Below are 72,089 nucleotides of genomic sequence, written 5' to 3' on the forward strand. Positions count from 1 at the left end.
AAAGCTTGGCGATTCCCAAGTGGAAACGATCCGCAAGATTCAACAGGCCTTCGGGGACGAAGCAATGAGCACCACACAGATAAAGGAGTGGTACAACCGCTTCAAAGATGGCCACACATCAGTGGAGAGTGAAGCACGTTCGGGTAGGCCCTCAACATCCCGAAATGAGATCGTCATTGACCAATTGAGGACCCTGGTGATGCAGGATCGTCGAATCACGATCAGAGAACTTGCAGACGAGGTGGGCGTCAGCATTGGATCCGTTCATTCCATTATGAAGGAGGATTTGGGCTTCAGGAGAATCTCAGCGAAGTTCGTACCAAAGCTGCTAACGATTGAGCAGAAGCAACTCCGTTTGGAGATCGCACAGGACATGCTGGAGACTGTGAACAGCGATCCCAGCTTCCTCAACACAGTGATCACTGGCGATGAGCCCTGGGTTTATTGGTACGACCCAGAAACCAAGTTGCAGTCATCACAATGGAAGCATCCAACATCCCCGAGGCCAAAAAAGCAAGGCAGGTCCGCAGCAATGTCAAAGTCATGCTGACCGTCTTCTTCGACTCCAGTGGCGTGGTTCATCACGAGTACGCACCACACGGCACAACCATCACCAAGGAGTATTACCAAGAGGTTCTGCGTCGCCTTCGTGACGCTGTGCGACGCAAACGGCCGGACCTGTGGGCAGCGGGCAATTGGCAGCTACATCACGATAACGCACCCGCCCATTCTTCACATTTGATAGAGTTTCTTGGCCAAACACAACACACCTGTGCTTCGTCAGGCTCCCTACTCTCCCGACATGGCTCCGTGTGACTTCTGGCTTTTCTCCAAGCTGAAAATGCCCCTGAAAGGGACCAGATTTCAGTCCAGAGAAGACATCATGCGGAATGCGACGGACCAGCTGCGCACCATCCCAAAAGAGGCGTTCCAGCGCTGCTTCCGACAGTGGCAGAACCGTTGGGAGAAGTGTGTGGCAGCCCAAGGGGACTACTTTGAAGGAGATTAGTATAAGTTTGTTGTATCTGGATACGAGTATTTTTTATGAACAAAGGTCGGATACTTTTTGAACACACCTCGTATATATATATATATATATATATATATATATATATATATATATTTGTGCAGCGTCTGTCCTGTCCTGTGTTGTCACTGAACTACTTTCTCAAACTTTTGTGAAATCGTACCAAACTTCTGGTATACACATATCTCTCCGGTCGGTATGTCCTAAGGGTATTTTGTTTTTTTTTTAATTGCAATTTTATTATTATTTTTTTGGGAATTTTTTTGGGAAAGAATTTTTTTTTCAACTTCAATTGTTTATAAAATGTGATATCACGTATATTACAAATACATTTGTGCAAAATAATTGTTTGAATTATGATTGGTTTAAACCATGACAAAACGGCAACTCGGGTACAGTCATTTATCTATATATCGACACATCTGGGTGCCTGTGTTGTCACTTAACGACTCCCTCAAACTTTTGTTTCCGTGGTTGTGAAGTGTTTTTAATAACGTTGTGGTGGTTTTGAATCACGTGGTGGTGAGGTATTTTGAATTATGTGGTGGTGAGGTGTTTTTAAATGATGTGGTGATGAGGCGTTTTAATATCACATGGTGGTGAGGTGTTTTTAAATCACATGGTGGTGAGGTGTTTTGAATTATGTGGTGGTGAGGTGTTTTGAATTAGTTGGTGATGAGGTGTTTTGAATTATGTGGTGGTGAGGTGTTTTGAATTACTTGGTGGTGAGGTGTTTTTAAATGATGTGGTGGTGAGGTGTTTTTAATTTCGTGGCTGTGAGGTGTTTTTATTACGTGTTTTATGGCTGTGAGGTGTTTTTAATTTTGTGGTGGTGAGGTGTTTTTATTACGTGTTTTATGGCTGTGTGGTGTTTTTATTACGTGTTCTATGGCTGTGAGGTGTTTTTAATTTTGTGGTGGTGAGGTGTTTTTATTACGTGTTTTATGGCTGTGAGGTGTTTTTATTATGTGTTTTATGGCTGTGAGGTGTTTTTAATTTCGTTGTGGTGAGGTGTTTTTATTACGTGTTTTATGGCTGTGAGGTGTTTTTATTACGTGCTTGATGGCTGTGAGGTGTTTTCAATTTCGTGGTGGTGAGGTGTTTTTAATTTCGTGGTGGTGAGGTGTTTTTAATTACTTGGTGGTGAGGTGTTTTGAATTACTTGGTGGTGAGGTATTTTGAATTACATGGTGGTGAGGTGTTTTGAATTACGTGGTGGTGTGTTTTGAATTACTTGGTGGTGAGGTGTTTTGAATTACGTGGTGGTGAGGTGTAATCGTCCCAAACTTCCAGTCTGCACCTACCCCTCCCCTATGTATGTGCGGAGGGGTTCTTTCTTGAAAAAAAAACATTCAACCTAAATCTTCAACCTAAATTGCCAATAAAAATGTAATATCACAAACACAACAAATACATTTGTGCAAAGTAATTGTTTGTATTATGATTGGTGAAAATCATGACAACATGACAACACTCAGGTACAGTCATTAGCCTCAGTTAAAATAAGCCCGTTCCTCAGTATCGACGCTTGGTAAGGCGAGCGCAGCGAGCCGAGCCAAGCTAGTACATATATATACATATATATATACATATATATGTATATATATATATATATATATATATATATATATGTATATATATATATATATATATATATATATATATATATATATATATATATATATATATATATATATATATATTGTTGTGGATATGAGAATGTTTATTTTATTTTATTGTTGTTGTAAAACGTTGTTGTAAAAGGTTGTTGTAAAATATCACCCCTCCTCCCTCCGTTTGTGGTTGTATAAAGGTCAAAGGGCGTTTCCGTAGTTAGTCCATAAAACATACATGCAGGACACGATATATCTTTTTTGACAGTTATATCCTTATTATGTGTATTAGTGTAAGGCTGTGTCTTCCATTAATTGAAATACTCCATTGCACCAGTGAAAGAGAATAGATCCCCTTTCCTTCCCATCCCCAAAAATCTCCCTTTCCTTCCCATCCCCAAAACCTCCATTTCCATATTACATCCCCTCTCGTCACTGCTGAGCCCTCGATTCCCAATCACCTCCCCTCCAATAACCGCCATTGACCATGTGCTTTGAGTCGGAGAAGAAAGGCGTGTCTCCACCTCGTCAGAGGGGAGGAGGGGCGTGCCCGCCCGTCGTCATCCAGGGCGGAGCCCGAGGGTCGCGCGACCAACCAGGGCCGAGGTGAGCACCCCGATGGGCGTGTCCAAAACGCCGGGGGCGTAATCGCTGGAGGCGCTATAAAAGGCGCAAAACGGAAGTGGTCACGAGGAGTTGGTGAGAGATGCACTCTGAGTTGGTCTGAGTCGGTTGGTCACAAAGGGTTGGTCTTGGTGAGAGAGGTCTGAGTTGGTCTGAGTTGGTCGTCAAGAGAGTGGTGGTAAAGAGTGAGGGACCAAGAAAGAGTTGAGGGTTTAGACGAGTGGGACAAGGCCTGGCAAGGCAAGTGGAGGCGGCAGCAGCAGCGACACCCGGCAGCCGCTTGGGGCCTGGGCGGCGGTTTGGAGCAGGGCCGAAAAGGAACGGCGGCTGCTAAACGCGCCGATCGTGCTGCATGACCCCCCTTTGGACCTTCCTCTCCCTCCAGCCCTCCACATCCTGCGATTCCTGCAATTCCCCGCGTGAGTCAGTGTCTTTTGTTTGTTCTGTCCTGGGATAAGTTAAGCCTGTAGATAAGCTAGTATTTGCACTGTGTCACCTGCGTCTTATGTGTTGTAAATAAACTTAATTGCTCCTTTTTGCTTGTGTGTGTAAATAATAAACCCCATTACTCGTCTATACGTCTTCTCGTTTTAATTCCTTTTCCTCTTGCATTGCGTCGTTTTTGTCTTTTCCCTCATTGAGCAGCTACGGTGCGATACGGCCAAAGTTCTGGGTGAATCGGGTGAGTTTTGTTAGGTCGCGGTCTTACACCACCGCTCGGTCTATAACATCTGTCCGCGACCTGTAACAATTGGTGTCAGGAGTGGGATCGATCCGGAGCGCGCTTCACGCGCTCAAAATTATAAAGTACCGAAATTTATTTTGTTTTATAAAGTAAAACCCCGAATTTTGAAATCGCGCCATGGCTGTTCAAGGCGACGGGATGCCGGTGGGAGAGATAGAGGGGTTAGAAGTAACCCAGGACTTCGGGGAAGAAAGGGAAGAGGAGAGCAATGAGGTGGTTGAGGGTGTATCAGGTGCACAAAATGGCGGCCTCGCGCACATGGTTATTGTGGCGCCAAATTTAGCCACGCCCGTGACCGTAGCAGCGCCGCCGATGGATTGGGGCCTTTTTTTCATACAAATGAAGGCCCTTATGGCCCAGAATAGCGAGAAAATGAGGGAGGAAATGAGGGCTAATAATGAGCGATTGGGTGAGCGATTGGAGGGCCAAATGGGGGTAATGAGGGACGAAGCGAGGGGTACTGGGGAGGAGTTAGACAAGAAATTTGGGAAGTTAGACAATAATTTTGAGGGGTTAGACAACGGGATAAAAGAAGTAAAGAATGGGTTAATGGGGGTGGAAAATAGAATGGCTGCCCAGGAGAATCAGTTAGAAGGGGTGAAAAATGGGTTAATGGGGCTAGAAAACAGGATGGAAGGCAAATTGCGGGAGATAGGGGAGCAATCCGCCCGAGAAATTAAACAAATGGGAGAGCAGATAGAGGAGGTAAAAATCGGGGTAGAAACCAAACTGGATGCTCAGAGGGATGAATTGGGACAGATGAGGGTGGCATCTACAAAAGAGATGGGGGAGATGAAGGAGGAGATACGACGAGGTGTGGGTGAGGAGGTCTCGGGGCTACGCGAGGAGGTAAAGCGAGGCGAAAAGCGTATAGAGAAAGAGGTGAGAAATAATACGGCAAAGTTACAGGGGGGAATAGAAGATCTGACGGAGGAGGTGGAACAGCTGACAGAGGGACAAACTAAGTTAGTGGAGCAGGTTCAAAGGAACACTGCAGTACTCGGAGGGTTAAAGGCGACACAAAAAGAAATTCAAAACGAATTAATAGCGACACAGAGGCAATGTCAGATGGTACGGGAGGAACTGACAATGAGGGTGGACGAGGTGACAGAGATAATGGAGACAAAGGACCGGCAGGTGAGGATGCACATAGAGACGGTCACGGTAGCCTTAGAGGACGAACTTGAGGAGACGCACCGAGAAATAAAAGAGGTTAAACAAAAATTAGAGGAAGTGGGAGAAGAGGTGAGTGAAATTAAGAAGGGACGGACAGAAACTAAGAGAGAAATCCAGGAGGAGGTAATGGAATATGTGCAAGGTCGGTGCTCAACTCATGATGTGATGCTCACTAACCAAATAAAAAGTTTGCAGGTGGCAGAGGAGGTGCGACGACGAAGTACGGAGGTGAGTGGCAATGTATATGATGTGAGGAAAGCTTCAGTCGGCTTGGGGGTTGCTTTGGATCCGGGTGTTCGTGAAAGGCCGTTGGTGAAGTGTGCGACAGGTCAGGTGTGCGAAAAAAGAGGTGTGCGAGAATGTCCGACCATGGGGTGTGTGAGGAAAAAGTGCACGCCGAGGAGTGAGTGTGCCGTCAAGAGTGAGTTGGTCGAAGCGCGTGTGCGAGGGGGTACATGGAAGCGCGGTGTGGTGAGTGTTACGGAGGAAGTAACGAAAAAGTGTGCGCGAGAGAGGTGTGTAACGGACGGGTGCATGGGGAAAGCGCATGCTGTCGAGAGTAAGGGTGAGTGCGCTGTCAAGAATGGAGGTGAGAGTAGTGAGAGTGAAACGGAGCGTGAGTTGGTTATGACAGGTGAGCGAGGATGTACACCTGGAATGGAAGGATGCACACCTGGTATGGTAGAGCGTGTGTGGGAAGGCACATTTGAGTTGGTAGAGAGGCACGTGGTTGGGTGTGCGAATGAGAGCACACCTGTGATTGTCACAGAGGAAGTGACCGAGGAGGGGGCGCGAAGAGGTGTGTTGGTGAGGTGTGCGACCAACGAATGTGTGTCAAAGTGTTCGGTGGTCAGGTGTGTGACCAAGGCTGGGAGAGGAATGAGTGTACCGAGGTGTGTAAGGAACGGTACGACGAGGAGCATGGAAACAGCTGCATGTATGAGCAAGAAAGGGGTAGCGTATGCTTGTAAGAATCCAGGTGAAGCGTCGACGGTAACCAGGCTAGAGGTTAGAACGACTTATAGCCGACTCGGGCCCTCGGTGCGCGTCGGGCAGCTTCGCGTGCCGCGAGAACCAGCGGGGATCCGAGCCACGGCGGGTTCGAAAGGACCGCCGTGCGCGATCCACGCTGGGCCTCGCTTGGAACGGCCGCGTCCGGGCTCCACTAGGCGGAGCGGGCCGCCCGATAGGAAGGGTCGTCATGGCGACCACTTTCTATTGAGACGTGCCGGCAGGTCGAGATCGGGACATTGGATGGCTCCACGCCGAGGTGGTGCGTGGGATCTCGGCCCGGGTAAGCCCCCGCCCCTGCCCCGAATGCGGGACGCATCCAGCCGCCGGCACAAAAGAATCCGCGTTCATTGCTCGGCTGTACGAAGCCGGGCTGTAGACGTGAATTGGCGCACCGAGAGGATGTAATAAGTAGACGGGTGATGGTGATAGTGATAGTGAATTGATACGAAATTTCGAAAGGTGGGTAGAATTGGCAGTAAATGGAAAATTTTTGAATTGGTTGGAATCTGGACGAACAAAATTGATAGTGAGAGACCCCCGATGTGGTGGGATGGCAAATCCACCATCCCTCACAGACGTGGGGCAAATGCGCAATAGTCTATGGGGTGTATGGCAGTGAAAACTAGCCCGGGTGGGTTAGGTTATATTGTAGGGATCTAGCGAAGATGACATTAGGTGACGTTAAGGTTAGTTAGTGACTGATACCTGTAGTGGGGACGCAGGTAGATTAGTGTGGATTATAATGACGTGGGAGCGCAATAGTTTAAAGGGACGACTGGGAAGCGCAAGTTCAGAGTGGAGTAGTTAGCTGAGATGATGCCGTGTGTGTGAGGATTGAACAGGTGAGAATGGAACAGGTGTGATTGCACAGGTGTGCAACTGAACAGGTGTGTGGAGCAGTGTATGAGGGAGTAGTGGTGATTGCGTGTTGTGTTGACCAAATGGTCCAGGAAGAGGAGGAGGGTGCAGGTGGCACCAGGTAGGATTGCACAGGTGTGCAACGACAGGTGAATGAAAGACAGGTGTATGGAATAAATGGTATGGAGTATTGGAATGGATGGTCGTGGAGTGAGAATGGTGGAAATTGTGGAGTGGAGTGGATGGTGCGAAGGTGTGAATGGGGGAAGAGTGGACCCCCATCACGGATACCCGGGGCGGGTAGTGTAAGTGTTAGGTAGAGGGTACAGGTAAATTGTGGTTGGATATTGGCATCTGTGGTGCGTGGTGAAAGAATGGTATGTGGATGGGTGCATTAGTGTTGTGGAAATGGCTGGGCGTGTAGCCTGTTAGTGTGTGTAGTTGGTTTGGGCACTCCACCACTGTAAGGATGTCGGCCAGGTGAGGCCGCAGGTGGGCTCTGGGAGCCGGTAGTAGTTGTTGTGGATGGGGCCCGAGGATCCGGAGGACGGACCCGGGTAGCCCAGTGCCAGAGGGCACCGAGTGGGGTGACAGAGCCAGGAGGGGCTGTCCCAAATTAGTTAGGTTAGGGTGAGGAGCAGGTAAGCTCGGGTGGCAACTACAGTGGTGGAGGTGTGCAGGTGGGTAGACCTGTTGGGAGAGCTACATGTCGCGGCCCAGAAATTGTGCGAGGGCACCGGGAGATGAATCGGGGGAGTGAGACCCCAAATTGAGAAGCACCACAGTTTGGTCAATGGGAATTTGGTTTTTAGAACCAATAGTGTAAGTGGCCAATGGATTGGCAGGGAAAGACCCCGGGTAGTGTAAAGTGTGTTAAAGTCATTTAGAGGATAGTTAGGATGAAGGATCTCCTCGCACCATCTGCATCCACTCACCTGAGGTGACAGGTACTCCACACCATGCCATGTTTTGATTATTTTTTATGATGCAAATGTTTGGATTGTGAGACGCATCATGACGTGGGTGTGACATTGTGCGTAATTCCATCGCTCCCTCCTTATGAGGATTGATGATGAATTGGTGATGGCAAATTTTGAAGTAGAGGGATTGTGGAGACGAATTTGGTATAGGGGAAATATGGGGAATACGTGACAGTAGTGACGAATTTGTAAATGGGTAGATTTTTGTACATATGGGGTAAGGGCAAGGGTAGGGTAGGTGACAGGGGGGTGATGTACGGTAGGGACGAGCTTTCTCACTTCGCCCTCCGTACGCATTTCGCCTTGCATTGCCTTATTGATGTGTACCCTTGTGACCTTACCCCTCGCTCAATTGTCTTTCCCCTTTTGTCTCCCACATGACCTGTGCGCCGTTGGGCGCCGAGGGGAGCGTGCGCGGGTCGGCCATTGTGCGCCCGAAATTCCCAGAACCAGCTGTCTGCATCGATGCACCACATTATGGACCACATGCCTGTGGCCGAGCACCACTTATGGACCCCATGGGTTGGGGCATGGCCCCTCTGCTGGAACCGGCCATGAGGGCCCGAAATCTTGCTGGCGGACCTTGGCCACAGGGCACCGGTGCCCCACAGGTGAACCACACATAGTCGGCCCTGTGGGCCATAAATAAAGCAAATAAAAAAGGACACATTGGGCACACTTTATTGAAAATAGGCCGCCAGTAAGCAAAGCAAAATGAAAATGACAACATCTGGAAGACAAATAATATCACCAGCAGAGGGAGCCGAAGAGCAAGAGACCACCTGCAGGGTTAGGGGTTGTTGATTCTATTTTATTGTTGAACATTGATGAACAATGGTGACTGCACCGATTGGTGCTTGGGCTTGTATTGGTGCGTTTTTGGGTGCGTTCATGGTGCGTCGATGCAGAGCAGACTGTCTCCCCCCCCGAAAGAACAATTACAGGTCCTGGGTTAGTTTTGTAAATAAAAATAGCGTCAATTGTAAATAATGCTTCCCACCGTCAGTGTGTAGTTTGAAGACCATTCCGCAATTCGGTTAACTGTGGGCGTAAGTCTGTTAGGCAGGGTGCAATGGAGCAGCGGGACACATTTATTATGTTTTAAAACTGTCGCACTCAGGGTCAGGTTAAAAGTAGAGGGAACTACACCTACGTGCCACACTAAGGTAAAAGTTATAGGCCCGGGACGTGCCTAAGGGGAGGAGGGTGCAGTGTTGTGGATATGAGAATGTTTTTTTTATTTTATTGTTGTTGTAAAACGTTGTTGTAAAAGGTTGTTGTAAAAGGTTGTTGTAAAATATCACCCCTCCTCCCTCCGTTTGTGGTTGTATAAAGGTCAAAGGGCGTTTCCGTAGTTAGTCCATAAAACATACATGCAGGACACGATATATCTTTTTTGACAGTTATATCCTTATTATGTGTATTAGTGTAAGGCTGTGTCTTCCATTAATTGAAATACTCCATTGCACCAGTGAAAGAGAATAGATCCCCTTTCCTTCCCATCCCCAAAAATCTCCCTTTCCTTCCCATCCCCAAAACCTCCATTTCCATATTACATCCCCTCTCGTCACTGCTGAGCCCTCGATTCCCAATCACCTCCCCTCCAATAACCGCCATTGACCATGTGCTTTGAGTCGGAGAAGAAAGGCGTGTCTCCACCTCGTCAGAGGGGAGGAGGGGCGTGCCCGCCCGTCGTCATCCAGGGCGGAGCCCGAGGGTCGCGCGACCAACCAGGGCCGAGGTGAGCACCCCGATGGGCGTGTCCAAAACGCCGGGGGCGTAATCGCTGGAGGCGCTATAAAAGGCGCAAAACGGAAGTGGTCACGAGGAGTTGGTGAGAGATGCACTCTGAGTTGGTCTGAGTCGGTTGGTCACAAAGGGTTGGTCTTGGTGAGAGAGGTCTGAGTTGGTCTGAGTTGGTCGTCAAGAGAGTGGTGGTAAAGAGTGAGGGACCAAGAAAGAGTTGAGGGTTTAGACGAGTGGGACAAGGCCTGGCAAGGCAAGTGGAGGCGGCAGCAGCAGCGACACCCGGCAGCCGCTTGGGGCCTGGGCGGCGGTTTGGAGCAGGGCCGAAAAGGAACGGCGGCTGCTAAACGCGCCGATCGTGCTGCATGACCCCCCTTTGGACCTCCCTCTCCCTCCAGCCCTCCACATCCTGCGATTCCTGCAATTCCCCGCGTGAGTCAGTGTCTTTTGTTTGTTCTGTCCTGGGATAAGTTAAGCCTGTAGATAAGCTAGTATTTGCACTGTGTCACCTGCGTCTTATGTGTTGTAAATAAACTTAATTGCTCCTTTTTGCTTGTGTGTGTAAATAATAAACCCCATTACTCGTCTGTACATCTTCTCGTTTTAATTCCTTTTCCTCTTGCATTGCGTCGTTTTTGTCTTTTCCCTCATTGAGCAGCTACGGTGCGATACGGCCAAAGTTCTGGGTGAATCGGGTGAGTTTTGTTAGGTCGCGGTCTTACACCACCGCTCGGTCTATAACATCTGTCCGCGACCTGTAACAATATATATACTATATATATATATATATATATATATATATATATATATATATATATATATATATATATATATATATATATATATATATATATATATATATATACTAGCGGGGTCACCCGTGGGAATCCCACGGGCATGGATGTATGTGACATTTCGACATATTGAGTTATATGCTGCACATTCATTTTTACAAAATGGTTACTGGCAAGTCATCAGATCCAGAAATGGTGTGAATTTAGTTATTTCACATAATATGTGACCCCTCACTCCTCTCCACCTGACACTCTCCTGTCTCCACCTGACACACTCCTGTCTCCACCTGACACTCTCCTCTCTCCACCTAGCACTCCTCTCCTCTCCAAACCCTCACATCCCTCTCCTTTCCAATCCCTCACCTCTCCAATCCCTCACACTCCTCTCCTCTCCAATCCTTCACACGCCTCTCCAATCGCGCCTCACACTCCTCTCCAATCGCGCCTCACACTCCTCTCCAATCGCGCCTCACACTCCTCTCCAATCGTGCCTCACACTCCTCTCCAATCGTGCCTCACACTCCCCTCCAATCACTCCTCTCCAATCGTGCCTCACACTCCTCTCCAATCACGCCTCACACTCCTCTCCAATCGTGCCTCACACTCCTCTCCAATCGCGCCTCACACTCCTCTCCAATCGCGCCTCACTCGCCTCTCCAATCGGCTTTCCCCGTCTCGTTTCTCTCCTTTTTCTCCCGTCTCGTTCTTTTTCTTGCTCCAAATCGGCCCGTCGGAATCGGAAATCGGCCCGTCTCGCCCGTCGGCCCGTCGGAATCGGAAATCGGCCCGTCTTGCTTTTGTGCTTGTGCGTAAATAAATTGTGTTCATGACACCATTTCTGGTGTTGGGCTAGCGGCTAGGGTGCCGGCTTAGGATCCTGGGTTCGAATCTCGGTCGATCGCCGAATTAATGCCAGGGGGGTTGACTCAGCCTGTCATCCTTCCGAGGTCGGCTAATTGAGTACCAGTTCACTGGTAATTCCCTGTTTGTCGTTGAAGGCGGCAAAAAGGGTTGGCGTCAGGAAGGGCATCCGGCCGTAAAACATTGCTTCAAAAAGGGGACAAAAAAACAACAACTACCACGGTCCCCGAAAAGGCCAACCCCCGCTTTGCGGGGAAAAATGGCCTCTAAACGGTGGTTTTTACACCATTTCTGGATCTGATGACTTGCCAGTAACCATTTTGTAAAAATGAATGTGCAGCATCTAACTCAATATGTCGAAATGTCACACACATCCATGCCCGTGGGATTCCCACGGGTGACCCCGCAAGTTTGCATTGACGTTCGTCGATGGACTCGTTCGCCCGTCTCATTCGTTTTCTTGCTGCATCCTGTTCAAGTCTGCGTTCTTCATCGATCGTCTCATTCATTTTGGAAATAGAAGTTTCCACGCAGCGCATGAATTGTCACGATCCTCAAGAGGAATTTGTCTCGTAATCATCAAATGATAAATGGCAAGTAAATTATATTGTGGAAAATTAAAGATTTCAAATAAACCTATTTAAAGTGTATTCGCACATAACTAATTTTAAAAAACGAAGAAATATCTCTCGGTAATTTCCTGAAACATATTTTACTTCCGGCTAATAATGTTGAATTAAATAAAAACGAAGAAATATATGTCGGCATCATTGTTGACGTTTTTGTGACGACTGTCATCAAACGAAAAAGTAATATATCTTAACGGAAAAGCAAAAGCGAATTTTTAATATATATCGACACGTTGCCGTCGGTGTCATGTTGGGCGGTGTATGATACACCATGACGCGATTTTTAAAAATATATCTCTGCATTTTCCCGCGTGTGTGGAATGTTCTCAATTATTGCTGACACCGAGTCCAAAACCATCGATAAAAATGAAATCATATGGTGAGTTAGATTGGAGATAAAGGCGTGAGAGAGACTCAATGGCCTTGAAGTTGAAGTTACAGGCGTTTGAGAATTCATTTCGTTCTATAAACGGCAACTTTCATTGGATTTCCTTCCCGTTTTTTTTCAACCGAGTCGAAAACTATGTTAGCGACTGTGAAAAATGAAATGATATATCGAATTTTTAATATGTATCGACACGTTGCCGTCGGTGTCATGTTAGGCGGTGTATGATACACCATGACGCGATTTTAAAAAATATATCTGCATTTTCCCGCGTGTGTGGAATGTTCTCAATTATTGCTGACACCGACTCTAAAACCATCGATAAAAATGAAATCATATGGTGAGTTAGATTGGAGATAAAGGCGTGAGAGAGACTCAATGGCCTTGAAGTTACAGGCATTTGAGAATTCATTTCGTTCTATAAACGGCAACTTTCATCGGATTTTCTTCTCGTTTTTTTTCAACCGAGTCTAAAACTATGTTAGCGACTGTGAAAAATGAAATGATATATCGAATTTAAAATAGATATCGACACATTGCCGTCGGTGTCATGTTGGGCGGTGTATGATACACCATGACGCGATTTTAAAAAATATATCTCTGCATTTTCCCGCGTGTGTGGAATGTTTGTGGAAAATTAAAGATTTCAAATAAACCTATTTAAAGTGTATGCGCACATAACTAATAAAAAAAACGAAGAAATATCTCTCGGTAATTTCCTGAAACATATTTTACTTCCGGCTAATATGTTGAATGAAATAAAAACGAAGAAATATATGTCGGCATCATTGTTGACGTTTTTGTGACGACTATCATCAAACGAAATAGTAATATATCATAACGGAAAAGCAAAAGCGAATTTTTAATATATATCGACACATTGCCGGCGGTGTCATGTTGGGCGGTGTATGATACACCATGACGCGATTTTAAAAAATATATCTCTGCATTTTCCCGCGTGTGTGGATTGTTCTCAATTATTGCTGACACCGAGTCTAAAAGTAAAACCATCGATAAAAATGAAATCATATGGTGAGTTAGATTGGAGATAAAGGCGTGAGAGAGACTCAATGGCCTTGAAGTTACAGGCCTTTGAGAATTCATTTCGTTCTATAAACGGCAACTTTCATCGGATTTTCTTCCCGTTTTTTTTCAACCGAGTCTAAAACTATGTTAGCGACTGTGAAAAATGAAATGATTTATCGAATTTGATTTGAAATAAAACTGGGGGAGAGCAAGACACCACGGGCCTACAAAACAGGACTCAAAGCTATGCGAGTTAATAAAATGGTGGATATTTGTTTATAGCCACTCCCAGAATGGGTGGAGCTATGGGTGGAGCTACTCTGCAAACCGAGTAAGCCACACCCCGGACAGACACCCAACAGATAGACAGACAGACAGACAGAATCATCTACGGCTATTATAATATAGATATATATATATATATATATATATATATATATATATACATATATATATATATACATATATATATATATACATATATATATATATATATATGTTCATATGCAATTAACAAGAATCTCACTATCAGCCATGATCTTTCTTGCGTAAACCACATTTCCAAGTTGGCCTCCAAAGCCAGCTGCCGACTGGGCATCCTCCGTCACACAAAGTCCTTCCTTGGCACACCTGAACTCCTATCCACCAACAAGGCTTTCATATGCAGCTTGATGGAGTACTGCTCTCCCCTATGGGCTGGCTCCCCTGCCTCATCTCGCTCAGATCGACGCCGTGGAAACCGAGGCCTTAAAGATGATTGGATTAAGCTGAGTCAAAAGATCTTTTACTTCGCTATCAAAGACAGGTCGGTGGACTCTCTGTTTTCTACCACCTACATTTCTGGTCTTGCACCCTCTGCTCTTTCTGTGCTTTGTACCCTCCTGGTTTCTGCATGGCACACACGGTCCTCAATCAACCCCCTTCTGGTTGAACTACCTATATCCAGGACTATTGCTCACCTCACCTCCACTCATTTGTTCCTCTTTTTGTCCCACCTGTGAAACAAATTAGGGGCAATGACACCAATTCTCTCTGTGAAAGTGCGATGAAAAATGATATTCTCTCGGATATGAAAATAAAAAAAACAAGCCTTGACATTTTGTTCCTTACTTTTGTGAGGAGCATATTGTACTATTTCTACTATCTTGCATTTTAAAAGTAAAGTAAAGGCAAATATGTCGTTATTCCTGATGCAAAATGAACACCAGGCTCATTAGTCATTATCAATACACAATGCCGCAAGTATTTTCTTCAAACGGGAACCAAGAACCCCAAAGGAAGTCACTTACCTTGGCTCATTTATTGGACGAAATGAACTACTTAGGCCGCCCAGATACGCTCATCGGCCCAAAATATGGAAACAGGTTTCTTGTAGTACAAAGATGAACAAATATCATACATGCAAAACACTCCGTAGTGTTTTACCTCCAAGGGCCACGATAGTTTCACCCAATTCAAGGCTTATCCACCGCTGAGAGGTGGTACGACAGCTACTTCATCTCCATGTCTCAAGCATACGACCTGCTGACCCAGTTCCACATACTGCTGCTCGACTGCGAGGACAATTTGTTCCTGAATGCTCTCCAGGCTAAGGGGAAATTATGGGTATGGAGGGGCAAAGGCTGAAGATGAGGATCACCCAAACTTTATCAGCGACACATCACACCTTACCGTTTGAAAATAGCAAGTTAGACCGCAAGCTTACTTCCACCTTTTATGCAACCCATCACCTGCATCTTGCGTAGGGTTAAAATGGTGGCAAGTCTTACCGTGGATGTTTTTGCACAATCGCGTGCCACAATTCCAGAGAAGTCAGTTGCGCCGGTAATGTCAGCAATTCCTCGCGTGTTCCAGCAAGTTCGGAACTTTTGGCAAAATACAGCACAGTCACCTGGGGGTGATAAACAAAATACTACTGACCTCATTTTTAATGAGAGGTGGCACATCAAAATCCAGATGGTGGTGTAATTGGCAGTTAATCTCCATATTATGTACACACAGGGAAGACAAGGGGGGCAAAGAGGACATGTGGGAGTTTAGGTTGTTGTGTGTACCAAGAGAGTATAGGTGGGGAGATTGCTGGAGGGGGTGAAGGAGGATTAGAGGGGGGTTCCATACCCTCCTCCATATTGGGAAGAGTCCTTTCAACTCTTGCTTTGCATTTCCGAGCACAATCTATATTTCCGATGAGGCGCGATTTTGTTTCATCTCGACATTCACCAATGCTGAGGTGAGCAGCAAATTTGATTGGTCGTGATGGCGTAATATTTTGTCCAAGTACTGCTAAACTGGGGTTTTTAGAAGTGCAAAAAGGCGATTTGAGTTCTGCAGTGTTCAAGTACGTATATAGTTCAATTGGAATAGAATACAGTTGTTAAAGATTGGATACATTTTTGTCGAATGTTTATCGCCATTGATGCACCGTCTTTTACACCCCTTTATTTAACGTATTACATTGATTCTTCATGCCTGTTGTTTGTGTCCTTCATGACACATCCTTCATTAAAAACAGTAAGTTTCCTGTTTGGAATGATTTTCAATCGTGTTTGACTAGAAAAAAAAAACCACCTTCAGAGGCCATTTTTCCCCACAGAGCAGGGGTTGGCCTTTTTTTGGGCACCATGGTCCCCTTTTTGAAGCAATGTTTTATGGCCGGATGCCCTTCCTGCCGCCAACCCTGTTAGTCGCCTCTTGCGACACACAGGGAATTACCAGTGAGCTGGTACTGAATTTGCCGACCTCGGAAGGATGACAGGCTGAGTAAAACCCCCCTGGTGTTAATTCAGCGATCGACCGGGATTTGAGCCCAGGATCCTAGGATCCCAAGCCGGCACCCTAACCGCTCAGCCAACACGACGCTAACTGCCAGACAGAATTTTTAAAAAATACCTTATAGTGTGCGCATGTGCGATCAGGAAGAGAGTCCGTACAAATTGCCAAAATTCAGAACCAAATTATTGCTAAACTACAGGTATGTTTCCGATTCGTGTTCAAAATCGAACATTCCATTGAAATTAAGTTGTTCATCTATCGTAAACTGACATTTGTGGATGGATGGACAGACAGACGTAAAGCAATTGCTTAACCCCGCTTTTCACTTCATGTGTGTGGGGTAATAAATGGCCCCCTAAGTTGCTTGAAAAAGACAAATATTGAAAGGCCCATTGCTGAGAGACAGACAAACATCAATCAGGGGCGAATTTGGGTGAGCAAAAGCAACTGCTCAGGATTCAATGTAAAAATTGAATTTTTAAAAAAAGATTATGCGCATAGAAATTATCTCCAAATATCGCCCAAAAGTAGGATTGGTACCAAAAGTGTGATAAAGATTTTAGCCATTAGTTATTCTTACTTAATAGCCAAATTTATGACAATAAGACGAACAGATAAAGACTGTTTAATGTCCCACCTCGATGTCCGAATCCGACATCCACCTCGATTGTCCGAGGTCCTCGGCTCGCTCATTGATTGCAAGCTTCACATATAGCAGTAAAACGGGTGGATGATAACGGACCCTTTACGAGCAGGCCGAGTCGCTTTCATTCGTCAGAGGAAGTAAAAGTGTTGGCCCATTGGTGAGGACACTGGACTGGCATCCCAGTAGTTGTGTGGAAGAAGTTTTAAGGATTTGCATTCTAAGATTCAGCATGTTGTTGGTTTCAGAAGAACAGCCCCATCACTATTGGATTGTTGGTGAAAACCGAGCTGGCCCATTAACGACCTTTGGGTGGGACAATCTGCCTATCCCAACTGATCTTGTCTACATGTTTTGTGAGTCCACTCATCATTGTTGCCCCCAATTGCCTATCCTTGTTCCAAAAGGTCATTATGAAGGCATCTGAGTTCAACTTCTCTCCTGTACTTACAGCAAAAAAGTTATTGTTTTTGGTGATGTGGCTTGTTTTCAATGTTGACTTGTGCTGCCAAAGCAGGAAAAATTTCATACCATCATACATAACCCAATTTGCAAAACCAAAGCTCTCTACATGATAGTATATCGTGCAGTCAAGAGAGAATAAATATCCACATAGAACTGTGTAACTTTGGTGATGATATCATCATGTTAAATTGATTTTGGTACCGTGATCCGTAAAATTTGTGAGGTATGTCCCCTCTAATGGACATTAAACTGGGCTTCCCATCTGCTGGCATTGGTTTGTGGAGGTTAAGGATCCCACGGTGTCCTTCGTGAAGAGTTGATGGCCTATCGCCAGAGTCCTGGCCAAATTCGAAACTCCTGCCCTCACTGACTGCTGGGAAAGCAATAGCAAACCACCCAGCATAACTCTGTAAAGAGTATGGTACATCTCATCTCATCAAAGCCTGTTAGTGGCTCACAATCAATAGAAAGGAAAAAAAAAATCAATCATTTTATAGCAAATGGAAGTAACAACTTGACACTTGGAAAAGGTCATTTAATTCGAGACAAAAAAAAACAAACAATGAAAGAGCACAGATATCAACAACTGACTGAAAAAGTCAACAGCTTCGGTCATGCTGTGTCAGCTTTGGAAGAGTGCAAACTTTGCCCATTCACCCTCTTGTCTACTGCCCACAGCCTATAGCATTCATCCTACATGGTCACTCCCATGTACATTTGAAGCTTTAGGGCAGTTTTCTAAATGTCACGTGGTGAGTAAATATACCATGGAATTAATGAATGGTTATACAGTGGTTAAAAATTATTTATTTACTTAATGATTCATTTAAGGGTTTTTTTGTTGTTGTTTGTATACAACATCGAGGCTCGTGTAAGAGCTAACATCAATCACAAAAAAAAACAATCGGACAAACAAAACATACAATAAAGGGAGAGGGAGACAAGATGGGGAGACAGAGGGAAGCACACAAGTACAACAGCAGAGAACAGAGACATCGGGAGATCTGCGGGAAGGGGAGGGCTTGGGGGGAGGAGGCATGGGAAGGCGGGGGAGAGGTAAAAAGCACATGGACACTGCTAGAACTTCCAGGAAAGAAGTCGGTATTTCAAAAAAAGTGTATCTGGGGTGAATTAACGAGGGTAGAAGAGATCAAGATTTTGGATGGGAGAAGATAATAATAGATGGTGGTGAACAGCTGTTTTAAAGACCTGGAGGGAGGAGTGGGATTGAAGAGAGTGAGGGAGTTTGTTCCAGAGGTGGGAGTAAAGAGGAATGAAGGAGTGAAGGTGAGCAGAGTCTTGATTTTGGCAATGCTGGCAGATCTTGTGTGTCCTGCAGGAATATTTGGGGACAGAGCACAGATAGAACTGAGGGAGCAAGGCCGGAGAGGAGTCGGTCGAAGACAGAAAGACCACCTACCTGCCTGCAGTGAGTGAGTGAAAGGCCCTCGGAGTTATCTTCATCGCGGGAGATTCCAATGATTCTGAAAGCTTTGGTTTCAACAGCGTGAAGACGAGCTAGGTGTGAGGCAGGAGCACCTGCCCAGAGGGGAGAACAGCATTCCATTGAGAAAGTTTCCTTATTTTCCTTCTGGATGCAGGTCTGTTCTGGCCTCCAAGTCTAGATTCTGAAACATTTTCCCCATTGTGGGCAAGTTCAGGAGGGAGTGGTGGGGATGCTGTACACTGGAATTTGAAGTCTGCATACAGTGCCAACTCAGGGCCAGTCTTTTTCAAATTGCAGCGGACTATCTGCTTCTACTACAGCTACTGGGAGGCTATTCCCTCTGTTTTCTTTGTGATCTGGATGGTAATCCCATCAGAGGCATTCTCAACCCGCTTCCCACTGCCATGCAACTCGTCATCATCAGTTGTGCACAGGTCTGGCCACAGTGCGTACTGGGCAGTCAAATACTCTCCAAAAGACTCCATCTGAAATGTTCAAGCATTTTCCCCTCCATTGTGGCCGGGGTTTTTTGTGTGTGTTTGTGGGGGTCTCGACAAGATCGTAGGAGTGGTATTTTTTGCTCCTGCATTGCAACTTTCTGTAGCCCGCATGGTCAAACAAACTTGGGAAGAGGGGTTCCGCATAGGGCCTTTGCTAGACTTTTTGGAGCCCATGCTTCAATTTCTTCTCCTTGCATGCACATATTTGAGATGGTTGCTGGTCCACAGTTTGTCTCTATCGGCTTTATCCCTGTTATCTTATACAAAGTGCCAACACTCATGTTCCCTCCATTTCAAGATTACTTGCTGCTTGCGGATCTCCTGCTCAAATTGCTCGTTACTTAGAAAGGTTTCATCACTTGGAAACATCTTAGGAACAAGGGTATCGTTACTCAGGTTTGCCATTTTGCTTGTGATATATAGGGTGGATAATATTCTAAATTATATGTATTCCCTTCATCAACTGGGTATATACTAAGACACGAGTATAATAGGGGGAGCATTGCGTCCGGACATCGTGCTCAAACACAAAAAGGAAAAGATGGCACTGTTGATTGAGGATTCAGTTCCCAATGACTTTGGACTAAATGTTTCAGAGACCAAGGAAATACTCAAATACCAGGATCTGAAAAATGAGGTCATGAGGACTTGGAAATTGAAGAAAGCTGAAATTGTACCAGTGATGGTCGGAGCAAAAGGGATGATCAAGAAAACCCTTACTGATCACTTAAAAAGCATTCCGGGGAATATCACGACGAACGAGCTACAAGTGGAGTCTGTCAGAGTTTCTGTGGGGATTCTAACAATATCCCTTGGAACAAAGCTATGAGAATGAAATTTCACAATCTGGTTCATGAATAACGATCCTTTACCGAAAAAGGAGGTGGAGATTTTGAGTTGCTCCCACCTCCTCAACCACGCATATGGAGATAACAAGCTACGAGTATATCTAAATAGTTTCGTAGGTGCTCACTTTGTGGTGTCCATTGTCTCCTCACACATGTAAAGGACAGCCTCTGTGATACCATTTTCTCATGATACTTGTGGTACCAAGCCCCTACGCAGGCTGAGAACGGCGACGGTTGATCCATCAAAGGCAACACAACCTTTGGCATCAGTAGGATGAAACACCAGGTACAAAGCCTGTCGACAACATCACGCAGGATGTTGATCGCTCCGGCTGTAACATCACGCCCAAGGTACTCTCAGGCACACCCTTGGCTGGCCAGAACGGCCAGCTGGACACGTTTCTACCCTGGGCTATTGCCCTGCATGACACTCTCCTAGATATTTTACATATGTGTGGCCATGTCTATAATGCCCACTTCCATGCAAACCTCCTCCATACCATGGGTTTCCTTACACAGTGTGTCAATGCATGCAACCATAGGTTCCATTTCACCATCCCCCAGCATCTGACAAATCATGCCACAGATTTGTTATATTAGGTTGAGGTGGTTGGCCATCTTCACCTTTCCAATGTCCATTTTGTTGGAACAACAAGCAACAACGATTTATTTCCTTTATCACTTGGGTATATACACGGATATATCCGCTCACCAACATCTAAGCCTCGTGATATTTTTCTATAAATGTATGTTTTTCAATGAGTCAACTGCAACAACGTTGCAACTCTTGAGAGGGCAGAATGCGACAAAATAGTGACTCACTATAGAAACTTTTGGACAACTACAGCCTCAGAATCGAGTTTTGGTGCTGGGAGCCGCGACGGGGTAAACGGTGGGCCCCAGTGGCTAAGATTGGGCTTCCCTAGTCCACCTTCCCCCATAGCTATCTATAACAGTTTGGTTTCTCTCATTAACTCAATCAGTCGGGGAGCCCAAGGTACTCTCAAAGAGTCATGCAGAGGTTTTGGTAGACACCTCATGCTACATTTGTTTTTTCAAACTTCAGACCTGCCTGAACAATATTCCAGAGGGCAACCTTCTGAGATCAGTGTACCTCACTGTAAAAATTCTGTTTACATTTATACCGTGAGGTTTCCAAGAACCGATTCAGGGATATATGCAATTTCTCCATATATTCAACAAAAATAATGCTACAAATCCAAATTTGGTATCAAAATGACCAGAATGATGAGGCACATGGCAAAAAAGAAACAAAAGGCAAAAATATGATATTTTATTCGAATGAGAGATACAACAATGAAAAAGATTCTAAAAATCTCTGGGTTTAGCCATTAGCACCATATAAAAATGACCTTATCTGCATCAATACTTAATATCATTATCACTATATATTGTTGCGGTTCTCGAGCTCGTCGACGTACTGAGGGGAGCCCTGCTCCCCCTCGAGCTTCGAGTCCACGAGGCCGCTACCTACTCTACACTCGTGGGGGCGGATTGCTGAGCAATTCCAGCTGCCAAACCCGCAGCTAGCGCGTGGAAGGGTTTCCGGTCACAACCGGAGTACCTTCGGTACACACGCCGCCGCGAGGACGGGGGCTGGACCTCACACGAGTCACGCTGGTCTTTAACGCCGAGCGGTTTGCGTGTCGCGCAACTCGTGCCGTTAATTACTATGAACCAGATCGAGCGGTTTTAACTCGTGTAATGCGAGGCCAATGGTGAAAGGACGAAAACGGCCAAGTTGGAAACAAACCACAGATTTATTCACAAATGTACACTGGTGATAGAAAAGGGACACAGAAGAGAATCCTAACCACCTTACTTACGTTTCCCAGACAAGGGCCCTCTGACTCGTTTGGGGAAGGGGAGGAAGAAGGGGACGCGCAGAAAGCGCGGCCGCCTGGCGCAGTTCGCCCAGGACGGCTCGTTGGGCGTTTCTCCCCCCCCCCCCCCCCCGAGGATGTTCGCGGCAGGGACGTCGACCTCAGTCGTGCACGAACGGGAATCCACGCAGCGTGTCCCGAAGCCAGTGAGGCAAAGCGCACGTGCAGGGAGTCCAGGCAGGGAGATCGTCAGGCCAGAGAGCGAATCCAGGGGGCGTCCAGAGTCCAGAGATCGTCAGAGTCCAGGGCCAACAAGAGTTCAGAGTCCGGGGCCAGAGAGAGCGGGGGCAGAGAGAGAGTTCGGGGTCCGGGCTGGGTTTTATAGCCCCCGGAGTCCCACCAGAATGTTCCAAAGGCCTCCACTGGCCGCCGGGGGTCACGTGTCGTGATAGCCCCCCATCAGTCACTCCCCTTAGCTCTCATTGGCCACCGTTCTTGGCCATTCCTCTTTAGCTCCCGTTGGCTGTTTGCTGCTTACCAACCACGCCCATCAGCTCCTCCCTCGGGCCTCCTTGACTTGTCCTAGGCCCACCACATGGCATTCCAAGCTTCAATGAGGCCTACCCTTACTTTACCTGCCTCAACGCATACTAACACTGGGAAGGAGACTATACTTCACATTTAATAAGAAATATCTGACTAAGCGAGGCTCCATGTTGTGGTGAAACTAACTAAAAGGGGGGTTGCCTTTTTTCAAAAAACCACAACAATATTATCACTATATATCACTATACATTATCACTATATTATTACATACATCACTTAATATCATTGGTCCATACATCAGAATCATTCCCATTCAGCCCTCTATCACACCACATATACAAGTTGCCAATTGTTTTTTCAATTTCGATTTCAATTTTTCAATTTTCTTGAGTGCATCACCCACTGATATAGCTGAAGAACAGACGTAGTCACTTCCAGATTGTCGCGGCCAAAAAGACAGGGAATCACCGAAATGCGATTTGAGACGTCTTTTCACCACAGATGCTCTGTATGCTTCAGCACGATCTAAACATTTCTGCTGCAGCAAGGACCTGTACCTGTCACGTATAGCTCAAAGATACACCACAGATCTATTGACAACCAACTGAGTGTGCAATTCTTCAATAAGAGTGGCAAACGCATCTGCTTTGGCTTTAGTGTCATTGTCCGTGTTTAGTGTTCTCTGCCTTTTGTTCATGTAGGCATTAACACACGGAGTGTGATATTTCACATCCATTGCTACCAGATCAACAGCTGGACCAAAATGGGCATTGATCTTGTCAAGCATGTCTCTGTCGTCCAGTTCTTCAACTTTCCTCTTTAAGGATCGGCCACGATTTTTGGTCATAGCCAGGCTTGCTTTTTTGCGCTTGGTGAAAGGTTTCTCGCATACAATGCACTGAGACGTGCAGTCAAAAGTATTTCTCTGTGACCGTGTCAAATGTTTTGGAGCATCACACACTGTGCTTGTTTGCTTGTCACCATCCTGAGTGCTTGCAGGTGTCCTACTCTTGTGTCTTTTGTAAGCCAAGTCACAGCTTTTCTTCAGTGTATACCAACACCTGCAATCTCCATGCCAGTACAACTGTTCATCGTCCAGTCTTTGAAGTCAAAACGGGTTCTAGTCTCTTTGCAATGGAATCCTGTCGCTTCCCAGTAGTGCTACGTAACGCATCAAAGGAGGTAACTTTTTGAAGGGTTGCATGTGATTCATTTTGGCAGATAATACATCGATCAAAATTGGTTGGCTGGAGAGGCTCTGTTTTGGAGGCAGATTATCTCTTCCATGGCTTATGCAGACTTGGTCAGATCTGAAAGAGAGAATTAACCATGATAAGAAATAAATAACAATACCCATTTACCTATATACACATGGCCCTAAATAGTTTTCATTAAAGTGGCAGCTTCCATTTGAATCTACTAGCAATGGTACCCACCCTATGGGCGGGGCTTCAATTGGGAGGCCCAAATGAAAAGGCAAAATATCAGAAATTGAAGGCGTTTTTATATTTTAAACGATTCATAGAAAACGTCCGTTGAATCATATCACACGCAAATCATCAAAATCTAAACAGTACATGGCGCCAATTTTGAAAAAAGATTGAATTCTGCAAAACGGAAGCGGCCGCTACACGTCTTTCTCAGTCGCACGTTTATGTGTGAAGAGTGCGCGCCGAATCTGTAACATGGAAGCGCCCGCTACACCCGTTTCTCAGTCACTTTGCACACGCTGCCATGTTACTTCGGAGCCACACATTTATATAGGAAGAGTTCGTCAGGAGTCGATCTACTCTCTCCTGGTACATAGAATAAACAGTATTTGTAGAATTTCAACAAAAGCCACATCACTGTTCATATCGGTAAATATTATTCCATCGTGTTTGGAAAAACTGGAAAAATAGGAAAAACAATACAGCCTATTTTACTCCCAGGGGTCCCAGGAATACCCACCCAAAATATCGTTGTGATCGGTTGAGCCGTTTTTGCGGTACCTTCGAACGGACGGACATTTGGTGAATTAATAGTAAGATGAAAAGCACCTGTGAAGTGGAAACAAAAATTATACTGTACCATTTTGTTCATGTCAATATAACTCTTACCAAAACATTTTCTTAAATAAATACTAATACCATGAATAAATAAGTAAATACACAGGTCCGGTTCGATGGTTGATGTCCGCAGGCCCGGATTGATGTTCAATGTCTGCAGCGGGAAGACTGAACGCTGAAGGTTCCACGCGGTGCGGCAGATCCCACGAGGCCAGATTGATGTCCACATGACCGGATCGATGTTTGATGTCCACAGGGGTGAGACCAAATGCCGAAGGTTCCACGCAGTCAGGCCAAAGGTTCCACGCAGTCAGGCCAAAGCTAAGGTTCCACGCAGTCAGGCCAAAGGTTCCACGCAGTGCAGCAGAAGGTCCCACGAAGCCGGACGAATGTCCGCAGGTCCAGAATGATGTTCGATGTCCGCAGCAGTGAAGCCGAACGCCGAAGGTTCCACGCAGTGAGGCAGAAAGTCCCACACAACCGGATCTATTTTTGATGTTCACATACCTGGATCGATGTTTGATGTTCAGAGGCTAAAATTGCAGTTTACAGTGTAATAATCATCTGGACATTCATTCTCCTGAATGCATGGGTATTATGGCTTGTATAAATACTAACGGAACGAAATTAACTAGCTCAAAACACAATACCTGCTACAATGTAATACAATGTAATATACCTGTAATGTAATACAATGCTAAAAATAATACCTGTAATGTAATAATAATGTAATGTAACAATACCTGTAATGTAATAATACCTGTAATACCTGTAATAATACCTGTAAAAATAATGTACCTGTAATGTAATACAATGCTGCTACAATGTAATATACCTGTAAATAGAGAGAAAAAGTTATATACCGATAGCAGCCATCTGACATGCACCTTGTAAGAAATAGATCAACATTCTACATTCTGGCATTCAGCCCAAAATAAGGGGGTAAGGTTGAATTCATATTAAAACTTGTGTGAATATCGGGTCTCATCAGAAACCTGTCTGTATATGTGGTGTAATAGAGGGTTGAATTGATGTATGAAACAACGATATTAAGTGAGTATTGATGGAGATAAGCTCATTTTTATATGGTGCTAATGGCCAAACTGAAAGATGTTTTCTCAAATTTTTTTCATTATTGTGTCTCTCATTTGAATAAAATATCATATTCGCCTTTTGTTCTTTTATGCAATGTGCCTCATAATTCTGGTCATTTTGATACAAAATTTTGATTGGTAGCATTATTTTTGTTGAACGTATGGGGAAATTTCATATAATCGCTCAATCGGCTTTTGGAAATCCCGCGGTATAAATGTAAACAGAATTTTCAGTGAGGTACTGTACACTGATCTCAGAGGGTTGCCCTCTGGAATATTGATCAGGAAGGTCTGAAGTTTGAAAAAAACATCAGGAAACCAAATATAGCACGAGGTCTTCACATCTTACAAAATATGGGGGTTGTGCTCCCTGCCTAATGGGTCTTTTTTGATTTATACAAATCTTGGGGTGAAGGTACAGTCGTGGGCAAAAATATTGGCACCCTTGCACTTTTTTCAAATAATGCACCATTTCTTCTTGAAAAATGTTGAAATTAAAAAATATTTTGGTATCCACATATGTATTTCTTTGGTTTGCAGTGGAACAAAACAAAAAGAGCTGAAAAAAATACTAAATCTTAGCTTATTACACACAGAAATCCTAAAATGGCCCGGATAATATTATTGGCACCTTTTAGAAGTTGTTAGAAATAATTAGATTTCAAGCAGGTAATTCTCCTTTACTTTGGCATTGAACTCACCTGTGGTGAGTTACAGGTGACTGCAATATAAAATCACTCATTCAACCAGTTTGAATAGAGAAAAGGAGTCATTCTGCTGTTTTGTGTCACTGTGTGTACCACAATGAGCATGGAGAAAAGAAAGAAAACCAGAGAATTGTCTGAGATCAGACACAAGATTGTAGCCAAGCATGGACAATCTCAAGACTACTAGTCCATCTCCAGAGACCTTGATGTTCCTGTGTCCACCGTACGCAATGTTATCAGGAAGTTTAAGGCCCATGGCACAGTACTATTTTGTAGTAGTGAAGGATTGTTCGAATGGTGGAGAAAGCACCTCGATCAACTGCCAAACAGATTCAAGCTGGCCTTCAGACACAAGGTACAACCGTTTCAACTCGCACCATCTGCCGCCAACTCAATGAAAGGGGGTTCTATGGTAGGAGACCCAGGAGGACCCCACTGCTGAGAGAGAGACATAACAAAGCCTGACTGGAGTTTTCCAAAACACAACTGAAGCCAAGATCCTTCTTGGAGATTGTCCTGTGGACAGATGAGACCAAATTAGAGCTTTTTGGTAAAGCACATCATCGCGATGTTAACAGAAAACAAAATGAAGCCTTCAAAGAAAAGAACACCTTCTCTACAGTCAAACATGTAGGAGGTTCAATGAGGTTTTGGGGTTGCTGTGCCGCCTCTGCACTGGGTGCCTTGAATGTGTGCATGGTATCATGAAATGAGGAGATTACCAAGGCATTTTGGAGCGCAATGTTCAACCCAGTGTCAGAAAGCTGGGTCTCCGTCGAAGGTTATGAGTCTTGCAGCAGTACAATGATCCCAAACACATTTCCAAAAGCACCAAGGAAAGGTTTAAGACAAAACGCTGGACTGTTCTGAAGTGGCCAGCAATGAGTCCAGATCTAAATCCTGAAAACAGCAGTTGGGAGATCTGAAAACAGCAGTTGGGAGAAGGCACCCTTCAAATCTGGGAGAACTGGAGCAGTTTGCACAAGAAGAGTGGGCCAAACTGCCAGTAGAGAGGTGTAGGAAGCTCATTCATGGCTGTAGGAAGTGCTTGACTGCAGTTATTTTGTCCAAAAGCTGTGCTACCAAATACTAAGTGTGGGATCTCAATAATTTTGTCAATGCCATTTATTTTTATTTTCTGATTTAAAAGGACATATTAAGTTCTGAATCAAAAACAAAGGTTCTGTAATATTAACAGTGAAATAAAGAATTGTGGAGACCAAATACTTTTGTCAATTTCAACTTATTTTTGGAGAAAATTGTGAGTTATTTGAAAAAAGTGCAAGGGTGCCAATATTTTTGGCCACGACTGTACATTGACCTTCTGTACTATAGTTCAGTAAAAAAATTCACATAATGCTTTCATAAAAAAATTATCAAGATTGACGACTTCTCAAGCATACAATCAAACTAATAAGACCTACCCATGTAAGCGATGTCTCGACTTATTTCATCGAAAAGATAGATGCTGTTTATCCAAATCCTAATCAATGTACTCAATCAATGTACTAAATTCTAAAAGAATGTACTCACTAATAAATAACAAAACATACTCCTTGTAGTTTCTGTTATTATATCAAATCATCTGTTGGTGATAAATAAAACAAGTTAGAACTTTACAGAGGAACCGACTCCCCAAAGGAGTTTGTAAAACAACTGGAAAAAGCCTATTTGATTAGCGAAGATAATTCTGAAAACTTGTAATTCTGAAAATGGTATTAACACAGGATGAGAAAAAGGATTTTAAGAACTGCAACATTTGTCATATTTGTCAACATGAAATACAAGTGGAACCAAAAGTTAGAGACCATTGTCATCTTACTGGCAAATATAGAAGACTTGCTCATCAATATTGTAATCTCAATTTTCAACTTCCCAACTTTATCCTTGTGTTCCTACATAGACAACGCTCACCATGACACACGTCTATTTATAAAAGAGTTGATTAGAACCCTTGGGGACATCTCAGCCATTCCTAACACAGACCACAAATACATCTCATTTACAAAAACAATCCACACATCTCCAAAAACTCGTATTAGATTCCTTGGCTCATTCAAGTTTATGTCAAACTCATTATCTAACTTAGTATCGAATATCAAAAGTTTGCTGATTCTTCAAACTCATGTCTCAAATCAGGAAGAAATTGAACTCTTGTTACAAAAGTGGATATCAATCCCTATGATTGTATGGACTCGTTTGAGAGGTTCAAAGAAACACAGCTCCCCTCTAAAATAATGTTTCTACGACGGGTTAAAGTTAAATAAAAATCACTAATAAAGAATAAATAACAAAATATCGTTATCTCTTCTCAAAGGGAATTAGATAAAGCAGAAGTTGGGTATTATTTTGTGGTCGATTTGAAATGCCCAGAAGAACTCCACAACAAGCACAAAGACCTGTCATTTGCCCCTTATAAGGATATCAACAATGATCTCTTACTACAAATTCCTGCATAGATCCCCACGGTGTCCTTCGCGAAGAGTAGGCGAGCCAGCACCGGACACCATGGCCAATTTACAAATTCCTGCCCGAACCTTAGTCGAACGTCAGGCCTGCCCAGCCGGTTCGTAAAAGACTTGGGCCAAGCTTCCACAGGCCAACCCCACGAGAGCGTGGAAATAATTGTGGTCTTTAAAGAAGAAGAATCGATGTGTGGATCTTTCATTGAAAGGACGTGAAGCTTGTAGCCGGTCTGACAAGTGGTCGTTGGTGAACCTGAAAGATCCCATTCCATTGCATCCATCCGAATGAGAAGAGTAGGCGACTTATCACCAGGGGTGCATTCAGTTACAAAGCTTGTTGTAGAGCGCTCGCCGAGTGGCTCAAGCACTCATGCAAGCACTCCATTCGAAATCGTTGATACGGAACGACTAGCTTGGCAAGCGCTGGCTAGTTGCTTGGTAACTGAACACAGTACACACCCCTGGACTTTTGAACCAATTACAAATTCCTTCCCCGACTGCTGGAATAGCAATGGCAAACAACTATGCCCTTGCAAAGAGATTGCTTATTGGTTTAAATTTATACAACTTATTGTTATGTCGGGTGGGGTAGTGATATGTAGAGCCAGATAGATCTGTGTAGGTAACGTGCTTCGTCTGTCGCAGTAAGGAATCCACCTGTAATAAGTTCATGTGTGGGTGTTTTGTCGGGTAAGAGTATACTTGTGAGCATACCAGGATGTTTGAGTGGTAAGTAAAGTTAGGGATTAAAGAATAAAGCCCCTGTATGCCTCACCTGGTCAGCCAAACCTTTGTCCCGTTTGGCACTGCACACCACTTAGACACGTAGTTAGGATCTCCTTAGTGCAACATTAAATTCCCTTCCCTGACAATGACTTCAGAAGGAACAGGCAAAGAAACCAGGCCAGGACACCGCCGATGATGGCCGTCGCCGCTACACCTCCGGCGGCCGAGGAACATTGAGTAGCACGAGCTATTACCATGCTACGGGCCTGTGATTGGTCAGCGCGCTAGGCGCGAACCTCCAGCCAACGAGTGCGGGAGGCGCGAAGCTGGAAGGTTCGGTGGAAGTCGCTGGTTGGTAGCGCGCCAAGGCTGACGTCACCGGCAAGGTTATTTAAGCACGCGCCGAACAACATTTTCAGAGAGAGAGAGCGAAGTTGGATTTGCGCTTGGCTTGGAGCAGCAGCAAACTTGGATACGGAGTTGGTCTGGAGAGTCTCGTTTGCGGTTCGTGCTCTTGTTTGCTCTCTTGGTGCTTGGACATATTCTTGTCTCTTCTTCTTCGTCTTGCGCAGCCCGAGTTGAGTTGAATCATAGCCCGAGTGAAGTTCGCTTGCTTCTTGCACGTTTGCTTCGGGAGAGCTGACTGGGACGTGGCAGGCCGATCCGTGTGTGAAGATCAACCTCGCTTGGAGCCGCTAGTCTGCGTTGGACGCGCGGTGCTTTTCCTGCTTTGGGGCCTCGTGTGCGAATGGAGTGGGCATTGGCTCGGGCCTTCGCGTTGCTGTGGTGCTGGAGCGAGGGGCCTCGTGGTGTGCGGCGGAGCTTGGGGACGCAAGACGACAGACGAGATAAGGCCGCATCCACAGAACATTTTACAATTACATAACGGACGTTTTTCTTTTTATTAATTCATATTCCTGTGTCTCGTTTCTGAAATCTGTTGTGTGGGGACGTCCCGATTAGGATATTTATTACCGGCGTGTGCTTTTTCCTGTCCTTGCCTTTTTACTTGAATAAATCCTTGTATTATTTTGCTGTACATACTTGAACGCAGTTTTCCGTGTGATTGATTCAATAGGTACGGCTGCAGGGCTCTCGCGCCCCCCCTCCATCCCACGCGCTTTGGTGTAGCTTTTTGGTTCCGGAGTCCGCCATTGAGTTTTCGCCTCAGGGGTCAAGGCCTCCGCGATCGGCTTCCGTGACCATCTGATGTTAATCAAAGACTGCCGCGCGACATTATTTAGCCAGCACTTCAAACAACCAGAATATTTCGAATTATCATGTTCTAAAGACCATCCTGAAATCAGTACCAGCTCTAAGGCCTATGGTACTTTTTGTTGTAAAAATTCCACGCACCGCTTCCCGTTTGTCCTGTGGTAAAGTGAACAACGGTTATCAAGCAGGTCACTCATTTTACCACATAATTGCTAATATGCCACCATAAAATTCCATTTTACCACATAATTGCTAATATGCCGCCAAACAATTCCATTTTACCACAGAATTGCTAATATGCCACCGTAAAATTGCATTTTACCACAGAATTGCTAATATGCCACCGTAAAATTGCATTTTACCACAGAATTGCTAATATTCCACCGTAACATTGCATTTTACCACAGAATTGCTAATATTCCACCGTAACATTGCATTTTACCACAGAATTGCTAATATTCCGCCGTAAAATTGCATTTTACCACAGAATTGCTAATATTCCGCCGTAAAATTGCATTTTACCACAGAATTGCTAATATTCCACCGTAAAATTGCATTTTACCACAGAATTGCTAATATTCCGCCGTAAAATTGCATTTTACCACAGAATTGCTAATATCCCACCGTAAAATTGCATTTTACCACAGAATTGCTAATATCCCACCGTAAAATTGCATTTTACCACATATTATAAGAGAGCAAACGTATATGGTTATGTCGCTATGTATGTATGTTTATATGCGACGAAAACGTCTTCTTCTTCTTCAAATAAAATTACCACCCTCTTAATAAACCCTCTTAATTGCGTTAAGACTGCTGAGACCCCTCAGACCTTTGATGACCCTTTAATTCCCCCCAAGACCCTTCAGACCACCAAGACCCCTGAAGACCCCCCAAAGACTATCTTGTGGTGAGGCTGTTGCCCAGAAACAACTTGCCTTCGTCTCCTGGAAAGCAAATCCAACGGAAGGAAATCTCATTTCCTTTCACAAAGCCCGAAACAAGTGTGTGTCCACCCTCAGGAGAGCCAGGAAACAATATCTCTCCGTTCTCAAGACCGAACTCTCTTATCTGTCTCCCTCTTCCAAATCCTGGTGGCGTCTGGTCAAATCTGTGTCTGGTGTTTGTTCCCCCTCCATCCCCTCCCTTACCTCAAACGGCTACACAGCTGACTCCGCACGTGAAAAAGCCGAATGCCTCAACTCTGTGTTTGCCTCTAAATCTTGTGTCCCAAACCCATCCCTCTCTGTACCCACCATACCCAGTCGTACCCAACTGCTCCTGGACTCCGTGTCCTTTCCTCCTGACAAGGTGGAAAAGTTTCTGTCAACCCTCGACTCCGATTCTGCAACTGGACCTGACGGCATCAGCCCACGGGTCCTACAATCCTGTTCTTCCGCTCTTTCACTCCCTCTCTCTGTTCTCTTCACCCTCTCTTTTGCTCAAGGTCAACTGCCATCTGCTTGGAAATCAGCCAACATCACCGCTTTGCACAAAAAAGGTGCAAAAACAGATCCTAGCAACTACAGACCAATCAGCCTTCTCCCAATTATCAGCAAAGTCATGGAATCCATCATTGCTTCGGATATGAAATCTTTCCTCTTCTCCAATGGCTTGATCTCTGATCATCAATTTGGTTTCAGACCAGGTCACTCTACTCTGGACATGCTGCTTCTGCTGTCTCAACAATGGATGGAGGTCCTCAATGCCAAACAGGAAATTAGAGCTGTCTCCCTCGACATATCACGTGCCTTCGATACGGTCTGGCACCCGCTCTGCTCACCAAACTCTCCTCCTTTGGTATCCATGGAAATCTCCACGCATGGCTGGCGGACTTCCTCTCTAGTCGTCATCAACGTGTGGCCCTGAATGGGTTTCTCTCATCTCCTCTTCCTGTTCAGGCTAGAGTTCCCCAAGGCAGTGTTCTGGGCCCTGTGCTTTTTCTGGTCTTCATCAATGATCTCTCTGACTCTCTTGAAAATCCTCTCTATCTCTTTGCTGATGACTCCACTCTCTGCCGCTCCATTCCTCATCCCTCAGATCGGCAGTCTGCAGCCTCCTCACTCTCTGCAGACCTGGACAAAATCACAGACTGGGCAAACAAGTGGAACATGTCTTTCAATCCTGACAAATCTCACACTCTTACGATGTCTCTCCGAAAAGACCGACTGGACAACCCTCCCATCTACTTTCTGAATAATCCTCTCCAAGAAGTTCTGTCACTCAAGCTTTTGGGTCTCACTATCTGCCATGATCTTTCCTGGGAAAACCACATTACCAAGCTGGCCTCCAAAGCCAGTCGCCGACTAGGCATCCTCCGTCGTGCGAAGTCCTTCCTTGGCACACCTGAGCTCCTCACCACATTCAAGGCTTTCATCCGCAGCTCAATGGAGTACTGCTCTCCCCTTTGGGCTGGTGCTCCTGCCTCACACCTAGCTCGTCTTCACGCTGTTGAAACCAAAGCGATCAGAATCATTGGAATCTCCCGCGATGACACTATCTCCGAGGGCCTTTCACTTAATCACCGCAGGCAGGTTGGTGGTCTTTCCGTCTTCTACCGACTCCTCTCCGGCCTTGCTCCCCCAGCTCTCTCTGGGCTCTGTCCCCCCAGCTCTCTCTGGGCTCTGTCCCCCAAATATTCCTGCAGGTCGCACAAGATCTGCCTGCAACCCTCTTATGGTTAAACTGCCAAAATCAAGACTCTCTGCTCACCTTCAATCCTGCATTCCTCTTTTCTCCCGCCTCTGGAACAAACTCCCTCACTCTCTTCAATCCCACTCCTCCCTCCAGGTCTTTAAAACGGCTGTTCACCACCATCTCTTATCTTCCCCAATCCAAAACCTTGATCTTTTCTACCCCCGCTAATTTCACCCCAAATCCACTTTTTTGAGGTGACTTTTGACTTCTTTCCTGGAAGTCCTTGGTGTCCTTGCGTTTTATACCTATCCTGCCTCCCCCCAGGCCCTCTCCCTCCAAAAACATCTCCCGATGTCCCTGCTCTCAAATGTTGCGTTTGTGTGCTTCCTCCCCTTCTCTCCCCATCTTGTCGACCGCTCCCCTTTTTATATACTTTGTTTGCTTGTTTGTTTGTTTGATAAATGTTAGCTCTTTCACGAGCCTCGACTCTGTACACAAAAATAAAAAAAATAAAAAGACTCCAAAGACCCAAAATACCATTCAAGGCCCTGAGGCTCCAAAAGACCCTGAATACTCGAAGACCCAAAACACCCCGAAGGCCCAAAAGACCCCAAAGACCCAAAACAACCCGAAAACCAAAAAGACCCCGAAGACCAAAAATAACCGGAAGACCAAAAATACCTGGAAGACCCTTAAAGACCAAGAAGAACCAAAAGAACCTTGAGACCCAAAAGCCCCTGAAGACCCTGAAGACCCAAAACACCATGAAATCCAAAAGACACCGAAATGGTCAAAGATGCCTACCCCTCTGAAACAACGTGTGGAGAGGCACGCGGAGCGCGCCGGGTCACGCTAGTAATTGCTAATATGCCGCCATACAATTCCATTTCACCACAGAATTGCTAATATTCCGCCATAATTCCATTTTATCACAGAATTGCTAATATGCCGCCGTAAAATTTCATTTTACCACAGAATTGCTAATATTCTGCCGTAAAATTGCATTTTACCACAGAATTGCTAATATCCCGCCGTAAAATTGCATTTTACCACATCTTATTATAATAGAGCAAACGTATATGGTTATGTTGCTATGTATGTATGTTTATATGTGATGAAAAGGTCTTCTTCTTCTTCTTCAAATAAAATTTCCACCCTCTTAATTAACCCTCTTAATTGCGTTGAGACTGCTGAGACCCCTCAGACCTTTGATGACCCTTTAATATCCCCCAAGACCCTTCAGACCACCAAGACCCCTGAAGATCCAAAATACCCCCAAAAATCCCAAAGACCCAAAATACCCTTCAACGCCCTGAGGCACAAAAAGACCCTGAATACCCGAAGACCCAAAACACCCCGAAGACCCAAAACACCCCGAAGACCCAAAACAACCGGAAGACCCAAAACAACCCGAAGACCCAAAACACCCCGAAGACCCAAAACACCCCGAAGACCCAAAATACCTGGAAGACCCAAAAAGACCCAAAGACCCTTAAAGACCAAGAAGAACCAAAAGAACCTTGAGACCCAAAAGCACCTGAAGACCCTGAAGACCCAAAACACCATGAAATCCAAAAGACACCGAAATGGTCAAAGATGCCTACCCCTCTGAAACAACGTGTGGTGAGGCGCGCGGAAAGCGCCGGGTCACGCTAGTAATTGCTAATATGCCGCCATACAATTCCATTTCACCACAGAATTGCTAATATTCCGCCATAATTCCATTTTATCACAGAATTGCTAATATTCCGCCGTAAAATTGCATTTTACCACAGAATTGCAAATATTCCGCCGTAAAATTGCATTTTACTACAGAATTGCCAATATGCTGCCGTAAAATTGCATTTTACCACAGAATTGCTAATATTCCGCCGTAAAATTGCATTTTACCTCAGAATTGCTAATATCCCGCAGTAAAATTGCATTTTACCACATCTTATTATAATAGAGCAAACGTATATGGTTATGTTGCTATGTATGTATGTTTATATGTGACGAAAATGTCTTCTTCTTCTTCTTCAAATAAAATTTCCACCCTCTTAATTGCGTTGAGACTGCTGAGACCCCTCAGACCTTTGATGACCCTTTAATTTCCCCCAAGACCCTTCAGACCACCAAGACCCCTGAAGACCCAAAATACCCTGAAGAACCCCAAAGACCCAAAATACCCTTCAAGGCCCTGAGGTTCAAAAAGACCCTGAATACCCAAAGACCCTGAATACCCAAAGACCCTGAATACCCAAAGACCCAAAACACCCCGAAGACCCAAAACACCCCAAAGACCCAAAACACCCCAAAGATCCAAAACACCCCAAAGACCCAAAACACCCCGAAGACCCCGAAGACCAAAAACACCCCGAAGACCAAAAACACGATGAAGACCAAAAACACCCCGAAGACCAAAAACACCCCGAAGACCAAAAACACCCCGAAGACCAAAAACACCCCGAAGACCAAAAACACCCCGAAGACCAAAAACACCCCGAAGACCAAAAACACCCCGAAGACCAAAAACACCCCGGAGACCAAAAACACCCCGGAGACCAAAAACACCCCGGAGACCAAAAACACCCCGGAGACCAAAAACACCCCGGAGACCAAAAACACCCCGAAGACCAAAAACACCCCGAAGACCAAAAACACCCCGAAGACCAAAAACACCCCGAAGACCAAAAACACCCCGAAGACCAAAAACACCCCGAAGACCCAAAAGACCCCGAATACCAAAAATACCTGGAAGACCCAAAAAGACCCAAGAAGAACCAAAAGAACCTTAAGACCCAAAAGCTCCTGAAGACCCCGAAAACCCAAAAGACACCGAAGACCCTCAAGACCCAAAAGCCTCTGAAGACACCAAAGACCCAAAACGGCAAAAGACCCTGAAGCCCCAAAACACCTCAAAGACCCAAAATACCCTTAAAGGCCCAGAGGATCCAAAAGACCCTGAAGACCCAAAACACCATGAAACCCAAAAGACACCGAAATGGTCAAAGATGCCCCCCTCTGAAACGACGTGTGATGAGGCAGGCGGAGCGCGCCGGGTCACGCCAGTAATTGCTAATATTCCGCCATACAATTCTATTTTACCACAGAATTGCTAATATGCCGCCGTAAAATTGCATTTTACCACAGAATTGCTAATATTCCGCCGTAAAATTGCATTTTACCACAGAATTGCTAATATTCCGCCGTAAAATTGCATTTTACCACAGAATTGCTAATATTCCGCCGTAAAATTGCATTTTACCTTACAATCGCTAAAAAAAAAGGTAATTTGATTCGAGAATGGCACCGTTTGTTGTCAACATCCACGATGCGGAATAACTAAAGAACACACTCCAACAGTACCTCGGCATCCACATTAGCGCTACCTTATAATTATTATAATAACATAACACCCGTCGAGAAGGTTATAGCTTCGTTATATTAATATACTTGTTTATACTATTAAGCTGTATCATAGTATAAAGGTTGCACATTTAAACAAATCCAACATTATGCAAAAAAAAATAACAATTTATCTGCTCATTCGAGACATACACCGCTCAAAACATTGTCATTGGTCGTTGAAACTTCATTGCTCTGAAATACTTGTTGAACGACAGGGAGAAAACAAAACAAAAGGATGTTCAACATTAAGAATAATTAGGAAAACGAAACCGAAATAATAAAAACTAACTGATCGGCGGTGGTTGGTACGTAGTACGTACTCATACTCGATACATGGATCTTTAACGTATCATTTGACCTCTGTCAACGTACGCAGCCAGACAAGGTCGCAGTCGCACCCACGTTGGTAAACAGATTCGGACGGCAGCAAATAGAAGTGACGCAACAGAGAGAGATGAGAGAAACAAAGAACCTACCTCGACATACGTCATGGGAGAGACGCCAGTGCCACAACAATGGTCGCTCAAGAAACGTTATTGCCGCAAACGGTAGTTTTAAAAAGTGGAGACGACAAACTTCCGCCGGACGACGCAGCAGCCACGTCGCTTCACACAAACGATACCTGTAATGCGGCGATATAACCGCCAGAGGGACTCGATGGAAGGGTTACTCCGGCCACCTCCATGCTCTGTGCTTAGGGCTATGGCAACCAACGTATGGTTGTTTACCTGTGCTCTATCCAGATTGGCGGCATCAGGGTGCCACACGTCGAGAGTGTGTGCCACATCAATGTGCCACACGACTAACCCTAACTTAGGCGAGTTCATAAAATTTATTATTTTATTGTCCATGTGGAAAACGTGGAAATTTTGCATCAGCTTGGGAACAGGCGGCCGCGGGACAACGTAACTTCCGGTTAGTGCACCCTTCGCGACAACAGTCACGTGATTGGATACGTTGAAAACAAACCACAAAAGGGCACGTGTTACACATTACTTCCGGTAGTCTCGCCCTCACCTATGGTGACCGACCGAAAGGTGTTTGCATTGTATCAAAATCCTTTTTTCATGAACACTGAACGTTTGAATCGCATTTGGCACAAATGATTGTCGAAAACTACAGCATAGAGTTAGTAAGTGGAACACAAACCATGAAAACTATAAAATAAATAAATAAAAATAGGGGTAATGCCCCTGGGCACAGCACACCTGGTAGAACCAGGGATCCACTGGTAGGTGTGGACACCCACGAAATATGTAACTGCAAAGGAAGTAAATACTTATTATGGGGGAAAACCCCTGATTTTTAGGTCATCTCATCTCGATTCATGAAGAGATCCACCATATGAAACAAAATGTCAGTTTGTGTGTACAGATGTCTGTCCCCCTTCAAAGGGGTAGATTTTAAAGACCAATCTGTTAACACGAATGTGTGTTCACTCCGGTCTATTTTTGAGGATAAAACAAACTCGAAAAACATTTTTCAGAAAAGAGTAATTACGTCTCTTGTATTGGAATTGTAGACGGTGGCTTGCAAAACGAGCCTCAATGGCGGTGTACAAAAGCGTTTTTTTTAAATAACAATAAATACAAGGTGCAGGGAGGTGAAATTTGCTGCATGTGAGGTGCAACTTGCGTAGAGTAAACCGAATGTTCATTTACGTCCGTAGGATGTCTAATAAATAAAGAAGATATATGCACAATTAACACCAGGCCGAGGCTTCAGACTTTCGCACGTTCACAAGGCTGTATCGTCGAATAGACGGCTCCAATCCGTCATTTTTCACAGGCTTTTTACTAGTTACTCCCGCTCGGGTCGGGACTAATGCATTCGATCGTATGTGTGTGTGTGTGTGTGTGTGTGTGTGTGTGTGTGTGTGTGTGTGTGTGTCTGTCTGTCTGTCTGTCTGTCTGTCTGTGTGTGTGTGTTTGTTCGTTCGTTCATTCGTTCGTTTGTGTGTGTGTATGTTCGTGTGTTTGTGAACAAGATATCTGGAAAAGTTCTGAACGGATTTGGATGAAAGTTGGTGGAATGATTGCCCTTGGGATAAGGAATAATTGATTAGTTTTTGGTGAAGCTCAGGATATTATTCCGGATCCAGGAATTTTTTGGGGATTTTTTTTTCCTGTTTTACTGCATTAAAGCTTTTATTCTTATTCTTAAATGATGTTTTTCTCCTCTAATTCCGAGATATATCAAAATAAATTCTCTGACGTTAGGGCTTACTTTCTTTTTCATTTATTGTTTTGGGGAGAGGGGATGTTAAACAACAACAACAACATGCATTTTAAAGGCCATTTTCCCTGCTAGAGCAGGGGTCAGCCTTGCGGTCCCCATGACAATCTTCTCCATTTTGCCCTATTTTCTGCATCTCTCCTTGTTAACCCCCTTGCCCACATTTCCTCTTCCACCATCTTTAGCCAAGTCTTTCTCGGTCTTCCCCGTCCTCTGTTTCCTTCTACATTCATTTCCATCACTCTTCTCAACCAGTCACTTTCATCCTTCCTCAACACATGACCAAACCATCTCAACCTGTTCCTCTTCACAGCATCAATCACAGGCTCTATTCCCATCATCTTTCGCAATTCATCATTTGTCTTCCTCTCTCTCAACGATACTCCACACATCCACCGAACGATTCACATTTCCACCCTTTCCAACCTTCGTTGCTGCTCTACGTTCATTACCCATGTCTCGCTCCCATAAATCATAACACTTCTCAAACATGCAGCATACACCTTTCCCTTCAGTTTCAACGACACTCCCCTCATCATCAGCACGCCACTCAGTTCCCAAAACTTCTTCCATGCACATCTCACTCGAGCAACCGTTGCCGAGTCTGATCCACCTTCTCCATTCAGCATGTCTCCGAGGTAGCAAAATGTTTTCACACCTTCCAGCTTCACGCCGTCTCCAAGATCCAACTCAACATTTCCTCCATCTGCAGCTCCCTCTGTGCACACCTTACATTTGAATGTAGCTGCCACACTGGTTAATGACCCTCTCAGACCACTACATTTTTGATGAACCCACTCAGCGCACATTGTACATTGAATGGAGTTCACTCCGACACCCTTCCTACACACAGCACAGGGCCACTTCCCAGTTCTTTCCACCTCACCACATGCTTTACCACTTGCCATCACCTTCGTCTTTCCGATATTCACCTTCAGACCTTTTGTCTCCATACATTCCTTCCACGTGTTCATCTTTTCCTTCAGTCCATCCATACTTTCCGCAATCAACACCAGATCATCTGCATACAACAACTCCCACGGTAAACCCTCCTTTACGTTCTGAGCCAGCACCTCCATCACAGCTACAAATAGTAGTGGACTTAGTACCGACCCTTGATGCACTCCCACCTTCACCTCAAACTCACCACTGTTCCCGTCCTTCGTCCTTACAGCTGTGCGCGCTCTTTTGTACATTGCCATCACTACTCTGATCAACCATTCCTCCACTCCTAACTTCCTCAATGCCCATGTCAATACTTTGCGTGGTACCCTATCGAATGCTTTCTCCAGATCAACAAACCCAAGAAACAACTTCTTCCTCTTCTCCATGTACTTCTCCTGCAACTGCCTCACAATGAAAAGCGCGTCTGTCGTTCCTCTTCCTGGCATGAATCCAAACTGCATTTCCTCGATCTTCACTTTCTTCCTTATCCTCCTCTCCAACACCCTTTCCAATACCTTCATTCCATGCTCCATTAACTTTATCGCTTGGTACGAGCCACACTCCAGAGGGTCACCTTTCCCCTTGTATAGAGGGACGAGGGTACTCAGTTCCCAATCCACTGGAATGCGGCCTTCTTTCACCACCAGATTACAGATCTCTGTCATTCTCTTCACACCCCAACTTCCTGCTGCCTTCAACATATCTCCCACAACTCCCGTCGGCCCTCCCGCTTTTCTACCCTTCATTGCTTTTATCGCTTCCTCAACTTCCTTCTCAGTTATCTTCTCTGCCGGTCCTAAAACAGGGTTACTCTCTATGTTGCCATCCCATTCATTCTCTGTATTCAACAGCATTTCCATATGGGATGGAGAGGGGATGTTAAACAAAACGTATTATTCCAACTTGACCCACGGCGGGAGTATGCGCTCCACTGAGTGGCGTTCTTGTTCCATTATAAAATAGATCGTTACGTCTGAATGTCTGACTGTCTATTAACCTTTTGCTATTTTTGCAACTCCTCCCTTATCACCAGGTTGATTGTTCTGAAACTTGACACATGAATACAAGACAGTAGCCCGCACAATCGCACAGGCTTCGATTTTTAGATTTCAGATGATGGGAGCTCGCTCCCAGGAGTGCGGTTACCCCCCCAAACTTCGGATCCCTACTCGCCCCTAATTTACCAACCAATTACTCCGAAACCCGATACAGCCCTTTGTAAGGTAACTCGACAAACTACGATCGATTGTATCACACGTTTATTCACTCTGCCGATACAGGCCCGATTAACTGCAGCGCCATCCGAGCTGGGCGTAGGGATACAATGCGGTCCCGGTCGGTGTAGGGATACAACGGTGAATATTTGCAGCTTCATACATGACACCCTCCCCTTTAAGTCCAAAATTACCAAGAGCAATACGTGCTAGATTTCCAGAATTGACATTTCAAAAGCAACATTTCCAAAACATGTGAAAATATGTGTGCAAACGATTATGAGAATAATGAAAATACGTGAAAATAGAACATGTGTCACCGTGAACATAGAACGTGTGTCAACGTGAAAATAGAACGTGTGTCAACGTGAAAATAGAACATGTGTTAACGAGAAAATAGAACATGTGTCAACGTGAAAAAAAACATCTTCAAAGATTCAACCGGTCGGGTGCTTTTCCCTCACGCATTGAGCGTCGCGGTGTACCAGTGGATACAGAGTCCGAGGTGATCCCTTTGGGTGGCGGTGTACCAGTGGATACAGAGTCCGAGGTGATCCCTTTGGGTGGCGGTGTACCAGTGGATACAGAGTCCGAGGTGATTCCTTTGGTCTCCATGAAGGGTGCAGCGTTCGCAGAGGTTTTCGGGGCATCCGAGCCGGCTGGAGCGGCCACGACGATCTCCGGCAGTGGTGGGTCGAACTGTTGTCCTGACTGTGACGATGCTGCAGGCTCTATATCGACTCACAGTGATGGTAGGTTATGTGGTCCTGATGTCGACGAATTTCGCGGCCGTCCTTCAGGCGAATCACACAGGACAGTGGACCCTGCTTCTCGATGATGTCCCCCGGTAGCCACGTCGCACCTGCACCAAAATTTCTGGCAAACACTGGATCTCCAATGTTGATACAGCGACTGTCGGACGTCTTATCGTGCACCAACTTTTGATTAAGCTGGCTCTGATAAACGTTTGATGATATGTCTGGTTTGAGATTGTCAAGTGTCGATCTCAAGTGTCGTTTCATCAATAACTCAGACGCAGCTGCACCGGTTGTTGATTGTGGCGTGATGCGGTATTTGAACAGGAGACGAGAAAGCTTTGTTTCCAGGGTTCCCTCCTGAAGTTTCTGCAATCCGGATTTGATGATTCCCACGGATCGTTCGGCCAAGCCATTTGAAGCCTGGTGATGTGGGCTGACAAACTTATGTTTGATGCCGTTCCGACGTGTGAACTCGGCAAACTCGGTACTGGAAAAACACGAACCGTTATCACTCACGATCATCCTGGGCAGACCATGAGTGGCGAAACAGCATCTGAGTCTTTCGATGACAATGGCTGACGTAGTACCACGCATCACATAGGCGTCAATCCATTTTGTGTGCGCGTCCGTAATTATTAGAATCATGCTGCCGTTAATAGGCCCGGCATAATCGAGATGTAGGCGATGCCACGGTTCGCTGGGCCATTCCCAGGGATGCAGTGGCGCTTTCGCAGGTGTATTCCGGGTGATCTGGCAGGGGTAACAATGTTGAACATGATGTTCGATATCAGCATCAAGATTCGGCCACCACACATAGTTTCTAGCGAGTGACTTCATCTTCACAATCCCAGGGTGACAGTCATGGATTTCATCCATGACCCTGGAACGCAGATTTTCCGGGATCACAACACGACATCCCCAGAGTAGGCAACCATTTTCCATGCTGAGTTAGTTTTTACATGCTTTAAAAGCCGCAAAATCTGGGTCACCCTCAGGTAGCAAATGCCATCCAAGCTGTACAGCCTGGACAGTTCTGGACAGAACGGGGTCTCGTCGAGAACGGCGAATCATCAATGGATTCTGGAAGGGGTAACCGACTCATGGCATCTGCATTTGTGATAGACGAACCGGGCTTATAAGTTATAACATATGGTGTAGTCATAAGCAGCGAGAAACAGGGACCAGCGGATGATCCTGGGCAGTAGTGTGTCAGATGTCGCCTTAGTTGGACCAAACAGACTGATCAGCGGCTTGTGATCAGTGCGAATCGTGAAATGATGTCCAAGAAGATACTGGCGAAATTTGCTGACGCCGAAAACGATTCCCAATCCTTCCTTGTCAAGTTGGGAATAGTTCTTCTCTGCCGGGGACAACGTTCTGGATGCAAATGCAACAGGCCTTTCCGTACCATCAGGCATCACGTGTGATAATACACTCCCCACTCCATACCGACAGGCATCGCAGGTCAGCACAAGATCCTTCTCTGGATCAAAATGAACGACCACATTGGACGATTTGAGCAGATCCTTAGAGGTCTGGAATGCTGATTGTTCAGTGGATCCCCAGCTCCAGGAGAATCCTTTCCTCAAAAGCTGATAAAGGGGGCCCAAAACGTCGATCACATTCGGGATGTAACGACCATAGAACTGAAGCAAACCGAGGTATGACTTCAATTCGGTCACGTCTCGTGGAGCAGGAGCATCCTTGATAGCTCGGACTTTCTCATCTGTCGGGTGTAGACCCTCGGCATCAATCGTATGACCCAGGTACGTGACTGATGGCACCATAAACCTGCACTTGTCTCGACGCAAACGTAGGCCGGAGTCCGAAATCTTCTTCAGAACTCTATCCAGGTTTTTTAGATGTTCCGCGTCCGTACGACCAGAAACCAGAATATCATCCTGGTTACAAACGACGTTGCGTTCGGCGGCAAACAAACTGTCCATGACACGCTGATAAATTCCAGGTGCAGATTTCACTCCAAAACTGAGTCGGTGGTACCTGTACAACCCACGATGCGTGTTGATGGTAAGATACTGTTTTGAATTCTCGTCCAAGCGGAGCTGTAGATAGGCGGATTTGAGATCGAGTTTCGTAAAAGTCTTGCCTCCCGTGAGACGAGCATAGAGGTCTTCGATCCTCGGGATTGGATATTTATCCAATGAAGAACACTTGTTCATGGTCATTTTATAATCTCCACATATGCGGATGGACTGGTCCGATTAGATGACTGGAACGATGGGCGCCGCCCATTCGGCATACTGGATTTGCTCGATGATGCCCAGATTTTCAAGATGATCGAGTTCCTTGGCAATCCGCTCACGCAGGGTGAAAGGGACTGGGCGAGCTCTGCAAAATATGGGATTGGCATCCCGGTCAACACTGAGTTTAGCCGTATGTCCTTTCAAGGTTCCAAGCTCATCCTTGAAGACATCCGGGTACGTATCCAGCACATTTTTGAGTGTGTATGCTGCGGTAGGAGAAACGTTGGCTGCCCAGAGTTGATGAATGTCTTTCCACTTCAGTCGAATTGTGCTCAACCAGCTCCTACCGAGTAAGGAAGGGCCCTTTCCAGGAATGATGATATGGGGTAGGTGAAACTCACGGTTATCGTAGCCCACCGTGACGTCACATGTACCGCAGGGAACAATCTTCTCACCTGTATAAGTGGAGACTCCATAGGTAGTAGGTTTCAGATGGGGTCGGTCAGCATCACTCCACTGGTTTGTGAAAACAGCATGGCTGATGAGTGATGAGCGAGACGGCCGCACCAGTGTCGACCTCCATTTGCAATGGTCGATTGTTGACGACAACAGTGGCAAGAAGAGGGTCCCGCTTATGATGAGAATCAATATGAAGCAGGTCACATGATTCTGAGTTGTGGGAAACAGAGCTCACCTGGTCAAGCTCAGGTTCCTCTGAACCGATAAACTGATGAATCTTGTCAGCAGCTTTTCCTTTTCCCGATTTGCGAGTGATGCAAGCTGGAGCAATATGGCCAGTTTTCGAACAGAAATGGCAGGTCGCATTTTGAACCGACACGTCTCCGGAGGGTGCTTTCCGTTGCACCGAAAACATTTGTTGTGGGCTTGAGACTGCACTGCCTTCTGATGAGGAGCCTTGTTCCAACGTTTTGGCTGATCATGATCCAACCGATTCACAGCAGGGCTGGTACCAGATGAGCGAGTGGCACCGATGCTTGTAGCGTTGCGTTCAGAACTTTTCATGGAAATGGCGGTGTCTCTGGCATTTTGGAACGTCAGTCTTCTCTCAGCAAGCAGGCGTCTACGAGTGCGGTCATCGGACATGCCAACCACCAGCAAATCACTGAGCATGTCATCGATCGTGTCCCCAAACTCACACAGATGTGATAGTTTTTTGAGGTGTGCAATGAAGTCTGCGATCGACTGACCTTGCTGCTGTCTGCACATGTAAAAATTAAACCGACACAGGATGACTGAAGGAGATGGGTTGCAATGTTCCTTCAAAGCGGCCTTGAGCTCTGCATACGTGAGCTCCTGGATTGTCCGAGGACGAATCAGGTTTTTAACGAGTGTGAACGTCTCACCTCCGCAAACGGACAGGAAGACGGCCTTCATCCGGGCTTCCGTCACGATGCCGTTCACCTCGAAGTAGAAAAACAACCGCTCAGAATACGTGTCAAAATCCCCCTCATGAGGGTCGAATTCATCGATATGGCCGAAAGAAGTCATGGTCTAGATGTTTATCCTCATTGCCATGTAAGGTAACTCGACAAACTACGATCGATTGTAGCACACGTTTATTCACTCTGCCGATACAAGCCCGATTAACTGCAGCGCCATCCGAGCTGGGCGTAGGGATACAATGCGGTCACGGTGTAGGGATACAACGGTGAATATTTGCAGCTTCATACATGACACCCTTCCAGATCGCTCGGTCTAAGATGTTTGGATTTTGTATCAGGGGATCTTCCAAAATCAGCAGAGGTCTGCACTCCAATCTCAAGACATGACCAGCAGCCCAACCAGGGCAATTTATTTTTAATGCCCTGAACAAACTTTAGTACTTGAGTCAGGGATTGTAGACTTAAGGATTGTAGTCATAGATTAAGAGGTGGTGGTCAAGTTTCATTGAGAAGTTTCACAGAAGTGTGTGTAGTTTCACAGAATATCCGAATGTTTACCTACTGAATCATTGACTCACTGACTGACTCACTCACTCACTCATTCTGACGAACACCGCATGATGCTAATACCTCACCTGAACATTTTTTGTTCCAGGTGAGCTAACTAGAATGGCACTCAGTAGAGCACATCCCTCCGCAAGGCTGAACAAATTACGTTTTGTATCCCACTGATAGGCCTGATCCGGATCCAGACCTGAATTAAAATCGAATCTGCTTGTTCTTGTCACCTACCAAACTCATCTACAAAGTTTTGCCAGAATCCATCCACAACATTTTGAGATATCCTACTCACAATCAGAGAAAGACAAACGGGGGTGAAAACATAACATCCGTCTACCGTCGGTGACGCAGGTAATTATGAAGTTGGTTCCATGGGTCTTGCATTATCGTGTGAACTCCATGCGAGTTGTTTTGTCGACCCGCCTAGTTGTGCAATCGTTCACTAACCATAACCCTAACAACCCTAACCCTAACAACCCTAACCCTACCCAACCCTACCCTTACCCTTACCCTAACCCTAACCCTAACCCTAACAACTCAGGGTGTCTGTAGCACTTGCGAGAAGCACTTGAAGCATTTGAAATGTGCGAAATAAAACTTTGGAACTTAATACAGACTTGGCATTTAATATGGAATATTTTTTTTGTGGGGGTGAACTTACTTTTCAAGATGTCTTAGAACCAAAAGTTCATTGGAATTATGTTGAAATTATTCTAGATTTTGTTAATGTGACCTTTAAAAGAAACAAAAACCACATTTGACATTTCGAAACAAATAAATTGATCCTTGAAAGTGATGTAAACTGATATCGAACTCAATTCACGGACAGTACTGTGTTAAACTTCTGTACGTTTTCCAGAAGTATCTCTTTATTTTGCACATTAGCCAAAAAATTTTTTAACAAAAACAAAAGTTAAATTGCGACTGGGATTACGGACAGTAAAATTACAGTTCAGTACTTCGTGTAACCCCCACGAGCATTCAGGAGAGCACGTACATGTCGAGGCATGCTGTTCACGAGATTTGCCAAGGTTTGGACAGGAATCGCTTGCCATGCAGTGACAATAGCCGGCTGCAATTCACACGCAGAGGTGGGCTGCTGGTCCAAGTTGTCGATTTGACGCGTTAATTCTGCCCACAAGTTCTCTCTCGGATTCATATCCGGGGACATGGCAGGCCACTCCATATGCACTAAACCACAGTCAGCAAGAAAGTGTTGGATAATGCGAGCACGATGAGGCCGTGCATTGTCATCTTGGAAGACAAAGTTTCCTCGAAAGGCTGCACGAGCAAATGGAAGCAATGTTTCTTCCAGAATGGCCCTGTACTTGAACTGGTTCAGGTTTCCATTCAGAACAACCAGGTCAGTTTTGCCCCCTGCATGAAAAGCAGCCCAAACGGTCACCCCACCACCTCCAGCTTGGACTCTTGGCACTATACAATCTTTGCTGTCGGCTTCATGCACTTGTCTGCGCGCTCGGACGCGGCCATCTTGACGATAGACCAGAAATCTAGACTCGTCACTGAAGATCACATGATTCCAGTGTCCTGGCTGCCATTGACGGTGCTCTCTGGCCCACTGCAATCGGCGCTGGCGGTGTTGTCTGGTCAGGCGTGGCTTTCTCAGGGGACGCCTGGCACGATAGCCTGCTTGAACCAGTCGTTGGTTGACTAGCCTTCTGGATACAGGCACATTTGTCAGTTGCTGCCACTCAGCCCTAAGCCGATTAGCTGACTTGGTACGGCCATTGCGGACTAACCGGTGCAGCTGGCGATCATCCCTCCTTGTGGTTCTGCGGGGACGTCCTGGCCTCGGTATTGGAGTAGGGACACCCCTCTGAGCATTTCGTTTCAGGATCTTTGACACCTGACCTTGAGTGATGCCATACTGCCGAGCAATAGCATGCTGTTTCATGCTGTAATTTCGTAAAGCCACCACTCCATGACAAACAGCATTGTCGAGTTGACGGACCATCTCCAGAGGAAGCGGCAATAACTTTTGGAGACGTGCAGCAGTTGTTTTCCACTAATACAGAACGCAAAAACCCTTGTATACCCGACTGTGAAGACAATCATCAAATGCACCTGTCCGTACATTTTGCCACGCCACCTGTGATATAATCCTGTTGTTGACTTCTTGCTGCGACAGACAATCAGTGACATGGTTCTTTTAACAAATAAATCACCAAAGTGTAAAAGAAACTCACCAGATTGATATACTGAGTTAAGAAAGTGAACCCGTCAAGAAAAAAAAAAATATTCCATATTAAATGCCAAGTCTGTAGTTAAGCCTTTATAAGATGGAAACGTGCATGCGACTGTCCTGTCGGTGAGGACTGTGATGGCAGGGTGGCCTATAGGTGCGCAAACTCACCTCTAACTTGGCTAGCCTGGGCTCGGATCCCGACCCTGCTGTAAACTGCCATCCTGGTGCCCCACAGGCAGGTGATTCATCAATGTGTGTGCTGTCCCTTGGATGAACGTTAAACTGGGAGTCCCATCTGCCAGCATTAGTTGGTGGACGTTCAAGATCCCATGGTGTCCTTCGCGAAGAGTAGGTGAGCTATTGCAATGTAAAAATCTTTCAATCGTTAAATCTTATTCACGTAATTGCACATTTTCCCCCTGTTTTACAACAGTACAGGATTTACTTTTAACAGCCGTTGAGGCTCATGGAAGCAGAAGAACCAGGCGTAAAAGGTCTCCAGACAGAGGGGCCGTGAAGGAGAAACAGGAGACGGATGCACGGCTGAACCACAGCATGAGAAGAGTTCAAGGTAAAAGGAGATGGCATCTCAGAGGGTGTACAAAAGTTCGGGGATGGAATTGGGAGAGACTATATAGGCGGTGCAGGCCTGGAGAAGAGCAGGAGACAATCGACTTGGAATGATAGTTCTGGATGTGAGAAATGAGGAGGATGAATGGGTGGAGATTAACCTTGAGCTGAGGGTAACAAGACAAGGTTTTCTGGTAGGATTTGTGTAACCTGGGGCCAAGCGTGGGCAGAGGCTCCATGACACCTACAATGGTCATACAAAAACATCTCTCTCTCTCTCTCTCTCTCTCTCTCTCTCTCTCTCTCTCTCTCTCTCTCGCGCTCTCTCTTACACTCTTACCCTCTTACCCTCTTACCCTCTCTCGCACACATTCACACACAATATTTTTCTCACCATTTCATTACTTAATTGGTTGACTTTTGGACACAACGAAGACCGAGGACCCACTGAGCAGAGAGGTTCTGGAATTGAAGGGTCAAAACCTGAGTGATGGGCGTTGCCTTGGATGATGATCTGGATGGTGATGGAATTATGCACTCAATAAGTGAAGCAATTCTCCAGACACACACACTCCCACGCACACGCACACGTATATAGAGATACACACATACAGAGTATGATGTACTTTTTTTCAACCGCATTAGTGTTTGAAGTTGGCATATTGGAGTCAGTGTGTAAATAAAGTGGATTTCATTTTCCTGCCACTCAGTGATCTCGTTTGTAAGCTTTCCCCATCTAGACGACTTGAATAAACGTCTCCCATGTTTGTTCATCTGGTTGGAAGTAACATTGCCAACAATGTGCAGGCCTCTGGAAGTGACTCTGCGTAATCCATGTTACAATCCACAAAATTATTTGGTCGATGAACATTATTTCCACTCCCGTTCAATACAAAACAGATTAAAATGTATCTCTATAAAGAATCACACATGCTCTAGGTTTTTTATATGGATACTTTTGAGCTCTATTTGAGCTTTAAATTGGCAGAGGATGCTCTGACAGAGGAGGGAGGGATGAGTGCTTGCATGTATGTATGTCTCGGCTATTATACTTCTGTTGGGAGTCAGTACAATTCCGCAAAATATATTTTAGGAGGATTATTTCCCTATTTGAGTACAGTCATCTAAAAAGTGGGATGGCGAGATAGCTCAGAGCGAATAACCCTTTTTTTCTTAATTCAAAAATGGATTAATTTGGAGCATAATAGCTCCAAGAAAGAGTACAATTGGCACCACTTTGATTATAAACATGTAATTTATTAAGGACATACCAGTGCAGAAAACAAATGACAGAATCATAAATAATCATCAATAATCACTATTGATAATGCGATTGACCAGGAGGGTACCGTTAACTACAAAACAAGGAGAAATGCAAAATCGAGAAGGCATCTGAAAATGAAAAGTCCATCCGTGTCCACTTTGTATTCTGACGTCTTCTTCTTCTTCCATAGGCTAAACATGACGAAAGCAAAATTTAAAAAACATCATACTGTAGTGCGGTGCTACGCGCACAACTTGTTTGCCAAAAAGGTAAGCCACAACGCGTAGGATCAAAACCAAAAGAGTCTTTATTGTAAAGCTCAAACTGTAGCACTGACTCGCTCGGGGCTGCGAGCCCCGTGTATATCCCGAGGCCACGCCTACCCCTCGGGCGTGGCCAACACCCCATCGGTGCGCGGAATGATGTCACCGCGCCAGCGAGCCATCGCGTCCGCCACACACGCCCCCCCAGAATTCCCGCGCACCTGAAGGGTCAGTTTGCGGGGCAAACAGATGACCCGGCCGAAGCGCCTTCTGGCGGCTGGCGGCGTTTGGGATGGCGGGATGCCATCTGGGATGCCTCTGGCGGCATCTGGGATTGGTGCAGGACAGGGGGGTGGCATGCCGGCGGGGCTGGGCGGTGCCGGGGGTCCGCCCGCCGGGGGGCGGCCCCGACGCGGGGGCCGAGCCGCTTGCGGGGGGTGGTCCACGTCGAGGTGGGCCAGCTTGAGGCGGTCCACGGAAACGCGGTCAGGAGTACCGCCGAAGTCCAGGGTGAAATGCTTTGCCCCGGTCTCCAGCACGCGGAAGGGCCCGTCGTACGGGGGTCGCAGCGGTGTCCGGTGGGCGTCGTGGCGGACGAAAACGTACTCCGCCGTACGAAGCTCCGGGGCGACGTGCATTGGTGGGCACCCGTGGTGCGCCATCGGCACCGGGGCGAACCTCTGGGCGGTCTCCTGCAGTGCGGAGCGCTGCTGCGCCGCGGACCATGGTGCCGTGGGGTCGGGGAGGAACTCGCCCGGCACCCGCAGCGGTTGTCCGAAGACCAACTCCACCGCGGATGCGCGCAGGTCGTCCTTGGGCGCCGTCCTGAGGCCCAGCAGGACGCAGGGGAGCCTGTCGACCCAGCCGCCGTCGTGGAGGGTGGCCCGGAGCACGGCCTTCAAGGAGCGATGGAAGCGCTCGCACAGGCCATTGGCCTGGGGGTGGTAGGCCGTGGTGCGGTGCAGCTGGACACCGAGCCCCCGTGCTCCCGCCCCCCAGAGCTCCGAGGTGAACTGGGGGCCACGGTCGGACGAGATGTCCGAGGGGGCGCCGAACTGGGCAACCCAGGTGGCGATGAACGCCTGCGTGACGTCCGCCGCCGTCGTCGCTGCCAAAGGCACGGCCTCCGGCCACCGCGTGGTGCCGTCCACCATGGTGAGGACGTGGGTGAAACCCCGCGAGGGGGGCAGAGGTCCCACCAAGTCCACGTGAATGTGGTTGAACCGACGTTCGGGCACAGTAAACGGGGCCAACGGGGCCTGGGTGTGGCGGTGCACCTTCGCGCCCTGGCACGCGAGGCACGTCCTGGCCCAATCACGGACGGCCTTCCGGAGGCCATGCCAGACGAACTTGTCGGCGACCAGCCACTGGGAGGCCTTCGTGCCCGGGTGGGACAGGCCGTGGATGGCGTCAAAAATCCGGCGCTGCCAGCCCGCGGGCACGATGGGGCGAGGCCGGCGGAGGGAGACGTTGCACAAGAGGGCCGTGCCCGCGCCGTCGAACGGCACCTCGGTGACACGGAGGCCCGTGACGGCAGTCCGCAAGGCCTGGACGTCGGGGTCGGCGGTCTGGTCTGCCGCCATCCGGGCATAGTCGATCCCGAGGTGGACCGCGTGGGCGACGGACCGGGAAAGGCAATCCGCCACCGGGTTGTCCTTCCCCGCGACGTGCCGGATGTCCGTCGTGTACTCGGACACGGCCGAGAGGTGACGCTGCTGCCGGGCCGACCACGGCTCGGCGACCTTGGCCATCGCGAAGACCAGGGACTTGTGGTCAACGAAGGCCATGAACGAACGGCCCTCGAACAGATGGCGGAAATGCCGGACCGCCAGGTGAAGCCCGAGGAGCTCGCGGTCGAAGGTACTGTACCGCCATTCGTGCGGGCGGAGCTGCCGGCTAAAAAACGCCAGCGGCTGCCAAGCTCCCTTCACAAATTGCTCGTGCACCGCGCCCACTGCGTAGTCCGACGCGTCGGTGGTGAGGGCGATCGGTGCATCGGGCGCCGGGTGCGCGAGCATGGTGGCGTTAGCCAAGGCGAGCTTCACGCCCACGAACGCCATGTCCATCGGCTCGGTCCAAGCAACGTCACCTTTGCCCGGCTTCCCCCGGAGGGCCACGTGCAGGAGGCGCAGGAGCTGGGCGACGCGGGGCAGGAAACGGTGGTAAAAGTTCACCATGCCCAGGAACTCCTGGAGCCCCTTGAACGTGCGGGGGCGCGGAAACCCCCTGACCGCCTCCACCTTGGCCGGTAAGGGGATGGCCCCGTGCCTGGTGACGCGGTGCCCCAAAAAGTCGATTTCGGTGACGCCGAACCGGCACTTGGCGGGGTTGATGTCAGGCCATGCCGGCCCAGGCGTTCGAAGAGCGTGCGGAGATGGCGGAGGTGCTCCTCATGGGACGCGCTTGCGATGAGGATGTCGTCCAGGTAGACGTAAATGAAGTCCAAGCCGCGCAAGACGCTGTCCATCAGCCGTTGGAACGCCTGAGCTGCATTCTTCAACCCGAAGGGCATCCGCAGAAACTCGAAGAGGCCGAATGGTGTGATGACGGGCGTCTTCGGTATGTCCTCCGGCCTGACGGGGACCTGGTGGTATCCGCGGATGAGGTCCACTTTGGAGAAGAGGGACATTTTCGCCAACCGGGCGGAAAAGTCTTGGATGTGAGGGACCGGGTAGCGGTCGGGGGTGGTAGCATCGTTGAGGCGGCGGTAGTCTCCGCACGGCCGCCATCCCCCGCCGGGCTTCAGCACGATGTGCAGCGGCGATGCCCAAGTGCTCTTGGAGCGCCGTACGATGCCCAGCCGCTCCAGCGTAGCGAACTCCACTTTCGCCACCGCGAGCTTCGTTGGCTCGAGGCGGCGTGCCCAGGCGTAGACCAGTGGCCCGACGGTGGGGATGTGATGCTCCACCCCGTGCTTGACGGCCACCGCCGAGAAGGTGGGCCGCGTGAGGGCCGGGAAACTGGCGAGGAGGCGGGTAAAGTCATCCGCTGCCGGAAGCGTACAAACCAAACTCGCCGGGACGGAACCGTTCAGCAAGCCGCTTGGTGAGCCGCTCGGTGAGCCATCAGTGAGCCGCTCAACGAGCTGCTCAGCGAACAAGCGAGCGAGCTAAAGGTTTCGGCCTGGACGAGCCGTCTGTGCTTCACGTCCACCAACAACCCATTTGCACATAGGAAGTCTGCACCGAGCAATGCCATGGGCACGCTGGCGGTTACGAACGACCATTGAAAGCGCTGCCCTCCGAACTGCAGGGAGAGGCAGCGCTTCCCGAATGTGCGTATGGGTGTACCGTTGGCTGCAAGCAACGCGGGGCCCTGGCCCTGCCCTGCGGGGCCAGCCCTGGCGCAGGGCGCGGGCGCGGGGCGGGGCCCTGGTTCGCTTGTCGGACGTGTGGGCTGGGATGACGCTTACCTGCGCTCCTGTATCGCAGAGGAAACGGCGCCCGGACAAGGTGTCCGTGATGAATAAGAGGCTGCCGGAATTCCCGACGCTCAGTGCCGCTACCGAGCGCCGGCTCGGTCGTTTCACGACTTGCCAAACGAGCACGGCGGGCAACACTTCTTAGCCTTGTGGCCGAACCTGGCATGGAAATAGCACCAGGCTTGCGGCAGGATCGGCGGAGGCCGCGGCTTTCGCAGCTGCGGTGGTGGAGGGCGGGGCGTGGCGGCGGCCACAAGGTGTGCATCAGCCTCGGGAGCCATGAGGTGTGCAGCCGCATCAGCCTCGGGATCCACGACGGCCGCACCGAAGCTCGCCCGCATGTCACAAGCCGCGAAAAACTTGTCGGCCTCGACGGCCAGAGCGCAGGGTTCCCCTATTTTGGAACCAGCCAACGCGAGGCGTACCTGTTCCGGTAGCTGGCGTAGAAAAAGCGCCCGGAATAAAAAATCCGGGGCTTTGTCACCCAGCAACGGCAGCATGTAATCCATCTGCACCGATGGTCATGTGTCACCGAGTTCGGGAAGGTCCAGGAGGCGGTCCGCCCGTTCGAACTCCGTGAGGCCGAACGTGGCGATGAGGAGACATTTGAGCACCTTGTACTTGTGCTCTGCCAGTGGGTGCCGCAGGATGGACACGACTCGGGCGGCTGTGCCGGGCCCGAGGGCGGCGATCACGTGGTAGTAACGCGTCTCGTCCGCCGTTATTCCTCGAAGCTGGAACTGTGCTTCGGCCTGCATGAACCATACCTCGGCCTGTGCTTCCCAAAACTCAGGGAGCTTTACCGCGACCGCGTTGCTGGCCATGGCTGGCGTTCTGTGGTCAGCGACGGCTGAACCAATCGAGGTCACCAGTGTAGTGCGGTGCTACGCGCACAACTTGTTTGCCAAAAAGGTAAGCCACAACGCGTAGGATCAAAACCAAAAGAGTCTTTATTGTAAAGCTCAAACTGTAGCACTGACTCGCTCGGGGCTGCGAGCCCCGTGTATATCCCGAGGCCACGCCTACCCCTCGGGCGTGGCCGACACCCCATTGGTGCGCGGAATGATGTCACCGCGCCAGCGAGCCATCGTGTCCGCCACAATACTAATATACGCCATTTGTGTCTGTCTGTCTGATCAATTTTTGACGCTAATACATTCTGTCATTACTTATCCAATCTACTAAACTTGACAGGATGACGAAGGGTTACATAATGAAGGTTGTAGCGCATTCATTTGCCCCCCTCCCCAAGGGGGTTTTCTCCCCCTGAGCGAGTTTGCCCGTCAATGGGGTTGCATGTTGAGGTGTATATAAATGTTAAATTAGCTTTATCGTTGCGTATTTCCAAAGAAGATTTATCGTAGCGTTTTTCCAAAGACGCTTTTAATAACAAATTAATGGTAATCGCATATTGTTAATGTTATTACAAAACAATATTAATACTAATAATGTCCCACTTCCCCCAAGGCGTTTTTCCTGCAGTGATAACGTGTATAAATAGCTTATAGTAATATAATGGCGTTTCTGTGGGAGCAACGGCTTCTACAGGAAGTAAAAATATTATAAACCACAAACACGTATGCTCAGCTTTTTAAACAGTCGATAATGCTCTTTATAACACTAAATGAAGAAATTTGGAGGAATCCTGACATCCATGAAGTAAGGTTTACTTACAGAACTGAGTGAAGATCTACTGTACTCTATATAACCCACAAATGTTGGGTTAATAACATGGCCCTTTCTACCACTACTGTGGCATTTTTGTAGCGAACTTTTGAAACTCGCTCCTGCTGTTTCACACGAAATTGAAAGGGAGAAGCTCGGGTTGTGCTCCTTTACCAAGCAGCTAGCTAGCGCTTGCCAAGCCAGCCATTCCTTAACGGTTTTGAATGGAGTGCTTGCTCAAATGCTTAAACCACTTAGCGATCTCTTCACAAGAAACTTGGTAAATGAACACACACCCAATGTTCTTGAGACCCGCCCATAGATCGACTGTAAATCTATATACCCTAAAGAGGAATGACCATTCCTGCCCCTCTCAGAGTCTGCGGGTGTACTAGTAATATAATGAAAATTGATGATTTTATGCAGCTTTGACTTTTGACCTTTTGATCTTAAAAAAAAATCAGCTTATAGCTTTTGATTGGTGAATTCAGTGAACCAATATGTAAATTCTTAAAATTTTAGGTCAATTGCATGAAAATTGACGATGTTATGTGACGCTGACCTTTGGCCTTTTGACCAAATTATTAATTTGTCTTCTCCATGTTCTCATAATAAAGCTTTTTTGAAAATCTGATGACAAAACTCGAATGGTAAATTAAAATTTCAAGTCTATTGGATGAAAATTGATGATTTCAGGTGACGCTGACCTTTGACGTTTTGACAAATTTATTAATTTCTCTTCTCTATATTCTCATAATAAAGCTTTGTTGAAAATCTGATGACAAAACTCAAATGGTAAATTTAAATTTCAAGTCTATTGGATGAAAATGGATGATTTCAGGTGACGCTGACCTTTGACCTTTTGACAAATTTATTAATTTCTCTTCTCTATATTCTCATAATAAAGCTTTGTTGAAAATCTGATGACAAAACTGAAATGGTAAATTGAAATTTCAAGTCTATTGGATGAAAATTGATGATTTTAGGTGATGCTGACCTTTAACCTTTTGACGTTTGCACGATATCTCAAAAGGTTATGGACGGATTCGGACGAAACTTGGTGGACAGGTTGGGTGTGCCATAAGGAATGCTTTCATTCAATTTGGGTGAAAATCCGAATCTGGATCCGATGATTTTTAAAGTGATTCATCAAAAACATCATGTGGGTATTGGCAGCGTGCAGTTAGAAGAACTGCTCGTAGTAAGGGAAACATATGAAAATCTGTTAACTAAATTGTTACCAAAAAATTTCTTCACCAATATGTTTGTAAAGGTGTGTAATAACATGTGTTAAAATGTTGAAGGTCAACTCCCGTGGGAAACCCAGAAAAAAAGCTGTTGAATTCGGGTACCGAAAAATTATTTTCGAGAATTTTTATTTTTTTAAATCGGCCCTTAAGTAACTTATGAGGGGTCAAATAAGGGTTTTTCATGATTCTGAGTTGATTGTTAACATTTATATTTCACCACAGACACTCCTTTGTGGAAAAATAATTTCTAAATATATCTCATTTTCTACTTTGCAGGACATGGAGTCTAGAAATATGGATGAAGACGTTACTCCACCTGTGCTCAATTGCTTCATCTGTGCACGCTCGGATACACCAGCTGAAAGGCTCATACAGGCAACTCCAAAGGGATACTCAACTTTATTGAAACAAGCAGAAACTGTCGAAAATGTTACTGTTGTGGAACGTATGAAGGAGGCTCAAAAGGAAGGAAAACTGAGGTACCACCAGAAGTGTAAAAATGATCTGTACAACAACTTTGTTGCAACCACCAATAAGTCAGCTCAAGCATCAAAGGCAGAGAAAGAGTCATCAAAGTTGAAGAGAAGACGCACTACTTGTGAGTTCAGTTCATCAACTGGCTGCAGTTCTAGAAGATCACAGTCAGTTGACCTCCTGTATAAGGATGTATGCATTCTTTGCAACCAACCAGCCCAGCTCTACAAAAATAATCCAGCACAAGCTAGAAAGAAATACAGAGTGCCAGATAATTTGACTGCAGATACACTGAAGGCAAGCTTGCTGAAGACAGCACGGAGTCGCGGGGATGACTGGGGCACTGAAGTCACTGGACGCCTGGAAGGGATCAACGACTTGGTAGCAGAAGAAACACTGTACCATTTGCGATGCAAACTTATGTTTGCGAGAGGTGACAGTTTGTCCAAGACTGATGAGGAAGGAAAAAGGAAGAGAGGACAGAGGAGTATTGATGAGGAGCGAGAGGCAGTTTTTATTGAATTCTGCGAATGGTTAGACTCAGAATTAGAGCATGGGGTAATGAACATGGACCAAGTCCATGAAAAGCTGCAGGAGTTTGATCAGTCACCAGAGAAGAGCCTTTCTTATTCAAAGCATTGGCTAAAGATAAAACTTCTAGAGAAATACGAAGACACCTTGTATTTCACAACACAGGAAAGAAGGGCAGATGTACTCTGTCTCAAAGATGGCACCGACAATATTCTGCGACAGCATCATGCTAATCTTGACCATGGAGATGAGAAGACTCAGATCATAAAGACGACACTCAAGTTCATATCCAATGATATTGCCTTGATTGATTTAGGTCCAAAGTCATACCCCACCACACACAGTATGACTGACATCGATAGTCGGCTGACACTTGTTCCTGCAAGCCTTCAGATGTTCTTGAGACCGATTGTCAAGACAGACGAAAGAGTTGCCGTTTGGGGGCAGAATTTTATTAAGGCCTGTCGACCTCGGTCTGGAGTATTGCCACACCAAATGGGGCTTGCCATACAACTTGATCATAGATTTGGGTCAAAATGGATGCTCAACAAGTTCCACCGGCTGGGATACACTGAGTCTTACACGGAGACACAAAACTACAAATACTGCTGCCTTAATAGTAGGAGTGGAGATGATGTTCCAGATACTTCTGGCACTCTTGACACCATTGTGGAGGAAACCGATGAACAGATCAATGATGAGGTTGCGGTTGATGCTGCGCTTGAGGATCAATCAGTGATGACAGCCAAAGTGCCAGCCAGTGAAAGTGAATTGTCAAGTAATGATCAGGTGGTCTTTATGGAGGTTGGGGAAACAAACAATGCAGTCACTCAGTTTGTTGGAGACAATATAGATTTAAACATTGTCTCTATTCACGGAAACACTCCCTTTCACTCAATGGGTTGGATCGAAGTCACCTCTCCGGCACCACCTTTGCCAGATCCACAGACAGCAGCAGCTTTCCCCCGGGTGAAGTTGAAGGCACTCGACAAAGCTAAGATCCTGAGAGGAACTGAAGTAAAGATTATTCCATTTACGAACAGGAAACAGATAGGAACGAACGCGATCATGTTTCTCCCCCTCGCTGAGCTTTCCTCCTCCCTGGCTCATGATCAGCCACTCCTCACTCCAGGTGACACACTCTGGGCAGCGGGGTGGGTGATCAAAGCCAACGATCCTGAGTTCCCACACTCCAACTGGAATGGCTGGATGAAGAGAATCCATGCTAATGATGCAAAGCAGAGCACACAGATCGAGTTCCTCCCAGTTATTGAAGGAGACCCTAATGACCTCAACACCATCTTCACCACTCTGAAAGAGTGCATACGGCGTGCTGGGGTCGCTATAGTGACCTTTGATCACTTCTGTAATGTCTGTAATGGCATTACATGCAGAAACTGCAGTCATGATGTTGTTGAGTCTGAAGAAGACATAGACAATGACTGTTGAAACTTCTGACATTGTGAATGAGAAATAACTCTTGAGTATTATATATGTATGTGAAATAAAAGCTACTTTGTGTGTAAATGTAAAAGTGAAATATAAATGTTAACAATCAACTCAGAATCATGAAAAACCCTTATTTGACCCCTCATAAGTTACTTAAGGGCCGATTAAAAAAAAAAAATTCTCGAAAATAATTTTTCGGTACCCGAATTCAACCGCTTTTTTTATGGGTTTCCCACGGGAGTTGACCTTCAACATTTTAACACATGTTATTACACACCTTTACAAATATATTGGTGAAGAAATTTTTTGGTAACAATTTAGTTAACAGATTTGTGAAATATCTCATAAAATGCCCTTACTATAGGTGAACCAATTCCCAAATCTGAATGAGACGACTGTCCTGCAATTCCTCTACTTCGTCGTAATTGTCGCCCTGCATCTTTCTCACTACTCACCTCTCTTCGACCCTCCCTGAATCTCTAACTCATGCTCTTCCCAAATCTCGTGAACTCTTCAACTGTTGCTGATGCGTCCCTTAAATTGTCTCTTCCTGCTGCTTCATGAAACAGCCTCCATCCAATGGCCAGTTCAAATAATGGCAAGTTTGACCCAAACATAGGAAGCAGATATGTCCTTTGGTCCGAAATGTCATTATATTAATCCCTATTAAATAAAATATTGAAATAAAAAATTCCAAAAGGAAGAGATCGGGGAAGTACAGGAAGGAAAAGAGAACGTCGAGAAGTTGGATAGTGGAGGGTGAAGGAATGTATGGGTCCACAGGTAGGGGAGGGAACAACTGTTATGCCATTTCAACGTACATCTATCTATAATTCCAGCAATCTCTGTGTGTGTGTGTGTGTGTGTGTCTGTCTGTGTGTTTGTTTGTCTGTGACCGCTGTTTCTCGACAACCACGGGTCCGATATACTTGAAACTTGCCAGGTATATTGCTGGGGACCCGAGGATGTGCCTTTTCAAGGTTTCATATTAATCGGACAATTACTTACCGAGCGATGTCCAAAAAACGCTTCAACCAATCAGAGAGCAGCGAACTAGCGCGTGTGCCGAACGTGGCGGACACACTCTGCCTCGGATGGCACATTTGAGAGCGTATTCATTTATTTCACGTTTGCAAACTATGTTGGCGCTATGTTGGCGTTAAACGATGTTTTAAAACTAATAAAAACGAATTTGCGATTCATTCGCTTTCCTGCGCGTTTGTGTACGCGATGGCGATTTCTTTACCAAACTCCGGAAGCCGTTCGCTTTGGACCGAACCATTTCATGTAAATAGAGGGGGGGGTTCTGTGGTCGTTGCGAATGGACCAAACCATTCATGTAAATAGAGGGGGGGGATTGTCACTGTACTCGCAAGCCGTTCGCCGTTCGCTTTGGCGTTGCGAATGGACCAAACCATTTCATGTAAATAGAGGGGGGGGATATAATTTTAGATAGATATATAGTACGGGCATATATATAGTACGGGCATGCCCTAGTCCCTGTAATGGTTGTAGTTTTCGAGAGGTACGAATCGTGTCTTCGCTGCTTCTGATGCACCTGCACTGTATATGCATCTACATTGGCTGCCAGGATATCCTAGAGGTATACACACTCACCTTTGAGCTGTCTAGCCTGAGTTTGAATCTCGTCTCAGCTATAAACTGTCATTCTGGTGCCGTCCCTCAAATTGACGTTAACCTGACCAGTACTTATTGGTGGCTGATAAATATCCCATGGTGTCTATCGTGAAGAGTAGGCGATCTATTCCAAATTACTGGCCTTATTGACTGCTGGGAAAGCAATGGCAAACCATCCAGAATAACCTTTATTTAAAAAACTGCTTCGGTAGCACTAACGCTCTGTAACGACGATGGTATCTATCGTCATCATATCCTATATACACAAACACGTACACATATCTGTGAGAGTGAACTGTTCAAAATATAATGTCTGCATTATTGTGATATAAAGATGATGAGGTGGTAGAAATGTACATATTGGCATTGCAGAAATGCAAACTGCTAATGGAGATATTAAGTTGAGTATCCACATGTCATGAGCTAAGTATTAGATCTGTAGGATTATGAGGTTGTGATTAAGCGGAGCTCTGTTGCTGATGCAGTGCCCCCTGTTTCCAGTAAAGCTGGTACTCATTTTGCCGACCTCGGAAGGATAACAGGCTGAGTCAACCCACCTGGTGTTATTTAACGGCACTACGGAGGTTCGAACTCAAGATCCTAAGATCTTAAGCCAGCCACCGAAACCGTTAAGCCAATACCAGGCTTTATTATGAAGTTATAAAAGTGTGAACGGAGGGAAGCAATCCCAGGAATGGCAGATATCTGAACGGCTTTCTTTAAAAAGTTCACAACGCTGTACCGAGTTTAATATGATATCTGTATTATTGTTAGATGACTAAACAGTGTATTATTCGGCCTCTAACCCAGATTCTTGTTTTTGTTCATTCAACGTGTTTTCTTCTGAGGAATTGTGGGATAAATAGTTTGCTCATGCCATTCATAGCCTATAATTTATTTGTTTCATTGTGTTCTCCCCGATTCCCCCACTCCTTTCTTAGTAAATAAACCCCATTTTTACGGGGTAGCCCATTGTGCAGAGCCGTCGAGAACAGTGTTTGTCCGACCGTATGTATGTATGTATGTATGTATGTATGTATGTATGTATGTATGTATGTATGTATGTATGTATGTAAGTATGCTATGTCCCCTCAAACGTATACCAATCAGAGCTGAGGATCTGGTCACATGACAGGGTGTTGTGATTACATCTGATGTCATTACGGTGTACGCGGCTGACCCTCCACCCTCCGCCATTTTGATTTATATGCCGTTCAGGGCCGAACATATCGTCAAACCTATCATATATCACAATCGCCATGCTCTACCTTTACGTTTTTCATTCATTGTGAAACACAAACAAACCGATTGTTAAAATGATCATCAAATATCGAAAGCATCGGCGTTACGGCTATTCAAACAATACGGTATGTATAGGCCTTAGGCGTTATGTGGGCCGGATTTAGGAATGGGCAAGCTGGGCAGTTTCCCAGGGGCCTCCACAACAAGGGGGCCTCCACATATGGACGATCAGAAGAAGCTGCGCTCTCACTGTCTGAAAATTTCGAGTTCAGAATTTTCTTCCAGTAATTGATCAGTTTCTGAGTTCATTGGAGCAACGATTGGAAGCCTATGAGAACACCTGTTCTCTTTTCGGTTTCTTGCGTAAACTGGGAGCACTGGACTGCCATGAAATCGAAGCAGCTGCAGCAACATTGGTAGCAGAGTACAAGGATGATCTAGATCAAACACTTGGTGTTGAACTTGTGCAGTTTGCAGCCTTCCTCACTCATTTACTGGAATATGAAGATGATAAGATAGGGAGAGAACATTTCCTTTACAAACTGTTGATTGACAAGAAAGTTGCGGATACATTTCCAAATGTCGAGATAATGCTACGGATGTACTTGGTGCTCATGGTCACAAACTGTTCTGGAGACGTTCATTCAGTAATAATAATAATAATAATTCATTTATTTTGTATAGCGCTTTTCCAGAAGCCCAAAGGCGCTTTGACAGAGTGGAAAACATAATGCATAACAATACATGAAAACAACAATTGAAGTTAAACAACAGTAAAATGAAGTTAATCAAGAACAGACTCCGTACTACAATGTGTCATGATAGGCTCAGTCACCTGGCCTTGATGAGTATTGAATGTGACATTCTCAGAGAGATTGACTTTGACAAATTGAACCAAGACTTTGCAAGGGTCAAGTCTCGTAAAGTGCCTGGTCTGTAAATATAGGTATTAGGTACTTTACAAGATTCTTATGATTGATCATGATTGACCTGCTTGCTTATTCACTATTCAGATTCTTTATACTTGAAACATAGGAACTTCGTAGATTCTTATAGATTGATCATGATGTTTAAAGATGTGCCTGCTTGCTTATTCAAATTATTTATACTTGAAACATAGGAACTAGATTCTTATATCGATTGATCATGATGTTTATAGATGTACATTTTTATTCAGCTTCTTTGTATTTGAAAAATATACTTTATGGATGACTGTAACTATGTCTTGTCACATTTTTAGTATTCTAAGGTAGGGTGGGCCTCCACTACTGAAGGCTGCCCAGGGGCCTCCACATGTCTAAATCCGGCCCTGGGCGTTATGACTCATCTTTGGACCGCTTCGTACAAATTAAGCCCAAGTTTCTTAATACAGTAGTGTATCGTTTCAGTAGTATCGTTTTCGTAATAATAATAATAATATAGGAAATATAACCATAATACTTTCATCCCAATGTCGTGAATGGAAGGTTAATGTATTGAAGCGGTGTATGGTTCATGATCAATGATGAGCGGTGTTCGACACTAATATTAATAACCGAGGAAGTAAGGAATTCACCTCGGTTTTTTGATAGTAATATCATTTTCGAAATAATGATAACGTAACGTTAATATTATAGTAAATCTAATCATAACACTAATCCCTCCGTAGAGACTGCAAACATACTGGAAATTAAAATATATCATGTTGTGGCGGGCACAATGATCAATAATTCCGCGCATCAGTGGGTGGCGCGAGCGTCCGGGCGTGGAACTGAGATACATGCCCCGCCTTTCGGCCGATCGGCCACGCCGGGGGAAAGGCGTGGCCTCGGGACATATATGCAGGCTCGAAGGTCGAGCCCGCCCAGTGCTGATGTGTGAGCTTGTAATAAAGTGCTTTCGTTTGTACCACGCGTTGTGGCCTACGTTTTTGGCAATCGAGTTGTGTGTGCACAGCACCACACTGGTGACCCCGACTGGTTCAGCCGCCGCTGACCCCCGAACGCGCCATTGCTACCAACGCCGTCGCCGTCAAACTCCCGGAGTTCTGGGAAGCGCAAGCCGACGTTTGGTTTGTGCAGGCCGAAGCTCAATTCCAACTCCGGGGCATCACGGCAGACGAGACCATGTACTACCACGTGGTCGCCGCCCTCGGGCCCGGCACTGCCGCCCGCGTCGTGTCCATCCTTCGGCGCCCGACGGGCGACCACAAGTACGTGGCGCTCAAACGTCTCCTCCTCGCCACGTTCGGGCTCATGGAGGTCGAACGTGCCAACCGCCTCCTGGACCTTCCCGCCCTCGGCGACACACGACCGTCCGTTCGGATGGATTTTATGCTGTCCCTTCTCGGAGACCAGCGCCCGGATTTCCTGTTCCGAGCACTTTTCCTCCGCCAGCTACCTGTACAGGTGTGCCTCGCGCTGGCCGGTTCCAAAATAACGGAACCCCGTGCCCTGGCCGGAGAGGCCGACAAATCTTTCGCGGCCTGCGACATGCGGTCGGTGTACGGTGCTGCCGTAGTGGATCCCGGTGCGGAGGCTACAGCGCCCCCTGCTTCCCTTGTGGCCGCTGCCACGCCCCGCCACCGCCGCAAACCTGGTGCTACTATCACGCCAGGTTCGGCCGCAAGGCTAGAACGTGCCGCCCGCCGTGTTCTTTTGACGGGTCGGGCCGGTGCTCACTTGCGGCCATGAGCGTCGGCCATTCCAGCAGCCTCCTGTTCATTACGGACACCTCGTCTGGTCGTCGTTTTCTGTGCGACACGGGAGCGCAGGTAAGCGTCCTCCCTGCCTCCGCGTCCGACAAGCAAGCCGTGGGCCGGGGCCCCGCTTTGCTTGCCGCCAACGGAACACCCATCCGCACATCCGGGAAGCGTTGCCTCTCACTGCGGTTCGGAGGGCAGCGCTTCCAATGGTCGTTCGTCACCGCCAGCGTGCCAATGGCCCTGCTCGGTGCGGACTTCCTTTGGGCGCATGGGCTGTTCGTGGGCATTAAGCGTTGATGTCTCGTCCAGGCCGAAACCTTCAGCTCGCTCACTTGTTCGCTGAGCGGCTCGTTGAGCAGCTCGCTGAGTGGCTCACCGAGCGGCTTGCCAAGCGGCTTGCTGAGTGGTTCCGTCCCGGTGAGGTTAGTCTGTACGCTTCCGGCAGCGGACGAGTTTACCCGCCTCCTCGCCAGTTTCCCGGCACTCACGCGGCCCACCTTTTCAGCGGTGGCCATCAAACACGGGGTGGAGCACCATATCCCCACCGTCGGCCCACCGGTCTACGCCCGGGCATGCCGCCTCGACCCCACGAAGCTCGCCGTGGCGAAAGCGGAGTTCGCCATGCTGGAACGGCTGGGCATTGTACGACGCTCCAACAGTGCATGGGCCTCTCCTCTGCACATTGTGCCCAAGCCCGGCGGCGGATGGCGGCCGTGCGGTGACTACCACCGGCTCAACGATGCCACCACCCCCGACCGCTACCCGGTCCCGCACATTCAAGACTTCTCCACCCGGTTGGCAAACACGACCGTTTTCTCCAAGGTGGACCTCATCCGGGGCTACCACCAGGTCCCTGTACAACCGGACGATGTCCCAAAGACGGCCGTCATCACCCCTTTCGGCCTCTTTGAGTTCCTGCGGATGCCTTTTGGGTTGAAGAATGCGGCCCAGGCGTTCCAGCGGCTCATGGACAGCGTCTTGCGCGACTTACCTTTCATCTACGTCTACCTGGACGACATCCGAGTCGCAAGCGCATCCCGGAAGGAGCACCTGCTCCACCTCCGCACGCTCTTCGAACGCCTGGGCCAGCATGGCCTGATCATCAACCCCGCGAAGTGCCGGTTCGGCGTCACCACCATAGACTTATTGGGGCACCGCATCACCAGGCACGGGGCCATCCCTTTACTGGCCAAGGTGGAGGCCGTCAGGAGTTTCCCACGCCCCCGCACGATCAAGTGGCTCCAGGAATTCCTGGGCATGGTTAATTTTTACCACCGCTTCGTGCCCCACGTCGCCCAGCTCCTGCGCCCCCTGCACGAGGCCCTCCGGGGGAAGCCGGGCAAAGGTGACATCGCCTGGACGGAGCCGATGGCCGTGGCGTTTGCGGGCGCAAAGCTGGCCTTGGCCAACGCCACCATGCTGGCGCACCCGGCACCCGATGCACCAATCGCCCTCACCACCGACGCATCGGACTAGGCGGTGGGCGCTGTGCATGAGCAGTGGGTGCGTGGTGCTTGGCAGCCGCTGGCACTTTTTAGCCGGCAGCTTCGCCCGCACGAACGCCGCTACAGCACCTTCGACCGCGAGCTGCTTGGGCTCCACCTGGCGGTCCGACACTTCCGCCATCTGCTCGAGGGCTGCCCGTTCACGGCTTTCGTCGATCACAAGCCCCTTGTGTTCGCGATGGCCAAGGTCGCCGAGCCATGGTCGGCCCGGCAGCAACGTCACCTCTCTGCCGTGTCCGAGTACACGACGGACATCCGTCACGTCGCGGGTAAAGACAACCTGGTGGCGGATTGCCTTTCCCGGTCTGTCGCACACGCGGTCCACCTCGGGATCGACTATGCCCAGATGGCGGAGGACCAGACCGCTGACCCCGACATCCAGGCCTTGCGGACTGCCGTCACGGGCCTCCGCGTCACAGAGGTGCCGTTCGACGTCGCGGGCATGGCCCTCTTGTGCGACGTCTCCTTCGGCCGGCCTCGCCCCATCGTGCCCGCTGGCTGGCAGCGTCCGGTTTTCGACGCCATCCACGGCCTGTCCCACCCGGGCACGAAGGCCTCCCAGAAGCTCGTCGCGGCGAAGTTCGTCTGGCATGGCCTCAGGAAGAACGTCCGCGACTGGGCCAGGACGTGCCTCGCGTGCCAGTGCGCAAAGGTCCACCGCCACACCCAGGCCCCGTTGGCCCAGTTTACGGTGCCTGAGCGTCGGTTCGACCACGTCCACGTCGACTTGGTGGGACCTCTGCCCCCCTCGCGGGGGTTCACCCACCTCCTCACCATGGTGGACCACACCACCCGGTGCCCATAGGCCATGCCATTGGCGGCGACGGCTGCGGCGGACGTCGCGAAAGCCTTCATCGCCACGTGGGTTGCCCGGTTCGGTGCCCCCTCGGACATCTCGTCCGACCGCGGCCCCCAGTTCACCTCGGAGCTCTGGGGAGCGGTGGCGCAAGGGCTCGGCGTCAAACTGCACCGCACCACGGCCTACCACCCCCAGGCCAACGGCCTGTGCGAGTGCTTTCATCGCTCAATGAAGGCCGTGCTCCGGGCCAGCCTCCGCGACGGCAGCTGGGCCGACAGGCTCCCCTGGGTCCTGCTGGGCCTCAGGACGGCGCCCAAGGATGACCTGCGCGCGTCCTCGGCGGAGCTGGTCTTCGGACAACCGCTGCGGGTGCCGGGCGAATTTATCCCTGACTCCACGTCTCCTTGGTCCGCGGCGCAACAGCGCTCCACCCTGCAAGAGACCGCCAGGAGGTTCGCCCCGGTGCCGACGGCACACCACGGTTGCCCGTCCTCCCACGTCGCCCCGGAGCTTTGCACGGCGGAGTACGTTTTCGTCCGGCACGACGCCCACCGGGCACCGCTGCGGCCCCCGTATGTCGGGTCCTTCCGCGTGCTGGAGACCGGGGACAAACATTTCACCATGGACATCGGCGGTGCCCCGGATCGTATCTCCGTGGACCGCCGCAAGCCGGCCCACCTCGATCTGGACCACCCCCCGCAAGCAGCTCTGCCTCCGCGTCGAGGTCGCCCCCCGGTGGTTAGATCCCCGGCACCCCCCAGCCCCGCCGTCCCGCTACCCCCCAGCCCTGCACGCATCGCCAGAGGGCGTTTCGGCCGGGTCATCCGGCTTCCCCACAAGCTCACCCTTCAAGTGCGTGGGAATTCTGGGGGGGCGCGTGTGGCGGGCACAATGATCAATAATTCCGCGCACCAGTGGGTGGTGCGAGTGTCTGGGCGTGGAACTGAGATACATGCCCCGCCTTTCGGCCGATCGGCCACGCCCGGGTGCAAGGCGTGGCCTCGGGACATATATGCGGGCTCGAAGGTCGAGTCCGCCCAGTGCTGATGTGCGAGCTTGTAATAAAGTGCTTTCGTTTGTACCACGCGTTGTGGCCTACCTTTTTGGCAATCGAGTTGTGTGTGCACAGCACCACAATGTTCTACATATTAAAGATGCGGCAAATTTGTGTCCGTTACATCGTTACGTCATTACGACGACTGACTGCACCGACCAACATTTGAATTTACAAGAATACCTGCTTACTACGGGAGTGGCAGGAAGGGCCATTCATCTTTGGGGTATGTAGATTACAGTCGATCTATGTTGGGGTCTCGAGAACATTGGGTGTGTTTTCATTTACCAAGTTTCTTGTGGAGAGATGGCCAAGTGGTTTAAGCATTCGAGCAAGCACTCCATTCAAAACCGTTAAGGAACGGCTGGCTTGGCAAGCGCCAGCTAGCTGCTTGGTAAATGAGCACACCTCCAACCCTTGTGGAGTATATAGATTACAGTAGATCTTCCCTCAGTTTTGTAAGTAAAACTTACTTCATGGATGTGGAGCTTCCTCCAAATTTCTTTGTTTAACATTATAAACAGCATAAGCGACTGTTTAAAAAGCTAATAATATGTGTTTGTGGTTTATAATATTTTATAAGCCCAACTATGCTGCTGTTAGACTTTTGATCTTGTTTTTTGAAAATGTTTGTGGTCATGGGGATGCTGGATCCATAGTGCTGAGAAGATTGACGTATTAACCCATTAAATAATTAAAGTGTATGGAGCCCCCTTGGGTCGCCCTCTTGTTGACTGGATTTGCATCGAGTCGGGTAAATACTTATTATATTGGTTAAAATGGGCAGTTGTGCGAGAGCTCCCAAATTCCGGTATTTTTAAATGGACAACAAAATAATGTCGTTTTTCAACCAAGAAAAAGATAAACCGATTTGAAGGTTTTCAAATCCAGTGATCAAAACTTTGAGCTCCATGTATGGGAAGGTGAGGGGAGTATGACAAAAATCCCTCATAATGGCCGCTAGAGATACGTCTAAATCCTTTGAATCCCACTTTTTTACAGCGTAGTCCAAGGGACAGTGCCATCTGGAACAGCATTATTATATATTTTATAGAATTATGGAAACAGAGGGAAAACTATGTATATAATGGCAATAGCACATGATAGAATCCCATCTTTTGTGTAGTTGTATGAAATATTACATAGTGCAGCCATGTCTTTATATCGTTTACTGTGATTGGTTGTCATGCAAGCTCTCAGAAAGTGCCACATTGTAAAACTATAGGTGCAGTGATATAATTGTAGTGTGGTGAATGTCTGGTGAATATTATGGCTCCTGGGAAGTAAATATCACATGACAAGCATATGAAAATCAAATTGTTAGCTCGTGAAAGCTACTCCATGCAGCAGATTGCATGCCGACTGAGGACTTCCTGTTTCAGGATGCGGTCTGTAAGACTCTTTAGGAGGATATGAAAAACTACTACTGTGGACAAAAGCAGATAAGGATGAAGAAATCCCAAATTCTCCAAAAGTGGTGTTAAGCACTCGGGCAAAGTATTGTTACGGTTTTGGTGAAGCCCGTTCCCTTACCAAGGGGAGATTAAGCCCCTGGTCCTCCTTGGGTCTTCGCACCGCGAGACTTGAGTCGCCACTCCCGGGCAGACGTGGAAAAGGGTCTCGGGACAATTTTCGCACGTACCTAAGTACCCACGCCGCCGCGGAAGTGGGGATCGAGTCTCACACGAACCACGCGTAATTGAGTACACCCGAGCGGATGGCGTACCACGTGGTCCGTGCTGTTACCTTGCTATTGGAACCCGATCAGAGCAATATAATTCGTACCATGCTAAGTCAATGATGGAAGAGACTAAACGGTCGAATCAAAGGAATAACAGATTTTATTATTATTATTTACACAATGTACAGTGGTAGAAGAAGAAGAGACACAGGGCAGTCTTAAGCAGTCTTAGCTTATTCCCTAGGCAATGGGCCCACTCACACTCACAGGGGGATGAAGGAAGAATTGTTCATGCGCTGAACGCGCCGGCTTTGGTCATCCAGGAACAGCTCATCCGGCGTGGCCCTCTGGCGGTCACCGCACATACCCCGGCGAAGGCAGGCAGGCAGGAAAATCCTCGCGGCGCGTATCTCAGCAAAAGCAGGCAGGCAGGAAAATATGCGCGTCTGTAGCCCGGCACGGCTGTCTCTTACAGCACGATTAATACAACTGCGCGCCTAACTGAGCGCTCGAACTCATAACTCGTAACTCAGCGCTTTCACTCTCGTAACTCAACGGAGGATCTGACTCCAGCTCAACACAGCGCTTTCCCTCTCATAACTGAACACAGCGCTTTCACTCTCGTAACTCAACGGAGGACTGAACACAGAGCATCCCTTCTCATAACTCAATTCAGCGCGTCTCTTCTCGCCTCATAACTTAGGTGGGGGCTCTGGGCACAGGGTTATATCGTCCCGCCCTGGCCCGTATCGAATGTTCCAAACCCCGCCTTTTGCCGCAGTGGTAAGTCACTCCCCTCGAGCCCTGATTGGCGGCTCGTGCTTACCGGTCACTCCCACTCCTCCTGCCCCGCCTTCCTTCGCCCTTGATCGACTTGTTCAGGCCGTCCTCGTGGTATTTCGTGCCAAAACCAAAAGCATGGAGGCATCGTAAAGGACCTAATTCCCATTATTCTACTCAACGCAAAACTACACACAGGAAAGGTCTACGCTTACACTTACTATGAAATAACTGAGCTTTAACAAGGCTACATGTTGTAGTGTAACTAAACTAGGAGGGGAAATTAACCTTTATTATAAAACACAAAACCGCAACAGTATGTTCTCTATGTGATAGATAAATAACATACACTAAGGTACGTATTGTCAAAGGTTCTCATCGAGACACATATTTCAATTTTTCTTTTTTTAAATATAAGGTGTAAGACTCATAATGGAGCTGCCACTCACACAAATTTACACACACATGGACATACTGATGAGACAAACACAGCCACTGAGCTTGGTGGGAAGTGTCATCACTTCCTGGGATACTCTGGGTACCAGCGACGTCACAATAATGGCCGTCACAATAATGGCGCCGCCTTTCTCACTGCACTCAGCAGGGCTTTTCCTCAGGAGGAATTTCCTCCTCCCATTGATGCCATCCGATGGAGATTATCCGTGCTCTTAACCTTTTTTTAAAATGCTGAATGCCAAGCAAGGAAGTAGCACGTTTTTTGTCCTCCGTCGCACAGCGGAGCGAAAGGGGGACTATGGTTTTCCCCTCCGTCCGTGTGTCCGTCCGTGCGTGCGTGCGGGCGTGCGTGCTTGCGTGCGTGCGTAAGCGAAGGACCGCATTCGAATTTGGTGTGTGGGTGCAACCCACGTCAAAATCCAAGATGGCCGCCACCATATATGTCTGATGCCATGTATGTCTGAACCTTGTGAGCTGAATATCTTGAAAAATAAGCGAAGTACCAACTTCTCATCTGGTGTGTGGGTGTATCTAGGCATAAGGAAGAACGCTATTCAAAATTAGGTCGCCACGTCAAAATCCAAGATGGCCGCCACCATATATATGTCTGAACCTTGTGAGCGAAATATCTCGAAAAATAAGCGAAGTACCAACTTCTAATCTGGCATGTGGGTGTATCTCGGCACAAGGAAGAAAGCTGTTTAAAATTGGGTCGCCACGTCAAAATCCAAGATGGCCGCCGCCATGTATGTCTGAACCTTGTGAGATGAATATCTTGAAAAATAAGCAAAGTACCAACTTCTAATTTGGCGTGTGGGTGTATCTCGGCATAAGGAAGAACGCTATTGAAAATTTGGTCGCCACGTCAAAATCCAAGATGGCCGCCACCATATATATGTCTGAACCTTGTGAGCGAAATATCTTGAAAAATACGCGAAGTACCAACTTCTAATCTGGTGTGTGGGTGTATCTAGGCACAAGCAAGAATGCTGTTTAAAATGGGGTCGCCACGT

At 47.3% G+C, this 72,089-nt stretch overlaps 1 protein-coding gene across 1 annotated transcript; it reads right to left on the reverse strand.

Moving 5' to 3' along the window:
* Positions 1 to 14,926: 14,926 nt before the first annotated feature.
* LOC137421507 (molybdopterin synthase sulfur carrier subunit-like) lies at positions 14,927 to 37,456 on the reverse strand. The gene is made up of 3 exons (XM_068107632.2): positions 37,302 to 37,456; positions 15,248 to 15,369; positions 14,927 to 15,066 (listed from the first exon to the last, which is right to left on the reverse strand). Exons 1-3 carry the CDS (start codon positions 37,314 to 37,316, stop codon positions 14,940 to 14,942), a joined length of 264 nt encoding a protein of 87 aa, XP_067963733.2. The 5' UTR covers positions 37,317 to 37,456; the 3' UTR covers positions 14,927 to 14,939.
* Positions 37,457 to 72,089: the final 34,633 nt, after the last annotated feature.

Source organism: Myxine glutinosa, chromosome 2 (assembly GCF_964187855.1).
Source record: "Myxine glutinosa chromosome 2, kmMyxGlut1.1, whole genome shotgun sequence".
In the NCBI taxonomy this organism is placed as follows: domain Eukaryota; kingdom Metazoa; phylum Chordata; class Myxini; order Myxiniformes; family Myxinidae; genus Myxine; species Myxine glutinosa.

Coding starts and splice junctions, on each gene's coding strand:
- LOC137421507 (XM_068107632.2), bottom strand. Junction 15,067..15,247: donor ATTGTGCAAAAACATCCACG/GTAAGACTTGCC, acceptor ATTTCCCCTTAG/CCTGGAGAGCATTCAGGAAC.